Here is a 72,089-nt window from a genome sequence, read left to right as displayed (position 1 = left end):
CGTGAGGGCGGATGCGCAGGAGATGGGCCGGACACGGTTGAGGGCCCTGTCAATGACCGTGGGTGGAAAACCTCGGTTAAGGAAGAAGGAGGACATGTCAGAGGAACTGCTTTTGAATGTAGCATCATCAGAACAGGTGTGACGGAGGCAAAGGAACTGAGAGAATGGAATGGAGTCCTTACAGGAAGTGGGGTGTGAGGAGCAGTAGTCGAGGTAGTTGTGGGAGTCGGTAGGCTTGTAATGGATATTGGTGAACAGTCTATCATCAGAGATTGAGACAGAGAGGTCAAGGAAGGGAAGGGAAGTGTCAGAGATGGATCATGTGAAAATGATGGAGGGGTGGAGATTGGAAGCAAAATTAATAAATTTTTCCAAGTCCCGACAAGAGCATGAAGCAGCACCAAAGTAATCATCGATGTACCGGAGAAAGAGTTGTGGAAGGGGGCCGGAGTAGGACTGGAGCAAGGAATGTTCCACATACCCCATAAAGAGATAGGCATAGCTGGGGCCCATGCGGGTACCCATAGCCACACCTTTTATTTGGAGGAAGTGAGAGGAGTTGAAGGAGAAATTGTTCAGTGTGAGAACAAGTTCAGCCAGACGGAGGAGAGTAGTGGTGGATGGGGATTGTTCGGGCCTCTGTTCGAGGAAGAAGCTAAGGGCCCTCAGACCATCCTGGTGGGGGATGGAGGTGTAGAGGGATTGGACGTCCATGGTGAAGAGGAAGCGGTTGGGGCCAGGGAACTGGAAATTGTTGATGTGATATAAGGTGTCAGAGGAATCACTGATGTAGGTGGGAAGGGACTGGACAAGGGGAGAGAGAAGGGAGTCACGATAACGAGAAATGAGTTCCATGGGGCAGGAACAGGCTGACACGATCGGTCTACTGGGACAGTTCTGTTTGTGGATTTTGAGTAGGAGGTAGAAGCGGGCCGTCTGAGGTTGGGTGACTATCAGGTTGGAAGCTGTGGGAGGAAGATCTCCAGAGGAGATGAGGTCAGTGACAGTCCTGGAAACAATGGCTTGATGTTCAGTGGTGGGGTCATGGTCCAGGGAGAGGTAGGAGGAAGTGTCTGCGAGTTGACGCTCAGCCTCCGTGAGGTAGAGGTCAGTGCGCCAGACGACAACAGCACCACCCTTGTCAGCGGGTTTGATGACAATGTTGGGGTTGGACCTGAGAGAACGGAGTGCAGTAAGTTCAGAGAGAGAGAGATTAGAATGGGTGAGAGGAGCAGAGAAATTGAGACGACTAATGTCGCGCCGACAGTTTTCAATGAAAAGATCAAGAGAAGGTAAGAATCCAGAGGGAGGAGTCCAGGTGGAGGGAGAATATTGGAGGTAGGTAAAAGGATCCATTGAATGGGGAGAGGACTCCTGCCCAATGAAGTGAGCATGGAGACGAAGACGGCGGAAGAAGAGTTCAGCATCGTGCCGAGCCCAAAATTCATTGAGATGAGGGCGTAAGGGTATGAAACTAAGTCCTTTGCTGAGCACTGAACGTTCAGCGTCGGAGAGGGGAATGTCAGGAGGCATAGTGAATACACGGCCCGGGCTGGGATTGGAAGATGGGGTGGGGACGGAGGGATAGGCAGGGGTCCTAGATGAGTGGTTGGTGTCGATGAGTTGTTGGAGCGAATATTGAATATTAATGCCTAAGTTACTCAACCCTTGAATGAGTCATTTTTCCAAGATGGGACCTTTGATAAGATAAGGATGAACTCACCAACACCTCTCCTACTGCTTTTTGTTGGTCTTTCGTCTCCATCTCCACGGATGGAATGCAGCTACACAGTGATGCAAATTTACAGATTTTTTTTTAAACAGTCAGTGTCTTTGCTTGGCAGAAATGCTTTTAAAGAAGTTCAATATACCTGGCCAGCCAATAAAATTAAAGATTAATATTCCATATCACTCATGACACATCATCGTGAAATTGTGCATATGGCTTTCGTCATCCTTTGAGGATTTTAAACTGACGAGATAAGGATGTGAGGCGTCTTGGATGTGTTGGATAGCATCAGAGGCAGATGCACAGGAGGGAGGTGCACAAGAGAGACGTGCACAGGAGAGAGGTGCATAAGAGGGAGGCGACCAGCAGGGAGACAAAGGTCACAGGAAGCACTGCCTACATCACAGTGTTTACAGACTAAGGCTCAGCTTCCTTGGCCTCTTGGAAGAGCAGTGCTTCTACAGGTTGAGGTTATCTGTCAGATGGGGTGACAGATGTTGCACTGCCCTCAACTATTTTGCCTCCAGATACTGCCATTTGTTTGAAAACACTTCTGTGAAGTGTTTTGGGATGTTTTGCTATGTTAGAAGTGCTATATAAATACAAGCTGTTGTTGTTCTTATGACGATTAGCATTACTCCAATTTGTGCTATGACTCCAGTCTCTGTTCGAAATTCCTTTCCAAATATTCTTACTATTTCTCTATATATTTTTTCTTCATAGGCAGTCCTTCGGGATCGAGGATGACTTGTTTCCACTCCAGCTGGATGGGTTCTGAGATGGCTGATAAGTCCAATGTGCGATCTGCAGACTCTGCAGATCTGGGGCAGTTGGTGCTTGAAGGGTTAGGTAGATGAGTTGTTCGGAGGTTTGAGCACTCCTTCCAATGCCTCAACTTCACCTCTGCACATTCCTGACAAGTCTCTTGATATGTTCAGCACTTTCCCAAATGAGTCTTCTCCATTTTGGTTGATCATGAGCCAGGGTCTTCCATGAGTCAGCGGTTATGTTTGATCTCTTCAGGGCTGCTTTGAAGGCATCCCTAAAGTGTTTGCACTGTCCCCCTGGAGTCTGCTGTTGTGATTAAATTCCAAGTAGAGTTGTTGTTCTGGGAGCCTGGTGTCAGGTATAAGAGTAACATGTCGCAGCCAGCAGATCTGGTTTTGAGTGATTAACACCTCGATGCTCGGCATGTTGGTTTGGGAGAGGACACTGCTATTGGACTGCCTTTCTTGCCACCAGATTTGCAGGATCTTGAGAAGGCACTGCTGCTAATACTTCTCCAGTGCTTGAGGTGTCTGTTCGAGGTTGTACAAGCCTCCAAAGCATATAGGAGAGCAGGGGTCACTTCAGTCCAGGAAACCATGCCCTTAGTCTTGGGTTTGAGATCCTGGTCCTCAAATACTGTCTTCCTCAGTTGGCCAAAGACTGAGCTCGTACATTGGAAGGGATGATAACTTTTGTCACCTCTGCCTGCCTTCATAGGGAGGAGGCTCCTAAGATACAGAAAATGGTGCACATTTTCAAGGATCTCGCCGTTGATCCTAATCAACGGGAGAGAGAAATGTTTTGTTGTGGGAGCTGTTTGCTAGATGACCTTAGTTTTCCAGGTGTTTAATGAAAAGCCCATTTTCTCAAATGCTTCACTTAAACTAAGCAACAAGATTAATTATCTTCAACACAAAGCAAAAACTGCGGATGCTGGAAATCCAAAACAAAAACAAAAATAAAAATAAAAATATAATATTTCACCTCTCTTCTATTTTTACTTAGTTCTGTTGAAGAGTCATACGGACTCGAAACGCTACCTGTGTTCCTCTCCACAAATGCTGCCAGACCTGCTGAGTTTTTCCAGGTATTTTTATTTTTATTTTTGTTTTAATTATCTTCAACAATTCTTTTCAATCAGCCAACTCAAATAAACATACATGACATTGAGAACTTCCATTCAGAGATTGTTGACAACTACAATGTATCAGAATGTAATGAATTGACACTGATAAGCATTACATTCCATGGTATATCGCTTCAATCTGCAGCTTAAATATGAGAGATGTTGAATGAATTCTTTGCTTCTGTGAAGGAAATGTTCAAATGCCTGTGGATTAGAAATTGGAATTTATGTGAATTAATGAAGCTATCTTTATATAACATCTTTAACAAAGCAAAACATCTCAAGATGTTTAGCATAACTGGACAAAAATTGGAACTGAACTAAAAACGTAGACAATAGGACAGGTAACCAAAACCTTGTCCAAAGAAATGGCTTTTAAGCAATATCTTAAAGGAGAGAGAGGTAGAGAAGTTTAGACAGGAAATTACAGAGCTTCAAGCTTAGACGACTGAAACACACATCAGAGTAATGCTGGAAGTGAATATTAATTGCTTTCTGCATAAATGTTGCCAGTACAATGATAGGTGTTATAGACGTTTACTTCAGTACATCCTGTTTTCAAATCTTCTGCATAGGACTGACCCAGGGCAACATTCAGCTCTGAGCCATTGGGCCCAATAAATGCTTTGCAATCAAACAAAGTGCCAACAAGTTCATGGGCAGAAAGTTTTGTCCCGCAGATGTTCACGTGCCCGCCCCGATTGGGAGTGAAATAGCGCGCTATGACGTCAGGCAAGCGTCCAACATCATCATGCACTCTCGCTATCTTTCAGTTAGTGGGCATACACGAGAGGTGGCAACATGCCCACTGACAATCAAGAGGCCTATTAAGGCCCTTAAGTAATTAATAAAGTTGGATTTTTCGCTGCCTGCTCAACCATTCGGTTGGCAGGTGGACAAATAGGCCAGGCGGCCTTTGCATTTTTAACAAAACCTCATCCACAGGCGGAACTAAACGCTCATCCAACACTTACTAAAAAAACAACAAAATTTTTTCAGCATCCTTTATTGCATGTCACTCTTCATGTGACAGAGTCTCATATGTAAAATCTTTATTTTTCAGGTTAAAAATCTTCAGCTCCCTGAGGCAGCTCTGTGCCTTCAGGGAGCTTTCACTGAGCGCTCCCCATGCATGCGCAAACGTCAGTGCTTGCGCTCCTCCCACCCCCACCCCGGCAGCGTTGAGGTTATCAGCGTGCATTTCACGCTGCCTGGCCATTAATTGGTCAGCCTGTGTGAAATCCCAGTTGGGGCCTAATTGCGGACAGCAGACCGTTGCATGGCTGCTCCCGGGTCTGCCCACCGCGCCCGCCCATCAAGGAGAAAATCCTCACCCATAGTTTTAAATAAAATATCAATTACTTTGATAACTTGTAAAAGAGTAAGTAGTATAAAACTACATCATTCCCCAACTATGATAAAAAGCTAAAATCATGGTCAATGATTAGTGTTAATACATAATAGAAATTTATACAAAATTACCATTGCAGATTAAAAGAGAGATCACTGGCATTTGAAAAATTGCCAAAGATATTTTAGACTCCAAATGTTAAAGCTACATAACTTGAACAGGAAGTGGTATTAGCTCTGTGTTTGTGCTTATGGAACACCGCAATGAAAACCAGAGAGTATATGTGTTTGATTTATGTGTTTAGGTTCTGATGTGTAGAGACGCTGGCTGCATTGAGAACAGCTTCTTTTCAAATAGCTACTCCCACAACTTTGCTCTCACTCTCATGAATTCTGAAACCATCTGGTTAGAGTAACAGTTTAACTTTAGTTAAAATGGAAGAAATAGGCAAGAAAAAGGAATGTATACATAACACTTATTAGCGGGTAAGTGTTGTCTGGATAACCCAATTGAGTTCTTTGGCAAAGTAACAGAAGGTTGTTAAGATAATGCAGTAAGATGCTGTATGTATGGACTTTCAAAAGGCATTTGATAAAGGATTGACATAATACATAACTGACTTATTCGGAAAATAGCTACACATAAAGGGAAGATGGGTACGTAATTGGTTAAGGGTTAGGATTAGTGGTGAAAGGATGCTTGATATCTCACAGTGTGATTCCCCAGGGGTCGGTATTAGGACAATTGCTATTCTTGTGAAACATAAATGACTTGGACAGGTATAGGGAGCACATGGTTTATACAAAACTTGGTAACATAGGCCCAGATCTTCTGGTCTCCAGATGGTCATACCCCAGAGGTACCCTGGAAGATGCACTGGGGAATGCCTCAGAAGTCCCAATGCAAGAACTCCGTGAGAATTGCCCGGGAGGTTTCAACTTCCATTGGGCAATTCCCTTGCATCTGGAACCCTCTGAAATGCTGAGTTAAAGTTGGGGGCTTCGGATGGTTCTGACTCACTGAGCAGAATAGTTACCCAGGAAAAGTTAGGATTAAAACCAGTCTAACACCTGGGTAATGACACTACTGATCCCTCTGACTCCCCAGTGGGCCACCTAACTAACCCAGCCTCCCCAAGCTCCCAACAACCCCCACCCCCCAAATACCCACCCAATCCCCAAATACGCTCATACTCCCGGGCTACCTCTACAAAACTCCCATCCACCCGATCACCCCCGCGATTCATTCTACCCTCTTTCAACACACACTACCTCTTCACCCACTTACCTTAAGCAATTACCTTCTCTCCCTGCTTGTCAAAGTGGCGTTGGGACATTTAACCTTACCGATATATGACAGTTAGCATTGTAAAGGGAGGCCATGGCTTCACTTCCCCTGGCCCTCCTACGCTCTAAGGGAAAGACTCCAGGAGCAGATACACTGCACATTTCTCAGCAGGCTTGATTCGGAAGTCAGGGCGAGAAATGTGGAGCTCCAGTGCAGAGCAAGTAAGTAAGAGCAGAGTGACAATCTGATGGTGATTGCCAGTCCTCGGAAGATTTGACCCACAGTAAATAATGAACAGGATAGCAGCAGATTTCAGGAAGGCACAGACAGACTGATGAAATGTGAAAATACGTTAGGTGCAACTTAACACATATAAGTGCGAAGTGATGCACTTTGGAAGACAACATGGAGACACTCTGTAACCACAGGCCTCAAATTCAGCTCTGTAGTGGCTGGTTTAGACGCAAAATTATACTGTGCCACTTCTGGCTGTAGCCCATGCCAAGTGCCTCTTAGTAATGGTTTAAACGCAGGTGTTACTTGTATGTGCTGGAAGTATGCAGAAAAGGCAGACCATGATTTCAGTCAGCATCACACTGATTTTGGACCTTGCCACTCTAGTTAATGCCCTCTCTTAAACAAGCATACCAGAGCATGCATTCAACAACATGAAGGACCAAACCCTCAACACCTGCCCTCACCAGTACTATTTAAAGGCATCATAGACAACATATAGGTTAGTTGCTGGTTATTTTCTAATGGGTCTGTTTGGGTTTGTGGATGTACCGCGTGTTTGGAGCAGTTGTTAACAGTTGGTAAAGTTTTCAAGGAGTGGTGCTGCACTTGAAGAAGGTGCTTGTGAATGCAAGCTCTCTGAGCTGCCAGTCACAACCCAGCAGGATTTGAGAAACACATTAGGTGGGAACACATTGTCATCTTTGATGGTTTTAGCCACACCGCTGCATTTTGTCAGTTAGTTACAGTTGCTGCCCACTGTGGAACACATTTGGGGGAGGTGGGAGGGAAGTGTGTGTGGGGCAATGTATTTGGATAATATGCCTGCCACAGTTGAATAGCTAGCAATGTATCCAAGCTGTGAAATATGAGTGTGCAGCTTATAGCAGTGCTAAATGGACTGCAGCCATTCAAGAAGGCAGCACACCACCAGCTTCTCAAGGACAATTAAAGATGGACAACAAATGCTGGTCTAGCTAGCGATGCCCACATCCCATGGATGAATAAAACAAAAAGTGTGTAAAGGTGAGGTGAAGCTATGAATGTGAGATATGAGTTGTGATTGATAGAGATTGTTGATAGGTGAGTGATGGGGGTGTGGCACATTTACGCTGTGGGAAGCCAGTGGTGCTGTTGGTAAAAAATGACACATCAAGACGCATTCACTGACCTTGTTCACTTATATGCTATGTTACAGATAGGAAAGAGAGGTAAACTGAATTTCTTTATCCTATCACCGCCAGTCTGTAAGCAGAGGTGTTTTTAATTGTTTTAAAAATAGGCAGTGGCTGGTTTCCCAAAACCTTCAGTTTGTGTGGTCCAATTTTATAAGTAATTCATAGCAAACTCTCTTTATGTTTATTTCACATTCAAACCTGGGGGGGAGGAGGTGGTGGACATGTATGTAACTTCTCTCTCTCTCACACACACACACACGCACACACACACACACGGAAAAAAGGGGGAGTTTTACAACTATGGATAACAACAGTAAATGAACCACAGAAATGAATATTAGTTCACATGATTTCCAGAGTTCAAAAAGTGGGAAATGAAGCTGGACAGTTGGCTGAGGTGGTGGTGGGAGAGCATTTTAGTGATAGCGACCACAACATGGTACAATTTAAGCTTGTTTTGTACAAAGAAATAGACAAGTTCCATAAAAATGTTTTGGATTGGGCGAGAGCAGATTTTAGTAAAGTAAGGCAGGATCTGGCCAAGGTAGACTGGGAACAGTTACTTGTGGGGACATCTACAGAGGAGCAGCAGGGGGTGTTCAAAATTGAAATGGAGAGGGTACAGGTTCAACATGTTCCCTCTAGGATGATAGGAAGGAGTATAAGCCCAGAGAGGCATGGATGACCAGGGATATTCAGGATAAGATGAGAAAGAAAAGAGAGGCTTTTAGCAGGTACAAGGGGAGCAAATCAGCGGAGGCATTAGTGGAGTACAGAAAGTGCAGGGTGGAGCTTAAGAAAGCAATTAGGAGAGCAAAGAGGGGATATGAGAAAGCTCTGGCTGGTAAAAGTAGGGAAAACCCCAAGATATTCTATAAGTATATCAATGGGAAGAGGATAACCAAGGAAAGAGTAGGGCCCATTAGGGACCAAGGGGACAATCTATAGGTGGAGCCAGAGGACATTGGTAGAGTGTTGAACAAATACTTCTTATCCGCCTTCACCCAAGAGAATGAGGATGAAGGTGTGGAACTCGGGCAGGGAGACTGCGAGGTTCTTGAGCAAATTGATATAGGGAGTGACAAGGTATTGGAAGAGTTGGCAGGCTTAAAAGTGGACAAATCTCCAGGTCCAGATGATTTGTGTCACAGATTGCTGAGGGAGGCAAGGGATGAGATCGCAGGGGCTCTGACCCAAATTTTTAATTCCTCTATGGCCACGGGGGAGGTTCCAGAGGACTGGAGAACAACTAATGTGGTTCTGCTATTTAAGAAGGGTTGTAGAGATAAGCCAGGGAACTACAGACCAGTGAGTCTCACATCAGTGGTAGGGAAACTATTGGAGAAAATTCTGAAGGAGAGAATCTATCTCCACTTGGAGAGGCAAAGTTTGATCAGGGATAGTCAGCATGGCTTTGTCAGAGGGAGGTCATGCCTAACAAATTTAATTGAATTTTTTGAGGAGGTGACCAGGTGTATCAATGAGGATAGTGTAGTTGATGTAGTTTATATGAATTTCAGCAAAGCCTTTGACAAGGTCCCACATGGGAGACTTATAAAGAAGGCAAATGCACATGGGATACAGGGTAATTTGATCAGGTGGATTCAAAATTGGCTTAGTTGTGGGAGACAGAGGGTGATGACAGAAGGATGCTTTAGTGACTGGAAGCCAATGTCCAGTGGTGTACCACAGGAACCTGTGCTGGGTCCCCTATTATTTGTCATTTATATAAATGACATAGCTGACTATGTAGGGGATAAGATTAGTAAGTTACGGATGATACAAAGATTGGCCTGGTGGTTAACAGTGAGGCTGAGTGTCTTGGGTTACAGGAAGATATAGACAGGATGGTCAAATCGGCAGATAAGTGGCAGATTGAATTTAACCCTGAAAAGTGTGAGGTGATACACTTTGGAAGGAGTAATTTGACAAGGAAGTATTCAATGAACAGCATGACACTAGGAAGCTCTGAGGAACAAAGGGACCATGGCGTGTGTGTCCATTGATCTCTGAAGGCAGAGGGGCATGTTAGTGGGGTGGTGAAAAAGACTTATGGGACACTTGCCTTTATCAATCGAGGCATTGATTACAAAAGTAGGGAGGTCATGTTGGAGTTGAATAGAACCTTGGTGAGGCCACAGCTGGAGTACTGGGTGCAGTTCTGGTTGCCACATTATAGGAAGGATGTGATTGCACTGGATGGGGTGCAGAGGAGATTCACCAGAATGTTGCCTGGGATGAAACTTTTAAGTTATGAAGAGAGGTTGGATAGACTTGAGTTGTTTTCGTTGGAGCAGAGAAGACTGAGGGGCGACCTGATCAAGGTGTATTGGATTATGAGGAGCATGGACAGGGTAGATAGGGAGCAGCTGTTCCCCTTTAGTTGAAGGGTCAGTCATGAGCGGACATAAATTCAAAGTGAGGGGCAGGAGGTTTAGGGGGGATGTGAGGAAAACCTTTTTACCCAGAGGGTGATAAAGGTCTGGAGTGCACTGCCTGGGAGGGTGGTGGAGGCGGGTTGCCTCATATCCTTTAAAAAGTACCTGGATGAGCACTTGGCACGTCATAACATTCAAGGCTATGGGCCAAGTGCTGGTAAATGGAATTAGGTAGGTAGGTTAGGTATTTCTCACATGTTGGTGCAGACCTCGATGGGCTGAAGGGCCTCTTCTGCACTGTGTGATTCTGTGATTCTCTGATTCATAGTCCAAAGGGAGTTTCTTTCATGAAGGAGTTCAGTTCAGATGAGTCCCTGGTTGGAGACTGTAGCACATAAGTCCTTTAGAGAGAATGACAATGCGGCATGATGAGGTTTCTGTACATAGACTGTTTGGTAGGCGATGGTCAGATGCTATTAAAATAAAACAGGTTTCAAGCAATTGAGAGATGGTGGCTGGCTCCTTGGTCATCTGGGACACCTGCTGTTGTTCTTTTCAGGCTGGAGGTAATTCAGCACACTGCTTGATCCCCAGTCTTGAACTGAATATAGAGATTTCAAAAAATTTCATTCAAGTCATGTGACCTCCTCCCTCCACAATGATTTCAAAAGAAGTGCTTTTCTGGCGTCTGGGCCAGGCTTTTGTTTTATGGCTTATAATATTCCAGTCATTAACCTCTAAAAGCGTCACCATCCATGTTGAGGATCTTATTTCGTGGAGTCATTGTCTGGGCAGACCCTATGACTCCACCAGTGGATAAGTTTATAAAGATACAAATGATGTTCATTTTCCCCTCATTGTTCCCCTTTTGAAATGAACTTGGACAGTTCCCGGTGTGATATGGATCTGTTAACAACTCTGCAGGGATAATGAATTTCGATCTCTGCAAGTCCACTGGTTTTGTGATTACGATGTCTTTACAATAGGGTGTGAGATCCTACAAGGATCTTGTTACTCATGTTGGAAGTTTCCAGGTCAGATGGCCAATCCTGTGAGTCATGTGACCTATGGCAGCCACCTTTTGGCTCAGCAAAAGTCCATTTTAAAATAACAAAAAAAAAAGTTTGATGTACACCATTTTGATTTCTTTCATGTCTTATTGACATGTCAGTTGTCATTAAATTCTTGTGGCGTTGCATCTCAGGGCTATACAGCTAGCATTGATCACAATGGTTACCTACTCCCACTGCTTTCTCAGTATCTGCTTGAAGGCCTCCTGACTCTTGAGGAAAAGGACTTCATCCTCCAGTGCACTCCTGCACCAAGGCCTCTAGTGAGGCATCCTGTGAACACTGGGGTATGCTCACTGCTCTGTTGCACCATTTTTCTAGCTCCTTTCTGATCTTCTGCTCTTCTTTGACCAGTTTCAGCACCTACTCCAAGCAGAATGCATCCCACCTTTGAAAGGAACAGGCTAGCTTTAAGTAGTGCCAGTCTCACACGAACTTGGGCTCCCTGCTGAAGCATGCAGCCACTTAACAGCACATTCAGTGCTGAACTGCATGCCACAATTTTTATAATTAGGTTGGCAGCACAAAGTTTGCATGTCGCCTACATCACTTTGAATAGCTGCAACTTAATCCTGCAACATAATCTCAGCGCCTGATCTCAGGGACAACCCAATTTTATCCACATAGAATCTAACAGCATTGAGGGAGGCCATTCAGCCCATCATACTTGTGCTGGCTCTTTGAAAGAGTGGTCATGCTTAGTCCCACATTCCAATATTTTCCTCAGAACCCTGAAATTTAGAACACGTCAGGTATATGACAAATTACCTTTTAAATCTGATTCCACCACTGTTTCAGGAAGTTCATTCCAGATGTTAACAGCCTGTGTGAAAAAAATTTTCCTGCTTTCCCTGTAGTTCATTTGCCAATTATTTTTAAACCTATTATCTCTGATTATATAGACTAGAGACTCGAAATTGGTTGATTGCCTACTATACAATGTTGTGCATGTCTTCTTCATTTTTATTAAGCTCCGCTGGTGTGGTGCAATGGCAGAAGGGGTCATAAGCCCCTGCCTCTGAACAGTCAGCCTCTGGTTCCTCTAGAGGCCCGAAGATGATGGGAAGTGCAGAATGGTGCAGGATGAAGGCACTATGGTTGCCAGGATAGCAAGCATTAACCAAGGTGAATGTCTTGGTGTGGTCTCATGCCAACTGCATATTGAGTGAACAGCATCCCTTGTAGTTCCTCCATCTCTCCCTGTTTACATGGGTAAATGTCAACAAAGAGCTCTATGGAAACTGCATGACCAGATATGACATTGTTTTCTAACTGATGCCTGTCAACCAAAGCTGTCCAGCTGAGGATTTCTTTAAACTCTCACTGGCTGTTAAAGTTTAAAGAAGAGGGCATTTAAAAAGAACCTCAGATCATGACCTTATATAGACCTTATCCACCCTTCAAGGGTGTTCCTGTCTACTCCATCAGTTTGCAACTCCTACATAGCAGGTTAAGGCCCTTGCAACAGCCAAATTGTATTCTGTTTGAATGCAATACTAAGTTCAAATAGTCATGCCGAGTTCTGGTTTCCCTCCGGTGTGAATCATACCCTGTCCCCTTTTGCCTACCAACAAAAATTGGATCTGTTGGAAATAGGGGCAGGACTTTCACATCCAAGCCCCGCCCACCATTTTTAAAGTCCAAGGATTCTTCCTGCCTCCACAAAAATCCAACACCAAGTGTCCAGAATGCTAAAGAAATTCATTTTCCTATGATGGGTTGACAAGTTAATCAGATCTCTAGTTTTGAAGCAGCTATATAAAATTAAGGGAAAGCCCCCCACCATAGGATTAACTCATTGATCATGCCTTTGTTCCATTGGGGAAGGATGCAGTCTGCACCCAAATCCTAATGACTCTTATTTTTCAAGTGTGAACTCATGTTATGCCAGAATAAGAGTCAAAAACAGTTTCAAATACAAAAGGCAAATCATCAAAACACTCCACTGATGGTGATAATTATTACACTGGAGGGTCCTCCCAAAATAATCACAACTAGTCTTGCAAGTGAAGGGTCATGAGGACTCGAAACGTCAACTGTGCTCTCCTCCGCCGATGCTGCCAGACCTGCTGAGTTTTTCCAGATATTTGTTTCTGTTTTTGTTTTGGATTTCCAGCACCCATAGTTTTTTTCTTTTAGTCTTGAAAGTGTTTGTCTATTCAAACATATGATTTCATTTAAACCTGTGATACATGAATTAAGTTGCCAAAAGTGCAAATTTGTGCATTTCCCTTTAATTGGTCAAACAAATACCCTTAATGCACAATCTGTGTGTTAATGCGCATTACCAGCTCTTGCTCTCAAGACTCAATTATGGGCTGATAGTCAATGTAGAAAAGACTCCATTAAACAAATGTGCTGCCTTAATGCATGATTGATGAATGCACTATTGGTAACACCAAGGAAATTAAAAATGTGAGTGAGCTTCAGCAGGGATTTGACACAATGGGGCAGCAATCTCTCTGTGTACTACTTTTAACAATAGGTTAGCATGTTTGGACAAACTTGCTCTGTTCGCTATGAAACAAGGTTGTTCAATAAAGAGTTAATGACCTTATAAAATAGCGGAAAGGAATTTGAAACCCAATGAGAATGAGTGGGATGTAATCCAAAAATTTGGAACCTCATTCTGGAATCAGAATTGTGTCTAGGTCAAGTCTGAATTGATCTGGAGTAAAGGGAATAATTGCAGTCACAATTTATCCTTTGTCTTACATATTTCTTTTTATTTCATTTTTTACAAAGCATTACTAGTTTTTCAAAAAAATGGAACAATATTTTATAGATCTGTATTATTAAATAAAAGTAAAAATATCCTGATTCAAACTGAATTCTCAGCAGTTACCTGTTTACATTCATTTTGTCATATTTTAAAATCTACTAATATCACATCAAAAGCAGTTTTTATGTGCCCTCACTCAATGCTGACTATAAAATAATGACAGATAAATGAGTAAATAGATGTTGCTTTGATCTACCACTGCATGGGATATAGATAAGGCCTTTTTCTGAGGTGCCAGCACCACAGATGCCAATCTTCACCCATATTTAATATAGTTCAATTTCTGTAATTTCTATAGTTTCTATAATCCTAGTTCTGAAGAAGCCATATTCGGCTCCAAGCATTAACTGTTTCTCACTCCACAGATGCTGCCAGACCTGCTGAGTATTTCCTTCATTTTCTGCTTTAATTCCAATCTTCAGCCAATTCAGCCCTAACAACATAGAAACACAGAAACATAGAAACTAGGAGCAGGAGTAGGCCATTTGGCCCTTCAAGCCTGCTCCACCATTCATTATGATCATGGCTGATCATCCAACTCAATAGCCTGCTCCTGCTTTCTCCTCATATCCTTTGATCCCTTTCGCCCCAAGAGCTATATCTAACTCTTTCTTGAAAACATACAATGTTTTGGTCTCAGCTACTTTCTGTGGTAATGAATTCCACAGGCTCACCACTCTCTGGGTGAAGAAATTTTTCCTCATCTCAGTCCTAAATGGTCTACCCCATATCCTCAGACTGTGACCCCTGGTTCTGGTTACTAACTCAGCAATAGTAATGAAGACTTGAGCTCCAGAAACAGCCTCATCCCTAATCAAGCTGTTCCAATACAGCTACAACACTGGCATCTACCTGACAATATGGAAAATTGCCCAGTATACCCTATCCACAAAAGTAGGGCAAATAAATCCAGCCAATTTCTGCCCCAACCTCCTCTCAATTATCTGCAAAGGTGTTGCCGACAGTTCTAACAAGCAGTCTTTACACAGAAATAGCTGTCACTGATGCTCAGTTTTGGTTCTGTCAGGGTCACTTGGCTCTTGGCCTCATGACAGCCTTCGTACAAATATGGGCTAAAGAGCTAAACTCAAGAGGTGAGATGAGAGTGACTGCCCTCAAGGGGCCCTAGCAAAACTGAAGTCAATGGGAACCAGGGGGAAAACTCTCCACTGATTGGGGTTGTACCTAGCACAAAGGAGGATGATTGGTGCTGTTGGTAGCCAATTATCTCAGTCCCAGATATCGCTACATGAGTTCATCAGAGTAGTGTCTCAGCCCAACACCTGCAGCTGCTTCATCAATGACCTTCCCTCCATCATAAGATCAGATGTGGGGTGTTTGCTAATTGCACAATGTTCAGTACCATTTGCAGTTCCTCAAATACTGAAGCAGTCCCCGTCCATATGCAGAAAGACCTGGGCCAGAATATTCGGCTCGGCGAGCGGGGGCGGGATATGCATTCCGATGTCACTGCGCGTCATTCAGATTTTTATTTCGGCAGGCACGCGGCCTTAAGGCCATTTAAATATCAATTAAAACAATAAACTGAGCTGCCCTTCCGATCTTAAGGTTTGCGGGCAGATGAAGAGCCCAGGCGGCCTTTACATTTTTCATGAAACCTCATCCATGGGCGAGATGAGCTTTCATGAAGGAATTTAAAGTTTTATAAAAATTTTTAATAACATTCATAGATACGTCCCAACTCATGTGACACTTTCACATGAGGGGAGATGTCTTAAATTATTATTTTTTCTTTATTAAAATTTTCAGAACTTAAACTAATCTTCCTGAGGCAGCTCCCTCCCCAACTCAGGCAACCACCGCCCGACCCCCCCCCCCCCCCCAGCCAACTGCCTGCCCGCACAGGGAGCGCTCAGTGCTTCTGGGTGCACATCATGCTGGACGGGCCTTAATTGGCACCCAGCCAATCGCAGGCAGCAAACGGCTGTGCACCCACCTGTGCCCGGCCCCACCCAACCTCCCTCCCCCCCCTCCCCAACGGGGAGAAAATTCTCCCCCTGGATAACATTCTGGCTTGGGCTGATAAGTGGAACATAACATTCACGTCATACAAGTGCCAGACAATGATCAGCTCCAACAAGAGAGAATCTAACCAAATCTCCTGACATTCAACGGCATTACCATCACTGAATTCCCCACTACTGACATCTTAGGGGTTACAATTGAGCAGAAACTTAACTGGACCAGTGACTTAAATACCGTGGCTACAAAAACTGGGAATTCTGAAGTGAGCAGCTTACCACCTGACTCCCCTGCTCACCATCGGTAAGGCATAATTCCGAACTGAACACTTTCCATTAGCTTGGATGAGTGCAGCTGCAACAGGGTTGAAGAAGCTCAACACCATCCAGGATAAAGCAGCCCTCTCGATCGGCACGCCATCCATCAGTTTAAACATTCACCGCCTCCACTAGCCGTACACCGGAGCAGCAGAATATACCATATATAGGATGTACTTCAGCAACTCACCAAGGCTCCTTCCACTTCCAAACCCGTGATACCTACCACCTGGAAGGGCAAGGACAGCAGACAAATGGGAACACCATCACATGCTAGTTCCCCTCCAAGCACTCAGAATCCTGACTTAGAATTATATCGCCATTCCTTCACTGTTGTTGGGTCAAAATCCTGGAAATCCCTCCCTAACAGCACTGTGGGTACACCTGCACCACATGGACTGCAACAGGTTAAGGGAGCAGCTCACCATCACCTTCTCAAGGGCATTTAGGTATCAGCAATAATTGCCCACATCCCATGAATGAATAAATTTAAAAAAACACTATAATTTACTATTAATATGAAAAGAGACAATCATCTTAGTCTTCTGATAATCTTTTAAAATCTTTTAAATTCTTAGTCTTCTGATAGTAACTGGCCTTCCTCTGACATTAACCAGTGCATATCTGAGCCATCAAGATTGGATTCCATAATCTAGTCCCAGGCAAAGTTATTTTGAATTTAACTGATCTCAGTGAGGGTCAGTGTGGAAAGGACATTCTAGCTCCCCTCAATACCCCTTGGGTAAGAGAACGGAACATGGTTTCAACTTCGGCTATCTATCCGCTATTGATACTATGCTGACGTGGAACTTGGAGGTGCAGATCAGGCTTGCTGCGATACCCATGCTTGTCAAATAGCTGACACCTCCTGTCAAGACCCACACATGAATCAAGGTCACTCCGTTGAAAAAGCTTAAAAAAAAGTCACACTTTTGTACAAATTTTGGCACCAATAAGATTGGAAAACTGCATTTAAAAAAGTGACATATACCTTTTATACTGCTAATGATATGTCTAAACTATTTCTTCCAGAACACGTCCAGAATATCACTTTAGAAAAACAAAATTTTTTTTATCAGAAACTAGGAACAAAATTGAATATTTCCTCCAATTTCAACAGTCAAGACATTCTGGTTTGAAACCTTTCTGGTTTCAAAATGAGCCCAAGCTTTAGCTCATTGATACACCTTAAACCAATTTTCAGTCTATACTCAGAGAACTGCATACTTCCAGGCTCAGAGATATGAAAAAAGCTCTGAAGAGGAGTCATATGGACTTGAAATATTAACTCTGTTTCTCACTTCACAGATGCTGTCAGGCCTGCTGAGTTTTCCAGCGTTTTCTGTTTTTATTTCAGAGATATGAAAGATTGGCTTTTGAAGCATGTTCTGAAATTCATAATCATTTATAACTTGAGGTAGTTTTATCGATTGTGCTCGGTATTCCTGGTTGCTATTTAGAGACCGATCAGTAGCTGCTGTCAAGTGACAAGTAAATTGGGAACACAAGTCATCAATGCTTAACAAATCAGGCGTTTCATCCCCACATGTACTGACTTCAGGATTGCCACGTTCGGAGTTATCATTAAAGGAAAGTTTTACTGAACTCAGAGGAACATCTTCCCATTTCCAAAACTCTGCGCTTGTGGTCTCTACTTGAATTTTCTGCCAAGTATCAAGACCGTGTAGCAAATTCTTTAGCATTGGATTATTTTCATCAACGTTGCTGCTTCTTGTTTCTTCGGTATCTTTTAAACTTGAAAGCTGTTGGTGCTGTAAATTATAGGAGACTGGGATTGCAGGACTATTCTGCTGAGAGGGGCTTTCACTGTCTCTATTTTCAATAGATGATTGTCTGTAGGGCAGAGGACCCCCGATACCCCTATACATGCAGATGTCTGTTTCTTTCATGAGGCTGTTATGCTCATAGCCTTTGATACTCAAACCATTACTTTGGTAGAAAGTGCTTTCATCTGCGTCAGTTACACAGTTATGTGAGGTGTGCTGTACTTTGCTGGCAAGATATGAGCTCTGAAATTTCAACTGATAATCATTTGAGCGATCATCTTGTGTAAGGAATGAGATGTGATCACCTTCTAGATTCTCGCCCATCTCGTTGCAATGTAGGTTCACATGTAGATCCTCAGAAATAATGACCTGTTCAGATAAGAAAGATATTTCCTTAGTTTAAATGGTTATTTGTGTGAACATTCACTAGAAAAGGAATTTATCTGTTTAGTTATAGCTTAACCCTATAAACAACTGTTCATCTGGATTAATGATCTGATGTTCATCGATACAGGGGACGCTAGGGGGCTGTGGTCATGCTGCATTACTCCTTCTTATCTTCTACTAAGGGGGAGGAATGAGAATTATGACAGTTGCAGAAAATATAAAAACGAACAGTAAGAACTTCAACAAGTGTATAAAAAGGAAGAGAGTAGCTCAAGTAAGTGCTGATTCCTTAGCAGAGACTGGGGAATTAATAATGGGAAACAAGGAAATAGCAGAGACCTTGAACAAGTATTTTTTATTCATCTTCATGGTAGAAGACAAAAAACATACCAAGAATATTAGAAAATCAAGGAGAAAGAGAGGGAGGAACTAAAATTAATCTCTAACGCTGGAGAAAAAGTACTATGAAAACTAATTCAGCTAATGGCTGACAAGTCCCCTGGACCTGATGGGCTGCATCCCAGGCCCTTAAAAGAAGTGGCTACAGAGATAGTAGATGTCATGGCTGCAAACTTTCTAAATTCCCTAGATTCTGGAAAGGTAACAGTGGATTTGAAAACCACAAATGTAATCCCCCTATTCAAGAAAGGAAGAAGAAAGAAAGCAGGAACCTATAGCCCAGTTAGTCTATCATCTGCCAATGGGAAAATACTGGAATCCATTATTAAGGAAGTAGTAACAGGATATTTAGAAAATCATCATACAGTCTGGCACAGTCAACATGATTTTATGAAAGGGAAATAGTGTTTGACAAATGTATTAGAGTTCTTTCAGAGGAGAGTGCGAGAGGAGGACCCTGGGATAGGCAGTCAGCAGCACCTAGAGGAGAATGCGAGAGGAGGACCTTTTTCTATCTGTCAGAGCCAAAGTGTGACAACAAAGGAAAACAGGTAGATGATTGGCGGTATCTCTTCTGGGTGTCTTTTGATTGACTAAGTGGTTTAAATCAGGAGACATTATTACAGCTGAAGAGTACAGTTAAGAAATTCACTTCTAAAATATTTAACATCCAAATTACTTGATAAAGTAGAATAGAGAAAGCTGGGTAGGTTATTTGTTGCAGCTGTAGTATGTGGGGAACCAGTGCAATCCATGGTGACTATAAATATATATAATATGGCTATAAATTGAGGGGAATGTGCAATGAGACCTGGGTGTCCTCTACACCAGTTGCTGAAGTTAAGCATGCAGGTGCAACAGGCGGTAAAGAAGGCAAATGGTATGTTGGCCTTCATAGCGACAGGATTCGAGTACAGGAGCAGGGATGTCTTGCTGCAATTATACAGGGCCTTGGTGACACCACACCTGGAATATTGTGTGCAGTTTTGGTCTCCTTATCTGAGGAGGTACGTTCTTGCTATAGAGGGAGTGCAGCGAAGGTTTACCCGACTGATTCCCGGGATGACGAGACTGACATATGAGGAGAGATTGAGTCGGTTAGGATTATGTTTGCTAGAGTTCAGAAGAATGAGGGGGCATCTCATAGAAATCTATAAAATTCTAACAGGACTAGACAGGGTAGATGCAGGAAGGATGTTCCCAATGGTAGGGGAGTTCAGAACCAGGGGTCACAGTCTGAGGATATGGGGTAGACCATTTAGGACTGAGATGAGGAGAAATTTCTTCACCCGGAGAGTGGTGAGCTGTCACAGAAAGTAGCTGAGGCCAATACATTGTATGTTTTCAAGAAGTTAGATATAGATCTTGGGGAGAAAGGGATCAAAGGATATGGGGAGAAAGCAGGAGGAGGCTATTGAGTTAGATGATCAGCCATGATCATAATGAATGGTGGAGCAGGCTCGAAGGACGAAATGGCCTACTCCTGCTCTTATTTTCTATGACCACATCTGCAGCAAGTGCTGCTCGAGGAACTTCGGCTCAGAATTGATGAGCTGGAGTCCGAGCGGCGGAAACTTTGAGACATCAGGGAGAGGGAGAGGTGTCTGGACACTGTGCTTCAGGAGACAGTCCCACCCCTTAGATTGGTTACATCAAATTTGGACTGTGATCAGGAACAAGAGGGTGTGACTGTGAGTGAGGCAGGTATGGGCATCTAAAATTTAGTTTTAGAGGAGCCTCAGCCAGCGCCCTTGTCCAATAGGTACAAAATTCTTGCTCCCCAGGGCTCGGTCTGCAGGGCGGATGAGTGAACTGACCACAGCACCAGGCACAGAGTGCCATTCAAGTGGGGGGAAAAAAGAGAAACGTGGTAGTAATAAAGGATAGCATAGTTAGAGGAATAGATACTGTTCTCTGCAGCAAAGACAGAGAGTCCCGAACGCTGTGTTGCCTACCTAATGCCAAGGTTAAGAACACCTCTTCTGGGCTGGAGAGGAGCTTGGAGTGAGAGGGGGAGGATCCAGTTGTCCACGTAGATACCAATGACATAGGTAGGACTAGGAAAGAGGTTGTGCTGAGGGACTACGAGCAGCTTGGGGCTAAATTAAAAAGCAGAACTACAAAAGGTATCTCCGGATTACCTCCTGAGCCACATGCAAATTGGCGTAAAGTAAATAAGATTAGAGAAGTAAATGTGTGGCTGAAAGATTGGTGTGGGAGAAATGGGTTCTGGTTCATGGGGCACTTGGACCAGTGCTGGCAAAGGAGAGAGCTGTTCCATTTGGGTAGGTTTCATTTGAACCATGCTGGGACCAGTGTCCTGGCGAATCATATAACTAGGGTCGTAGATAGGACTTTAAATTAATTAGTGAGGGGGGAGGGTTCAAGTGAAGGGAAGTTTTTAAAAAATCAAAAAGAAACAAGAGAGTAAGGATGCAGGGTAATGAAGAGGTGAACTATAATCAAAGTGTGACAGGAAGGGGCAGAAAATATAAGCAGAAGAATGCAGCAGAAATCAGAACCAGAATGAACAATAATGGTTAAAAAGTCAAATCTTATGGCTCTTTATCTGAATGCACGCAGCATAGGTAACAAGATAGATGAGTTGACAGCATAAATAGAAATAATTGAATATGACTTGATAGCTTTTACAGAGACATGGTTGCAGAGACAGGGAACTCAATATTCAAGGGTATTTGATGTTCCAGAGAAATAGGCAAAAAGGAAACAGAGATGGGCTAGCTCTGTTAATAAAGGAAGGTATCAGTGCAGTGGTGAGTAGTGATACAGGTGCAATAGATCATGATGTGGAATCAGTTTGGGTGGAAATAAGGAATAGCAAGGGGAAGAAGTGATGGGTGGGAGTCATCTATAGGCCCCTGAAGAGTTGCCTCAACGTAGACATATGAGGAGAGATTGAGTCGTTTAGGATTGTATTCGCAAGAGTTCAGAAGAATGAGGGGGGGATCTCATAGATAAAATTCTAACAGGACTAGACAGGGTAGATGCAGGACGGATGTTCCCAATGGCGGGGGAGTCCAGAACCAGGGGTCACAGTCTGAGGATATGGGGTAGACCATTTAGGTCTGAGATGAGGAGAAATTTCTTCACCCAAGGGTGGTGAGCTTGTAGAATTCGCTACCACAGAAAGTAGTTGAGACCAAAACATTGTATGTTTTCAAGAAGGAGTTAGATATAGCTCTTGGGGCGATAAGGGATCAAAGGATATGGGGAGAAAGTGGAAGCAGGCTATTGAGTTGGATGATCAGCCATGATCATAATGAATGGTGAAGCAGGCTCGAAGGACCGAATAGCCTACTCCTGCTCTTATTTTCTATGTTACTATGTTGGACAAAGTATAAATCGGCAAATAATGGAGGCATGTAAGAAGGGTGCAACAATTGTCATGGGTGATTTTAATCTGTATATTGACTGGACAAATCAGATTGGCAGGGTTAATATGGAAGACAAATTATGTAGAGTACATCAGGGATTGTTTCTTAAAGCAATATATTGCAGAACCTACCTGGGAACAGGCTATTTTAGTTCTAGTAATGTATAATGAAGTGGGATTAATAAGAGATATCATAGTTAAGGATCCTCTAGGGAGTAGCGATCATCACAACATGGTAGAATTTCAAATTCAGTTTGGGGGCGAGCAACTCGGGTCTCAAACCAGTGTCCTCAACTTAAATAAGGGCAGTTACAGAGCTATGAGTTGTCTAAAGTGGGCTGGGAAGATAGACTAAGGGGAAAGTCAAGGGTTTAAGCAGATATTTCATAACACTCAGCAAGAATTTATCCCTGTCAAAAAGAAGGATTCAATGAGAAGGATGAACCACCCACGGTTAACAAAGGTAGTCAAGGAGAGTATCCAATCAAAAACTAAGGCATACAAAGTGGTGAAAGGCCAGAGGATTAGGAACTTTTATGGAACCAGCAGCGGATGACTAAAAAGCTAATAAAGAGGGAGGAAATTGATTATGAAAGTAAATTGGCTAGAAATATAAAAACAAACAGCAAGAGCTTTTACTGGTATATAAAAAAAAAGAAGGGCTAAAGTGAGCATTGGACTCTTGGAGGATGCGACTGGAGAATTGATAATGGGGAACATGGAAATGGCAGATAATTTAAACCAATATTTTGCATCAGTCTTCATGATGGAGGACTATAAACATCCCAAAAATATCAGATTAGCAAGGAGCAAATGAGAGGAAAGATCTTCTAACAGTCTCTATCACGTGGGACAAAGTATTTGACAAACTAATGGGACTAAAAGCAGACAGGTCACCAGGACCTGATGGCCTGCATCCAAGGGTTTTAAAGGAGGTTGCTGCAGAGCTAGTGGAGGCATTGCTAGAAATATCCCAGAACTCACCAGATTCCGGGAGGGTCCAAGCAGATTGGAGAATTGCTAATGTGACGCCTCTATTCAAGAAGAGAGGGAGACAAAAAGCAGGAAACCATAGGCCAAACAGCCTAACATCTGTAGTTGGTAAAATGCTAGAGTTCATTAATAAGGAAAAAAGAGCAGGACATTTAGAAAAGCCTAACGCAATCAAACGGAGTCCACATGGTTTTGTGAAAGAGAAATCATGTTTGACAAATTTGCTAGAGTTCTTTGAAGTTATAACAAGCAGAGTTGATAAAGGGGAACCAGTAGGTGTACTGTATTTGGATTTCCAGGAGGCATTCAATAAGGTGCCACATAAAAGGTTTTTGCACAAGATAGGAGCTCACAGTATTGGGGGTAATGTATTAGCATGGATTGAGGATTGGTTAACACACAGAAGACAGAGAGGTGGGATTAATGAGTCAGGATTAATGGGTCTTTTTCAGATTGGAAAGACATAACTAGGAGTGCCACAAGGATCAGTCCTAGGGCCTCAATTATTTACTATCCAAATTAATGACTTGGAGAAAGGAGCAGAGTGTAATGTATCCAAATTTGCTGATGATACAAAAATAGGTGGGAGGGCATGCTGTGATGAGGACATAAAGAATCTGCAAGGGGTTATTGATATATTGAGCGAGTGGGCAAAAAGTTGGCAGATGGAGGAAAGTGTGAGGTCATGCACTTTGGTAGAAAGAATCAAAAGGCAGACTATTATTTAAGTGGAGAAAGTCTCCAAAAAAGTGCAACACAGAGGGATCTGGGTGTTCTTGTGCATGAAACACAAAGGGCAGGATTTTGCTTTTGGTGGGGGTGCTCGGCAGGGGCGTGGCAGTCGTGCAGCTGACCGCCGCCCGCGATCGGCTCCGCACTGCAATTTTACGCGGTCAGGCCAATTAAGGCCTGCCCTGCGTGAATCGCAAGCGGCAGCACTGAGCGCTACCTATGCGGGCGGGGGGAGGAGGGAGAGTCGGGTCTAGCATGCAGTTCACGCATGCGTGTGAAAGAGCGCTTCAATCTCCCTGAGGCAGCTCCGTGCATCAGGGAGATTGAAGCACTGTTTAAAAAAATGAATAAAGACAATAAAAATTTAATAAAACATGTCCCCTCATGTGACTTTATCACATGAGATGGGAAATGAGATTAATTCCTAAATAAAGTTTTTATTTAATGTTTATTTGCTTTAGGAAACCTCATTCCGCTCGTGGATGAGGTTTCCTAAAAAATGTAAAGGCCGTTTGGCCTTTTTGTCTGCCCGTCAACCGTAAGATTGGACAGGCAGTGAAGATTTGAATTTAATTAGATTGTTAATGGCCTTAATAGACCTTTTAATTATTAGCGGGAGCACAGCTGACTTCGGTGCATGCTCGCCGAACGAAATATCACATGAGTGCACTATGACGTTGGGATGCACAGCCGACATCATCACACGTCATTTTACGCTCCGGCGTGTCGAGCACAGGCCTGCATGCTGAGCGTAATATTCTGCCTAATAAATTAGCATGCAGGTGCAGCAAGTAATTAAAAAGGCAAATGGAATTTTGGCCTGAATTGCTAGGGGGTTGGAGCTTAAAAATAGGGAAGTTTTGTTACAACTGTACAGTGTGTTGGTGAGGCCGCACCTGGGGTACTGTGTACAGTTTTGGTCCCCATACTTAAGGATATACTGGCATTGGAGGCAGTTCAAAAGAGATTCACTAGGCTGATCCCTGGGATGAAGGGGTTGACTTATCAAGAACGGCTAAACAGGTTAGGCCTTTATTCATTAGAAATGAATCAGGGGTGATCTTATTGAACCGTACAAGATTCTGAGGGGGCTTGACAGGGGAGATGTTGAGAAGATGTTTCCCCTACTGGGGAAACATGAACTAGGAAACATGGTTACAAAATAAGGGGGCACTCATTTAAAACTAAGCTGTGAAGGAATTTCTTCGCCCAAAGGGTAGTGAATGACTGGAATTCTCTACCCCAGAGAGTTGTGGAGGCTAGATCACTGAAAGTATTTAAAGAGGAAGTAAATTTTTGAAATATCAGGGAGTTGAAGGTTATGAGGAGCATTAGTTCCTGAGAAGCAGGAGTTAAGGCCTGGGGCAGATCAGCCATGATCTTATTGAAAGGCGGAGCAGGCTTGAGGGCTGAATGGCCTACGCCTGCTCCTATTTCTATGTTCTTTTGTAACAAGCAAGGTGGACAAAGGGAAACCAGTACATATTGTAGATATTTGGATTTCCAAAAAGCTGGAAATAAAAGTCTACTGATGACCATGAAACCATTGCCAATTGTCCTAAAAACCCATCTGGTTCACTAATGCCTTTTAGGGAAGGAAATTTGCCTTCCTCTCTGGTCTGGCCTACATGTGACTCCAGATCCACAGTAATGTGGTTGACTCTTAAATGCCCTCTGAAATGGTCTAGCAAGCCACTCAGTTGTATCAAAACTGCTACAAAGTCAATAAGAAGGAATAAAACCAGACGGACCACCCAGCATCGACCTAGGCACTGGAAATGACAACGGCAAATCCAGCCCTGTTGATCCTTCAATGTCCTCCTTACTATCATCTGGGGGATTGTGCCAAAATTGGGAGAGCTGTCTCACAGACTATTCAAGCAACAGCCTGACATATTCACACTCACAGAATCAGACATTACGGATTATGTCCTAGACACCATCATCACCATCCCTGGGTATGTCTTGTCCCACCAGCAGGACAGACCCAGCAGAGGTGACATGGCATGGGCTATTAGCAGCAGCACAATTGTACTCAAACACAATCTGTAACCTCATGGCCTAGCATATCCCTTACTCTACCATTACCACCAAACCAAGGGATTAATCCTCGTTCAAAGAAGCGTGCAGGAACCTATGCCAGGAGGATCACCTGGCATACCTAAAAATGTGGTGTGGACCTGGTGAAGCTACAACACAGAACTATTTGCATGCCAAACAACATAAACAGCAAGTGGTAGGCAGAGCTAAGCTCTACAGTCCTGCCACATCCAGTCGTAAATGGTGGTGGACAATTAAACAACTCACTGGAAGATAAGGCTCCACAAATATCCCCAAACTCAACAATGGGGAAGCCCAGCACATCAGTACAAAATACAAGGCTGAAGAACTGGCTACAATCTTTAGCCATAAGTGCCGACTGGATGATCCATCTCAGCCTCCTCCAGAGGTCCCCAGCATCATAGATGCCAGTCTTCAGCCAATTTGATTCACTCCAAGACTTGTACTCTAGAATTTGCCGGGCCCCTAGCTGAGCTGTTCCACACAGGCATCTACTTGGCAATATGGAAAATTACCCAGGTATGTCCTGTACACAAAAAGCAGGACAAACCCAACCCAGCCATTACTGCTCAATCAGTCCACTCTCCATCATCAGTAAAGTGATGGAAGTGGTCACCAACAGTGCTATCAAATGGCACCTGCTTAGCAATACCTGCTCACTGACACTCAGTTTGGGTTCCACCAGCATCACTCAGCTTCTGACCTCATTACAGCTTTGGTTCAAACATGGACAAATGAGCTGAACTTCCAAGATGAGGTGAGAGTGACTGCCCTTGACATCATGGCAGCATTTGACCAGGTGTGGCATCAAGGAACACCAGCAAAACTGGAGTCAGTGGGAATCGGGGGGAAATACCCTGCTGGTTGGAGTGACACCTAGCACAAAGGGAGATGGTTGTGGTTGGTGGAAGTCAATCATCTCAGTTCCAGGATATCACTGCATGAGTTCCTCAGGGTAGTGCCCTAGGCTCAACCATCTTCAGCTGCTTCATCAATGACCTTCCTTCCATCATAAGGTCAGAAGTGGGGATGTTCACTGATCATTGCACAATGTTCAGCACCATTTGCAACTCCTCAGATACTGAAGCAGTCCATGTCCAAATACAGCAAGACCTGGACAATATCCAGGCTTGGGCTGGCAAGTGGCAAGTAACATTCACGCCACACAACTGACCGGGAATGACCATCTCCACAAGAGAGAATCTAACCATCGCCCCTTGACACTCAATGGCATTAGCATCGCTGAATCCCCCACTATCAACATCCTGGGGGTTACCATGGATCAGAAACCGAACTGGACTAGCCATACAAATACTGTGGCTACAAGACAGGGTCAGAGATTAGGAATCCTGAGGCAAGTAACTCACCACCAGATTCCCCAAAGCCTGTCCACCATCTACAAGGCACAGATCAGGAGTGTGATGGAATACTTCCCACTTGCCTGGATGAGTGGAACTCCCAAAACACTTAAGAAGTTTGACACCATCCAGGGCAAAGCAGCCCGTCTGATTGGCTTTGCATCCACAAACATCCACTCCCTGCCCCACCGATGAGCAGTGGCAGCAATGTGTAGCATCTACGAGATGCACAGCAAGAACTAACCAAGGCTCCTTAGGCAGCACCGTCCAAACCCAAGAGCACCACCATGTAGAAGGACAAGGGCAGCAGATACATGGGAACACCACCACCTGGAAGCTCTCCTCCAAGCCACTCACTATCTCACATTTTGCCATTCCCTCACTGTTGCTGGGTCAAAATCCTGGAACACCTTCCCTAACAGCACTGTGGGTGTAACTACATTGCAGGCACTGCTCCAATTCAAGAAGGCAGCACAGCACGACCTTCTCAAGGGCAGTTGGGGATGGGCAATAAATGCTGGTCTAGCCAGCGACACCCACATAACATAAATGAATTTTTTAAAAATTTTAAGTAGTTACCACATAAAAGGTTACTGCACAGGATAAGAGCTCATGATGTTAGGAGTAATGTATTAGTATGGATAGAGGATTGGCTAGCTAACAGGAAACAGACAGTCATATGAATGGGTCATTTTCATGTTGGCAAACTGGAAATAGTGGGGTGCCACAGGTATCAGCGCTGGGGCCACAACGATTTACAATCTGTATCAATGGCTTGGATAAAGAGGCCAACTGTATTGTAGCCAAATTTGCAAATGATGCATAAATAGGTGAGAAAGCAAGTGGTGCGGAGGGCACAAAGGGGAGAACTTAATGCCCTTCCACAGGACAATATTGGCGGCTGGAATGTGGGGCGAGGCATTTAATCAGGCAGGAAGATGGCAGGTGGGGACCCTGCCATTTTCAAGCTTCTGCCCCTATTAAGCCTGTGACTGAAAAGGCCTTCCCACCCCGTGCGCTGTCCTGCTGTCACAGGTACTCACCCAGCATTGGGCAGAAGAAACCACCATGTGGAAAGCCCAAGACGTAAACCTTGTCAGGGCTGCTTACAAGCTTCCTGGGCGGTGGGGGTGGGTGGGGGGGATGGAGGGTCCTGTTCAAAGGCATTTATTGCCTGATTGAGGGACTCAGCATTGGGAAGGTAGGAACCCGTTGAGAGCCACCCCCCACGCACTTCCTGCCAACAGCCCCCACATACATCGCGACTCCAACCTGCAATCCCCTCTCGCCATCAGTTGCTTGTTGCCAAGGTCCCTGGACGATCCAGGGCTTTGGGTGGGTGCAGTGCTGACAACAGCCACTACCTCCTGGTGAGACTACCAAGCAATGAAGGGAGGCCAGGCAGCAGAGTGTGATCACTCATCTCACCTTACTATATCACTGACCCACACCATGATCGGCACTGCTGGAAATACCACCCCGCGCCAGCGATCATCCAGCCTCCCCGCCATAGTCGCTCCCTTCCGCAATCACTAACCCTCCTCGTAATCACTGATCCTCCTCCCAATCACACATCCTCCAAAAATCATCAACGACCGCCCTTTATCAGTGACATCTCTAAGGTCATCAGCCGCTATGCATTCGCCTACCCACCCCTGCTATCATTGACCTCCCCCCCACCCCCCCACCCCACTCTGTCTCAATCACCGGCACTTCCAAACCCCCAATCACTCGCCATGATCACTCCTCCAACCGTTCAAACTATGCTGTGCCATCACTCCCTCATCCCAACCTCACAATCCCTACCCTTAGTAGCAGGAAAGGGAGCTGCTCCTAGAGCTGCAGCCTTTTTGTGATGTTCCCCATCCCATGGAGTCAGGCCTACCTATCAGCTTGGCTTCCTGACAGGGAACTTGTTAAAAAACACACATACCACAGACCAAAACTCTGCCCCCACCAACCTAGACGTGGAAATCCTACCACTGTAAGTATTGGGCCCAATATATCGAATACTCTCAAACAAAAACAGAAAATACTGGAAAAACTCAGCAGGTCTGACAGCATCTGTGGAGAGAGAAACAGAGTTAATGTTTCTTCAGAAGGGTTTTCCAGCATTTTCTGTTTTTATTTCAGATTTCCAACATCCACAGTATTTTGCTTTTATCTCCAATACTCTCTTGGCCAGCTTCATATCCTTCATAAACTCCAGCTCATCCAAAATGTTGATGACTAGCTGACACCTCAGATTTAAAATGATCTTCCTGATCTTTAAATCCCTTTCTAGCTTCTTTATCTCTGGAACCATCTCCATCATAACACGCGTGCATCTCTCCCGTTATTTCCATTCCTCTGGCTCCAACCTCTTATGCATCCCCTCTCCTTGCACACACCATCAGCTGCCTAATCCTCATGATCTGAAATTCTCTCATTAAACATATGCTTGCCCCTTCATCATCACTGTGTTAACTTTCTGGAATGCCCCACCCATCAGTGTTGTTTGGCTGGATTTTCATTTCCTCATGCTCCTGTGCAATGCCTTGTGACAAGCTGTTTGTTGTTTGTATCCATATCCATAATAAATCCACATGGAACCGGTTTTTCTTGTTGTGCAAGCTGGACACATGCTATATTACTTTTCAATGACAGCAGAATAACAAAACTGTTAATCAAAACATGCATTTTGAATACATCTACTTCATTCTGCATCCAGCAACACATTAACTCTTCCTCCTCCTTATACCATGCCCTAAGGGCATTGGCACCCATGAACGTCCATAGGATTGGTCCATGATTATGCTTGGCAGTGGTTTGCCATTGCCTTCTGCAATATGGCTGACCAGGAAACTCTCCTGCTCTTACCACCTGCCATCAGATGTATTGGAAAGATTTACAGGCTGATAAACAAAGTATTTGGCCACATTTCAAACACACCTTCTGTAGCCCTCAAGCCCTGAAATGGCACTTTAATCCAGAGCTGCTGGCTGAGAGGTGGGGATACAACCACTGCGCCAAAAGACCTCCCACATGTTAACTAACCATCTCATTGTTGTTTATGGGATCTAGCAGGCAGGCAAAATGGTTGCCATGGTTGTCTGCCAAGCATTCATATCAATCAGAAGTGAACTCAGTGCAGGTGAAACGTTTTGGGGAGTCTTTTCTTTCTTAGGGCGGAATCGTCCAAGGTTTGCACCAAGTGCAGTAGCGGGTGGCAGGTTTTCATGACGTATCATCCCAAACCTGCCACATTACTTACGCATTCCAGGGAAACACGCCATTTCCATGACATGCGGGCTCTCATCTGCCCGTCACGCCATCACCTCGCTGCATCAGAACACTGGGCACCATATTTAAAGTTCAGCCGTGCACACGCATCTCAGTGCTCCCAGCCCACAACTGTTGCTGGGAGGATGTCCACGAAAGGCAAAAGACTGCAACCCCCAGGTTTAGTGTTGCGTCACTGGAACACCTTTTGGATGACGTGGAGGCCCGTCACGATGTCCTCTACCCTTGCTCTGGCTAGGATAGGCAGCGGCATGACCAACTAGGTTTGGGAGGTGGTGGCAGTGGTGGTCAGCGCCAAAGCCATTCAAAACAGGACAGCCACCCTGTGCCGCAAGAGGATGAATGATCTATTCCCTTCCACCAGGGGAAGTCACTCTTCTCACACTTTCAACTGACATGCTCAAAAACCCATCACACATCTACAGGACCTTCACTCACTGCCAGTTCAAGGGACATCACCATTCACTCTCTCACACACACCTTCATTGTCGTCATCCAATCCATGGGACCATGCACCACCCACACAGGCCAGGCATTCTTATCATCTGGCCTGGCAGGCATCCTGCTTACACTCTCCCCATCTCTATTCATGCAGGTTGAGCTGGTACACAACAATGGGGAGAGGTCGCAGACCAGTGGAGGAACATCTGAAATCAAGGCCCTCACGGACTTTGAAAACAGAACCATCCAGCTGGCCGGCAAGGATCTGGACTGTTCCTGTTCTGACGGTGAGGTCAGCACTGCTTTACCAAGTGAGGGTCCAGCAGTGCAACATCCATCAGATAACCATGCTGTGAGTGATGTGTCCTCTTTCACAGGCCACTGCCATGCACTAATTATCTCCCCTTGCTTCTGCAGGCACATCTGGGAAACAGCTGACAGAATCCACGCCCCACAGCCTCCAATCAAGCCCTGAAGAGGAATCTGGAGGCACCCTCCACAGAGGTCACCTGTGGAGCCCATAAAGAGCCACTGGCATAGAGGTTGAGTGCCGCAGTCACTTTCACAGCCACTGGCAGTGGATGCCCTCCATATCCACATGGTGCCAAATCCTGCAGCAGGTGGTGGATGTGACCAACCAGTTCCCTAACCATGCACAATCTTTGGCGACACTGGTTCTCAGTCATCTTTTCACCACTGAAAGGCAGTGTCTATAGGCCCTGGGTATCACTAAGTGCCAACCAGTGACCGCTCGCTGTGGCTCTTCGGTGGCGTGTGTGGGAGCCCCAGTCACCCCTTCTTCCTGAGGGTGCTGCTCTTCCCTCTGCACAGCCAGGCACCTCAGTCACTCTCTTCTCCATCGCCTTCGCTCTCTGTAAGCTACAAGGCATACAGCTAGTTCACCAGGCTCCATGATCCTGATGTATTCCTCCTGCAGGGTGAAAGAGAAAGACAAAAGGGTTAGCGTGGGTGTACTAAGAACCGGTCCTGGTTAAATGTGAAGGCCCCTTAACACTTTGCTGAGAGTGCTGGCCACCGCTTGGATAACCAGAGATTAATGCGCTGCATGGCTGCCCAAAACCCCACCCACCTCCGCCCCAATCCACCTGACCGACTGGAGGCAGCTTTGCCCATTGGACTACATGCTGTGCTACCAGCTCAGATGCAGGCATTCTCCTAACCCACACTGCATAGCTGCCCTGTTAGCTTTACCTATTGAGGAGACTGGTCCAAACGGGAAGGCTGACTTTTCAAGAGGCTGTGAGTGCCTCCAGCAGTGACCGCTCCATGGCCAGCTTTAACAAGGAGATTGTACAACATGCATAGTCAGCCAACTGTTCTGCAGTCCACAAAAATGCTCAATACTTTGCAATCTGTGCTTGAGGATTGAAAAGCTCTGGGGCACTTGGTGGCACTTAGATGCCTCTGTGTTGCTTGAGTGGGCAGATAAGATAGAAGACCGACTCCAGTCATATCAATGTGGCTGCGCCTGAACTGTCTCAGTTGCAAAGGAATGGGCACTTTATAACAGATGTCCCTACTGCGTTGCTGCTTCCCTTACCCCACCTCCGCCCCACTCCCCTGAACACTTGTGTGCTACATTCAACTGCAGGGCAGCCCTAGCCCCCTCCCCCAAGTCACCTCAATTGTAGAGCTGCCCTGGCCATCCCAATGAGCCTCAAAACTTGAAGCCCAACAGGCAACCCTGGTGAGCGCTACATAACATTACTATGTACTCACCTCGGAGTTCCCCCCAAAGTGCAGTCCGCCAAGTGCACGCCTTTTATGTGCTGTTGTGAAACACACTGGCGCACTTTCCTGCCGACGTGGGCGGACAATCTAGCGAAGCGGGACAATTCCGGTGGGCAGGCCTAATAATGATATGCAGATGTATTACAATGAGGTTCCCGATGTCCAATGGCGGGAAACAATGCCTGCCACCAGCGGGCTGAGCGGACAGTCGCAAACTGGTTTCACGCCGTTGTGAAACCAATCGCGCCATATTGTCCACTCACACCACCGAGCACGGCCTGACTCTAGCAGGCATGGAAAACCCCTGCCTTAGTATTTGATCACCGATTTCTCTGCTGAGCCTTCTGATGAAGAATCCCATTCAAAACACTCCTGCTTGTCTTTTTCAGATGATGACCATAATCCCTTTCCAGTTTATTTCTTATCACCTTAATTCCTGTTCATTACTAGATATGTATTGCCTTTTTAGAACAGAAAGCAACATCGTTTTAATGGAAAAGTCTGACCCACCCATTTTTGATTCTCATTGTTATTTATTAGAGCAATTTGAGGCTAATATTCTGTGTCTGTGGTGCTGGTTTCGAACACAGCCTGTCAACAGCAGGTAGCTTTTCCCAATTATTACAAAAACACAACAGTCCAGGCTCATGGAATTATCCCTATCCCTAATAAATTACAGTATTTTCTTCTCTGTTCCTTATATCATGAGGATTTTTTTTATTTTTATTTTAAATCAACAGCAGCTATTATACTCAATAATATTGCAATGACTTGGATTGTATTTGTAAAAAGTTTGTAACTTTTATCTTTCACAGAGAAAATCTGTAATTCAAATATGTTTTTCATATTCTAATAGTTCATCAAAATTAACTTCTTTCCACTAATTCTCCCCTCCTCAAGGTGTTCACTTTTTGCATGGATGTTGTTCCATATTCGACTGTGGGAGCCCTTTTCCAACACCCAATACACATGGGGCTGGAACTTTATGCTCCCGCACCAGTGTTTTTGAAGTTGGGGTGGAGGCTAATAAAATGCAGCGCGTGGTCTGTCTATCACCTTCCAACCTGACGCTGATCTGTCTCCCATTTTATGAGGGTCGGTTGAGGCGTCGGGTGACCTGTCCACCCTCGAGCCTACTGAGGGTTTTAAGTTACCAATTAATGGCTACTTAAGTGCCTCATCTGGCAGCTCTTTTACACACAGCAGGGGAAGGCCCACAACAGCCGGTTAAGCTGGCAGCTTTTACTGTGAAGGCTGGTGTTGGGCGAGGGGGATAGTACTTCAACTGGGGAGTCTCTGTAGCTATCAGAGACATTCCCCCCTTCAAGGTCATATCCCCCCTTTAACCCTCCCCCTGCCTCTCAAACCCAGCTCCACCACCTCCCACTCACTGGGGCCTACCTCCATAACTTCCTCTTTGCCAGGGACTGCTTATGGTCCCAGTAGTTTCTACTCCCTTGAACCTGACACTGCTGAGACTACAGAGCTGCCAGCCCATCAGGCTGGCCGGCAGCTGTCTAAGGCAGGACTACCTCCCCAGATGTGGGCAGAAGTCTTACCTTGAGCCAATTAATTCCTTGCCATGAGCAAAGTGGCTGCCGTCTTTATTATGGGTGGGCTCCCAATCGACTTTTTAGCCGGGAGGGCTGTGAACAAGGTGTCCGAGAGATCCAACCCACATTTGCAGCAGAGACTGCTGAATAGCAATTGAGGTTATTGTACCACTGCCTCAGCTGTATCAGCTAATTCAACACACACCAGTGATCGAACTTGGGACCCTCCTCATTTTCAAGGCTGAATTACCTCACTGGAAAAACTTAACTGACTGATCAGAAGAGATGAGTTCCCCAAAATTCATCCAATTTTACGAGATAGTACAACAGCTCCAAATGACCAAATATAGACAGCTAGAGCACAAAGTGATTTACATACCAAGGATTTGGGAAGTTGTGACTGTGTCAAAAGCAGGTGAGCAAATTCTTTCAGGATCCAAATCACAACAATACAGATAATTGTCCCTGCAATGAAAACTAGCACTGCCGTCAAAGGTGCTATCCACATCATGTCTGTGAAGGAAGAGAAAACACAGGCAACAAATTTATGACCTCTATTCTGGAAGATATCCAGAAAATACCATAACAAAACAAAATCATTACTTCTGAGTCAAGTTCCACTGCTATCTTCAGTTTATATGATAATCTGAGTAGCTTTGCATTGTTCACAGTCTGGGGCATAGATCATGGTTGAGAATACAAATCCAGAGCAGTTTAGGTAGATAGATAGGTAGGTAACCTCCAATGTTACAGCCATTTTATATACACATTATCCAATTGTCCTGTTGTATTGTTACATTTAATTGTTTGTGACTTTGAATCTCTTTATTATGTAAAAAGTGTTGGGTGTACTTTTAACTCCAGAAAATTAGCAGATTTGGGTTCAGTGGCAGGTTAAAGGACTAAATATCTGAATCCTGACCCCACTCCCAACCGACATGACCGGTTTTAATAGAGTTGAGCAGCCAATCCAGGAGAGAGGTTGGCAATTTGAATATTATAATGAGGCCGTGTGCAACATACTTATCCACAAATGGAAATTTAACTGCGGACAGCCGGGTTTCCCAAGCCTCAGAAAAGGCCTCCCATTTCCACCACCAGCCTCCACCAAACTAAGCCCTCCAATTCATCCCCCAATTCCAAGCTCCAACCACCCCCCCCCCCACTCCCAGCTGAGGTCTCTGATCACCATGACCTCTGATCTCTGACCCCCCCTCCACTCAAGATTGGACCCCCACCTAACCCCAGAGTCAGGGATCGGACACTTCCCCTAGGAAGTTAAATCTCCACAGTGTGCAGAGAAACTCTGATTTCCAGGTTTCCTGCACAATATCTGGATCCCTCACCCCTACTCCCACTCACAGTGGGTCAGAAAGTTTAAACCTAGCACCCTCCTCCAGCCCAACCTATCCCATCTCCGGTGCTACATTTCACAGTTGATGATAATCTCAGATGGCCAGCAAAAAGTTTTTTTTTCAAAAAATGTTTTGGGTAATTAGATTTATCAGGGAGAAACGGAGTTAAGTTTACTGACAGCCATAATGGAAACTCCCAAAGGGAAAATACATTTAAATGAAATGAATCCCAACTCCAGAGACTTCAGCAAACACTGATACTTCAGTGCTGTTTTGATGGAGTGCTGCACTGCTGGAGGTGACACTGTCCCTCTTAGGTGGGTATAAAAGATCATGTGGCACTACTTAATGAAGAACAGAAGAATTCACCCAGTGTCCTAACCAACATTTATCCCTCAAACAACACCACTAAAAACAGGTTACTTGGTGAATTGCCTTGTTAATATTTGTGGGGTTGCACTGTGTGTAAATTGGCTGCCTTACTTCCCTACATTATAACAGTGATTACACTTCATTGGCTGTGAAGAGTTTTCAAACATCCAGAGGCCATGAAGGGAATCATATAAATTCATGTTCTTTCCAAGTTTGAAAAATCAGATTCCAATTGTTGTCATTCTGCCTTCTTGAAATAAAGGGCTGCATTTTATGCACCTCCCCGCCCCTCCCCCACAGCCCCCTCTGGGGGAGTGTTGGCATGGGGTGGCGCAGCTGTAAAATTGGGCACATGCCAGTGGCATCATTCCCAACACCCACACACCTGCTCCCATCCCCACTGCATCTTTACCAGCAGTGTGGGAGAATGTCAGGAGGTTTGGTCACCCAAGGGCCACCTGCAGCAGCTAAGATTTGATTTGCAGCAGGGGAGGGGTGAAGCTGGCGCCAAGAGTCAGCCAAGCAGCACCCCCTTCTCATGCAGTATAAACCATTGTTCCCTTTGAGATTTGGTATTCTTGCGAATCTATCCTGATGAGTACAAGATGAAAAGCTTCGGCAATATGTCTTTTTCTCAGCAATATACTGCAAGCGAAAAATACATTATTCATCATAATTCAATAGGGAAACAGAAAAGATTATTTGCCTGCATTTTTGGGCAACATAGTTGCGCAGATTTTTCTTGAATCCTTAGTGTGATGATTTGCTGTCGACCCAAACTTTGCTACAACACAGTATGTAAACTTGGGTTTTAGATTTTCAAACTGATAATATCCTTTCCCCGACTCATCAGGTGCTACTTTGTCAAACTGGTGGGAAAAGCACAATCATTAATCTAATGTATATTATACAGCAAATCCTGAAAAAGAAACATCAAGCAATAGTCCTTAAAATGTAACAAGATATTGTGGATGTTGGAAATCTGAAATAAAAGCAGAAAACCTTGTAAGTACTCAGGAGGTATGGCAGCATCTGTCAAGAGAGAAGCAGAGCATCTGACAAAAGGCATTGGCCTGAAACATTTGTTCTGTTTCTCTCTCTATAATTGCTGCCAGGCCTGTTGAGTGTTTCTAACATTTTCTGTTTCTATTTAGGTCCTTAAACTGATAAACACAGTTCAAAATTGTTACGTACATGCACAACGAATCTACAAATGATTTATGTCACAGAAATCCTTAACAATAAAGTTATCACCTCAAAATGTTGTCTTTATATTAACAGTGAAATTAAAATCTTTGGTCATAGTGTCCAGGTTTTCTAAATAGAGTGGATGGTCTGATGTAATGAGACCAGCAGGCAGTTCATCAGCATTTTTGATCTGACTTTGCAGCCCTAGAGCCCAGTTGAACGGCACATATTTCCCATCCCTTATATCGATCTCTTGTGATAGAAAGTGTAATGTACACCAGAAGGGTTTAGCAGCGCATAGCCCTGAAGTACCACATATGCTAACAGAGAGGTGAACAATGCCCAACAATGTCTTGTAAGTGGCATGGCTATTTGCTCAATAGAACTAGGGAACATGCGAACGGGAGTATGCTATTCAGACCCCCAAGCCTGTCACAACATTTAATTAGATTATGGAGGATCTTTATCTTAACTCAATTTTTTTATGGCCAATACATTAGTAAAAGGTGACTTCATACACATCTCAGGTGCAGGGATATCATTTGTCCAAGGGGTTAGCTTAATTTCCACCACAGTAAAGGAAACAAAATTTTAAAGTGGACTTTGGTTCCAATTTGATCCTGAATAGGGGAGTAGATTGGATGCTTTAATGATGGCCTAGCTCCTATTCTTCTTAGTCACACAACAGTTGTTACGAGTATATGTACATTTAACATGCTGATTATACATTTTACGTATGTATAATTACATTTATAGATCCTGAAAACATCATTATGTTTCACACTATGCATATGTCTTGAGTTTCAATTGAAATTTTATATAAACATCTTGCCAGTAGAGCATGAATAATTGTTCATAATTACCGCATATTCTTTGTTGTCTTTGTCGAGTAAGGTAACAATGTAAATCAATGACTGATCAATATTGTTCACTTTCTTTGGCTTATTATTATCCTTGTGTGGAGTCAGAGGCATGTCAAGAGTAACTTCAATGGTCTGATTATTGCTTGTCACATTGATAATCGGGGGACCCAAGATGGCTGTAAGGAATTTTTTTTAAAAAGCATTAATAAATGACTAGGGACACAAAGGTATCTGGAAAAAATGTAGGACTTATTAATGCAGCATCATTGTCTATGTTAGATATTTTTTCGAGTTCAATGTCATTTCAACAAGTGGAGCTTGCATTCCTATGCCATTGTAACTATGTTATTAAATCTACATTGCCTCTCCCTATTCCTTCTGCCAAAATGCATCATCTCACACTACTCAGTATTAAATTCCAACTGCCGCTTGTCTTTCCATTCTAATAGCCTAAGTATGTCCTGTTGCAGTTGATTTTTATTATCCTCACTGACTGCCACACTTCCAAGCTTAGTTTCATTGGCAAATTTTGAAATTTTCCTCAGTATTCCAATATCAAAGTCATTTATATATAACAAAAAAGCAGTGGTACTAACAATAACCCTTGTGGAACACCAATATTTACTATTCTCTCATCTGAAAAATATCAATTTACCACGACTCGCTGTTTTCTGCCCTTAATCTAATATTTTATCCAAGATGACACTGACCCTCCTATTACAAGAACCTCAATTTGTTAACTAGCCTTTTATGTGGTAGTTTGTCAAATGTTTATTTAAAATCCATCAACCCTTTCTGTTACCTCATCAAAAAAATTCAATTAGGTTCATCAAATGCCTTCCAACTTTTACAAATCTGCGCATGCTCTCCTTAATTGACTCAAAACTCAAACCAAGTGCCTGTTATTTTTTCTCTGATTCTAAATTCTAAATAACTCCAGTGTCAATGTTATTATATATATTATAACAATGCAGTGTTTATTAACTATATATCCCATTTGACAAATCTACTATATTAAACAGCTAGAGTCGTTAAACATTTCCACTCAGTTTATTCAGTAAAATGCAGTGTTCCACCCCAATGTATATATTTCTCCTTGTTCCTTAAAGTCATTGTAAATGTCAAGAAGGGCGGCTGCACCCATAGAATGGTTTCATCCTGCAGTATCTGTGGCATAACTTTACAATGACTAACCCACCTAGATATATTTCTATAAACAAAACAATTCAATGCAGCCTGAATAAGAGGGACAGTGATGAGTTCGGCATGTTTTCACCCATGAACAGGAAGCATACCATACTGCACTGAGAATATATTGATGAGATGAGCCTTTCAATTCTGACAGAGAAACAAAACATATTAAACAAACATATGCACAAAGCAACCAGATGAGTGATGGCATTGCTGGGTATTAGTGATCACTCCAAAATTACAAATAAATCATCTTCTCCAATGCAAAAGGAACACCTTCTATCTGCAGTTTATGGGACTGATATTCCTTGTTTACCAATTCCAAAAACTGTTCAAAGTACAAGAATTTCCTCATCCTCTCCTCACCCTCCCAAATGCTAACTCAGGAAATTAGGCCATGTATTGCATCAGCACAGGTGCACCTGGTGTGCATAGCTGAATCTGGTGTAATGGAGCCCCAAGTGGGAGAAAAGGGTTGGAGGATGCTGAAAATTTTAAAGCTGTTCTCTTTGTAAGGGGTCCCACAGGGGCAAGCAGATTACCCCTTCAGTAACTGTCTTCAGCACTGAGCACTGGAGGAATGGGTGGCTAGGCCAGTCTCCATTCATCCCATTTTCCAAACTGGAGAAGTTTTTGGAACAAAACAAGGTAGACATGGACTGCTTCACCTTACTCAACCTACTTTGTGTATACAACTAAAGAGAATACCATATAGCTGTATGGGCAAGCATCTAGCGACCATGCTGTTTAAGTTAATCACTGGGGTCCAGATGCCTGGCTGGTGGGATCAAGAATAATAGAGAAATTGGCACAAACCTGGTCGTGCTCTGGTATCAAACATAAACACTGCATCCATGCTTGCGCTCAAATGCTTGGAAATAAACAGCATCATTCAAGTCTATTTCATTGAAACTATTGGCTTTTTGCATTTCTTCAACCAAATTAAAAGTCTGCTCTCTCAGATGGACATACAAGATTCCATGGCACTATTCAAAGAGGAGCAGGGAATTTTCCCCAGTGTCCTGGCCAATATTTATTTAGTCATCATAAAACAATGAGCCAAATCATTGCCAGTCCTAAAAGTTGGATTACCTGGTTTATTTTGTTGACTTCTTTCTGTTTTCCCTTGTTAAATGCCCATGGAGAATGACCATCATCACATTAACTTTTGAACTAAGTAAACTTGTGTTAAGTAAATCTATTCTCTAATTTATTTCCAGTTTACAGTATAAACTGGATAAGTGTGACAGTAAAAGCTACACTGTCAACTGACAACAATAATGTGAAAAATAATAGGGCACAATGTGCCATAACACAGAAAAGCAAAAAGATAAATTTTACAAGTTCTGAAAATTTATTCATAATTCAAAGAAACATTAATCAGGTGTATTAAAATTGTTGAGAAACAATTATAGAGTCAAAACAGTTAAAAAATAGCCAAACCAGAATTCCAGGATGGCTGCTTTCTTGTTAAGATAAAAATTTTAACAAGTTTTCTACCATAATAATCTTTCACCTTGATGAGTGGGCTCAGATCCATTAACATATTCATGTTTATCAAAGTTCAAAGCTAGAGAATAAAAATAACTATAAAACCAATTCTAGATCTAATAACCGTTCACATTAAGTCAGCACCTGAGGGATTTTTTTTTCTTTCTGGAGGGCTAATGTTGCGTCAGGAACTTTGCAGCCTTGTATTTTGCTTTTCAGTGCTTCTCTATTTCTAATGCCTCCCTTGGCAATAGTCCAAAAGGATCTTCCATCTTAAACCTGTCTCCTCCTGCAATGAGCCACCAAGCCTCTACACACACATCCTCGCACAGTTTGGACAACGGATGCAGCACACTGGGGAATTGAACATATGTCCCTTCTACTCTATGGTTCCTACCACTAATGCTCCGATACAAGGTGTCACCCCACCACCTAAATTTGATCTTTAACATACTATTTTTAAAATGAGAAAGCTTAGCAACAGGTGTGATATGTGATACAACAATGTATTCTGTGTCACAAGTTCATCACTCCATTAGCTATCCTGGTGATTTCTAATGAATCTGAGACAGAAGAGAAGTATCGCACCAACATGTTGATCTTTTATTCTTTTTCAGGGCTTGAGGGACCTGCTGCATATTTCTAATGTTTTCTGTTTTCATCTTATTTACAACATTAGAAAGTTTTCTTTTTAAACCTCCCTTAAAAATGCTCTATGTTTTGGTATTTCCTCCTCAACCCTCTCCAACTCTCTACCACCCTTTCCTCTTTTCAGACTTGGCTTAAACACTTTCTTTTTGAACAAATGTTTGGTCACCTGTTCTAATATTTCTTTCTATAGCTCAATGTCAATTTTTTTCTCTGCTTACATTCCTGTAAAGGCACCTTAGGATATTTTATGATGGTAATGGCAGTATATAAGCAATGTGACAATATTTGGCACAGAAGCAGTACAGTAAGGAAAATATGTAATTTCTTTAAAATGTCTGTGGAATCTGTATTTTTAAGAAGGTTTGAAAAGGACTTTTAAAAGTTTGCATCAATTATAAATGGATCAATTGTAATTTTTTTAGATGATAAGAAATACTGGCCCATGTGACTTGCCAACCCTTGACATGGAAGCAACACCAGCAGGAAGGAAGTTAAGACCAAAGGCCATGTGACCAGACACAAAGAAGAGCTGGAGGGTGTAGACAATCAGAGCACAGATGCAAACACAAAGAGAAAGACAGAGGCAGAAAAATAAACACAGGGAATCCTTATGAGGGGAAGAAGCCAGTCAGTTTCTCTGTTTGGCAAAAAAAGGAGGCAGGTGCTCTTAGAGGCACTGTGTAAGCTGGCTTGTCTGGAAGATATGATAATTTTCATAATGTTATTGGAATTTATTGTAAAGTACAGTAATAGTGGGGTCTGTGTCTATGGCTCTGTGTGTGTGTAGGAATTTAATTAAAGGCAGCTGGAAAGAAGGCTTTGATGTATCAGAAGATAAGCTAGGTTTGAAATGTTAAATGTTTAAACGTGGGCAAAGTTTTAGAATGTGAGGTGTAAAGGGAACATATGCATTTTTAAATAAACAAGAGTAATTTGAATTTCAAAAAAGAGGTGGTGAAATGTTACACTTAGCCAGAAGAAACCAAACACTGTTTATTTTTCCCAAAGCTTACCGATAAAATTGGTACTATGAAAGATTTTTATTAGCAGAAAAGTAGAGTTGAAAAGACACATTGAGACAATGGGATTTACATTAAAAAGGGAGAGACCTGTAAAAAAGAGATGAGGTGATGTGTAAGAGAAGGCATTGTAAGATCTAACATGTGTGAAAAGCTTCCAGTCTCTAAGCCTCAAGTTGCTGTCTACATGAACTGAAGTGAAGAAAACTCACTTTGAATTTGACTGTTCAGGGTATTGTGTTACTTTGCTTGGGTCTTTTAAAATCTATTTGTTTTACTGTTGCCTTAACGGAGGTGTATCTGGAATTAGATTAATCAGGGGAACAAGGAGTTATCATAGTAGTATTTTGTAGACCTATGTATGTGCTTAACATTATTTCTTTTATTAATAAATGTTTAATTTAGTTTTGTAGAATGCTCTAAGACTCAATGGACTTATTAATACTGAATTCAAGGCACACATCTCGAAATAAATGTACAAATTGCAAAACAGTTGTGGCAGCTGTTTCAAGTTTCCCTGTGGGATTTCAGCAGCTCAACATTTACCATCTGCTATGCCATAACAGGCTAAAAGGGTCTAAAACCTGGAAAGCTGTGTAAATAGCCCAGAAAACCTAAGGAGCTAGGTGTTTTCCCAGAAGTAGCCAAACCATGAACTGGGGTGTCATTGGTTGTTCAGTTGAAAAGGAACTCTGCAAAGCTACACTATTAGGACTGTCATAATCTGAGAAAGAGAGTGTTCAGATAAGTGTGCATTTCTGATGATAATCATATCCATGAAACATGAAGGTGAAAGCTGTTATCAGATAGTACTCCTCACATACCCTGTGTGAATAAAGAACAGCACATTATGGAACTGGGTAGCTATGTAGTGCCACATTTGTGCAGGGGGTGATGAAAATGCTTGTGGCTGTGCATTTTTGTTGTATCGGCTATTTAATGTGAAATTTACCTTTTTACTTCAAGTATCATTTGCCTGTTTGCCTGTAATTTATTTTTGTTCTGATTCATGTTAAAACAAAAGTTACAGAAGGTGAAATCTTTTTGGTAATTCCTTCATCTGGGAGTTATTCAGTAAATTTGGTTATTTTGGTTTAAGGTTTCCCCACAGGGATTGTAACAAAGCAAGTTGTTGCAATTAGTACTTCTTGCTTCAACAAGCTAGTATCAACCCAAAAGTAATAAAATTAAGTGCCTATGCAGTCCATCGAAAATGGCAAAACCTCCTATGGGCTGGTGTGCACCATCATGAAGAAGTGGCTTGGCAACAGGTGCCAATGCTGACAATAATGACAACTGATAGCTTCATGTCCAGAACATTGTGACAGAACCTGCCTCTCAAAGATTGACCTCTTCAACCATCAGCGAAGGTATGCCATATGAAGATACCCCATCTGACATTGATTATTTGTTGCGTGTCCATCATCTTTCATAGGTGGAAGGATGAAGACAACAATCCATCAAAAGTTCTAACAATAAGCAGCTATCTGATTATAAACACCTGCCACTGCACAGAAACAGTTGGGCATGCCTACTCAGCACCACTCCATCCACCAGCGCATGTCTATAAATCCCTGCACAGATTCATGTATAAATCTAGCTAGAAAATTCCAATTAATTAAGGTTAGGCCACATAAAAAGACAGATGCTGCACTATGTTGAACATTTCCCATATCTCGGCAGTCACCTCCCTCTGATGCCCTCCCATCGATGTGGCCCTCCAACACCGGATCAGCTGTGCCAGTAATAACAAAGACCCCTAAAGTCAACAAAAATGTACAGAGCAGTTGCCATCACCACACTCCTAAACTGCAGCAAGACCCAGACTGTGTGACACATAAGAGCTCTAGAGAAATTCCATCCTCCAGGTTTAATAGGATGACTGTTGAACAAACACTAGTGTCCTTCTTGAAGCCAGGTCCACATGCATTCAGGAAACATTCCTGCAAAATCGACTCCGATGTTCTGCCCACAGCCTTCCACACCAGGTCCTGTTCTCTCAACTTTCAAATGTTTCAGGGCAGGGCAAAGAAAACACTTCAAAGACACTCTGAAGCTCTAACTAAAAGCACGGTGGCATTGACTTTAATGGCTGAAAGAGAGCAATGACTTGTTCATCAGGCTGCATCACGCTTCAAGTCCCAGTGCCTTAATGAGGCAGAGGGATGACAGAAAATTTTTTAAAAAGGAAGAAAATCATGCATTCTAGATCCCACTACCTCATGGAATGTCCTGCCCCACGTGCCCAAAAATCGGCCTACTCAATCAGGGCAGAAACTTACAACCCCAAGTAGACCTCAACCTCAAATCGAGGGACATCCGACACACTGTTAAGTTACCAGACTTGCCTGGTATGGTTTGATGAGTGCAGAACAAATGTAGCCAAGTATTTGCAAACAAGAGGTGATTAGTCTTTGTTAATGATAAATTACCACAGAGTTCTAAAAAAATTAAGGCACTCACTGTCACGCAATGGCAGAAGTTCGTTCGATTCCACCCACTTAGATTTGGAAGTGCTGGTGATACTCATAACCTGGACCCAGTAAAGATCACTAAAAGTCTTAAAAGTCTGTGATAGGTCACATGACAGAGTCGAAATATTGATGCATTTTTTCACTGGGATGAATATCCCAGTACCGCTGCTTTAAACAAAATAAAACAAGACAAGTCAACCACTGACACATTATATCATATCAAATCCATTTGAGACTTTTGTGGGCTACATCACCCAATGCTAGTGGCATTGGGAGAATGAAACAATTTTCATTTAAAATAAAATCAGTGTTGAGGCTAAGCTGCTGTAAGGCTGTCAAGATGGATTGTACGTAACAGCCTACATTCCACAAGCCATTAGAAAGTCAGAACTCAACAGACTTTGAAATTGCTGTTTGTGACATTTGACAAAAGCCTGTCTGCCAGTCCCCTTTGATTTCACTCATGGGGCAGAATTTTCTGCCTACCGGGCAGGCGGGCCTGACACAATCTCCGGCGGGCGGGGAGCCAATCCCCGCCGGAGAAGTGGGCCCCGCCGCCATTTTAAATGGGCGGGCCAATTAAGGCCCACCCAGCGTGATACCCGGCAGGAAGCGCAATGCACTTCCTGTGTGTGCAGGTGGGAGGGGGATTCCCCAAAAGCGAGAGCACGCTCTTTCGCACATGTGCATGAAAGAACACACATCTCCCTAAGGCTAAGTGCTGCCTCAATTGGCCATTGACAGGTCGGCGGGTGCACAGCTGATTTCGCTGTGCCCCCACCTTCCTGAAGATTTAAATGGGGCGGGGAACCCCTGACATCATCCCCCATCATTTTGCACGTCAGCGAGCGGGCCCCGTGCCCTGTTCACCGATGGCAAAATTCAGCCCTTGGGGAGTCAAGACCACAAGTAATCTGCAGATCAAGTGAGATTAGATAACAGGTCACATTGAAGCAGGGATGTGCAGACATTAGTCAGTCCCCATTTTAAAGTCATACATTTGTCCTTGTACGCTAAATTGGTTCTACATAAATGTTAATGGGCAGAACTTATGGGCATTTGAGAAACAGAGAAGTAGAGTTAATTGGAGAAAGATGGATTATCTGCTGCAGGAAACTTTGCCTCCAATGGTGCAATAAAGGGGGGGATGGGAAACAAAATGATGAAAGGGTTTGGGGAGGATATATTTACACACCACAATTTTCTAAGGATTCCACCAAACTATTGTGAAAGCTAAGGCAGGAAATTGGGAAAAACTATATATAGCTGGAGATCCAGGTGAAGAAGTTTACAACTAATATGTTGAGGGACAGGAAGCTAATGTAAGTTAGCAACGACCAGGTCTGTAGAGTGAGCAAGATAATGGTAAATGGAGAGTGGGAGGTCAGAAAAGAGAACATTGGGATAATGGGAAAAGCTCCAATATGAAATCTTTAAAGAAATTCATGGTGGTTGGAAAACCTAGTTTGTGTTGGAAGGAAGGGAAGAAGAGATATGAGTTATTGTCATTGAGATATCAGCTAAAGGCTCATGATGATGCACTTTGGCACAATTTATTCAATGGGTGTCTGAGAATAAGTGGACCAAATTATTTGCCAAATATTTTTTCATGAGGACTGTTCATGCCACCCGTGATAAGCTGTTAAAACCAACAATACCATCTGCTTTTTTATATAAAAAAAGAGGTATAGGGCACAAAAACAAGGAGGTCATGTAAAATCTTTATAAATCAGTGGTTGGGCTGGAGTACAATATCCAATTATGGACACCACACTTCAGGGAGGATATTATGGATTTGGAGAGGGCATGCAGAAGGGTTTTAGTAGAATGGCACCAGGGATGAGGGACTTCAGTTATGTGAAGAGACTGAGAACTTGGCTTGTTCTCCTGAGAGCAAAGATGGTTATGGGAACATTCAATAGACATGTTCAAAATTATGAGAACACAGGTTTACAATAATTGCCAATGGAACCAGTGGTTCAATCCGGCTCAGTGAACGGGAGCGAGGCCTGCTCATCGAAGCGTAAAATGACATGGGGTGATGTTGGGCGTGCGTCCTGACATCACCGCACGTTAAGAGAAAGCTGCCCATCTAAACTTATTTGGCTGAGCTTGGCCTAAATAGCCAAGTGGTTATGGTACTGGGCTTGCAACCCCAAGATCAAGAGTTCAAATCTCACAATGGCAAACTATGAAACAATGTAACTTCATCTGAATAGGAACAGATAGAAACGTGTTTGTACTCGAAAGAGTTAACCTTAGTTGGCGGGCAGGCAAAGAGCCCAGGTGGCTTTCACATTTTTCATGGAACCTCATCCATGGACGGGATGTAGCTTCATGAATGGTTTATAAATTAAATGCATTTTTTCATTGAAGTTCATTGACAAGGGCTCGGTGTTGGGACCCTTGCTGTTTGTGTTATATATTAACGATTTGGACGTGAACGTGGGGGGCACGATTGGGAAATTTGCAGATGACACAAAGATTGGCCGAGTAGTGGAAGTGTAGAGGATAGCCATAATCTCCAAAATGATATAGAAGGGTTGGTGGAGTGGAAGGTAAAGTGGCAGATAGATTTTAACATAGAGAAGTGTAAGGTCATACATTTAGGGAGGTCAAACAGTTACAAGGATTACTCAATAAATGGGAATATACTAAGAGGGGTAGATAAAGTGAGAGATCTTGGCATACAAGTACATAGGTCCCTGAAGGCAGCAGTTCAAGTAGACAAGGTTGTAAAGAAAGCATATGGAATGCTCTCCTTCATTGGCAGAGGCTTAGAATATAAAAGTAAGGATATAATGTTGGAATTGTATAAAACATTGGTGAGACCACAACTTGAGTATTGTGTACAGTTCTGGTCACCACATTACAGGAAGGATGTAATCGCTCTGGAGAGAGTGCAGAGGAGGTTTACAAGAATGTTGCCAAGGTTAGAAAAGTGTAGTTACGAGGAGAAATTGGATAGGTTGGGGTTATTTTCCTTTGAACAAAGAAGGCTGAGAGGTGACTTGATTGAGATGTACAAAATTATGAGGGGAATAGATAGAGTGGACAGGATAAAATTGTTTCCCTTGGTGGAGAATTCTAGAACCAGGGGACATAGATTCAACATAAGTGGCAGAAGGTGTAGGGGGGACACGAGGAAGAACTTTTTTACTCAGAGGATAGTAAGTGTCTAGAATTCACTGCCCAAGTTGGTGGTAGAGGCAGAAACTCTAAACTCTTTTAAAAAGTACCTGGATCTGCACCTTAAGTGCTGTAAGCTGCAGGGCTATGGGCCAGGTACAGGAAGGTGGGATTAGAAAGGGCACCTGGGTGTCCTCATGCTGGCATGGAAAAATGGGCCGAATGGCCTCCTTCTGTGCTATAACCTTTCTATGGTTCCATGTCCCAGCTCATGTGGCATTGTCACAAAGGGATATGTCTTAATTTTTTTTTTCTTTATTAAAATTTTTGGAACTTAAACAGTTCTGTGCCTCAGGGAGGTTCCTGTCCTCTTTCAGCGTGCTTGCGCGAAAGAGCTCAGGCTCCGACTCAGGGAACACCCCCTACCCACCACCACCACCACCACCCACCCCCCACCCCCCCACCCGGCCCGCACAGGGAACACCAACACTCAGTGCTTCCAGGCACACGTCACGCTGGGCAGGCCTTAACTGGCCTGCCCATGTAAAATGGCAGCGCGGACCCGATCAGGGACACCAATTGCACCCCCGCACAACCCTCCTGACGGGGGGAAAATTCCACCCCAGGAGAATTTTTAGGACATAATGAATTTCTGTTATCCCAAAGGGCCTACCTAAAAGAGTGGAAGAAGCAGAATTGATTGTAACTTTCAAAAGAAAACTGGATAAGTAGTTGAAAACTAAAACTTTGTTGGGCTATAGGGAAAGACCAGAGCCAGTACAGGCAATATGGGACAAATGGCCTCCGAATATGTTGTTCCTTTGTCCTCAAAATATCAAGTGTCTCTATTCTTCTTTTACTCAGCAACGAATGAAAATATTTTCCAACAATGCTGGGGAAGAAATTAAAAATGTAGGGCATTGAATGGAAGGTCTTCCCACTCATGGGAAAGGACAAGTATAGCCATTTGATACGCCACGCAGAGAGTGAGCTTAAGCCAGCTCCAACTAAATACAGAAATGGAATGAAAAATTGAGTCTTTGTAAAATGTTCCATTGTGATAATGGTGACAGAAACTCGCTAACAATTGTTTGGAAAACCTTCCTTGTGTTGGAGGGAAGCGAAAATGAGACTTATGTCATTGTCATTAAGATGCTAATAGCAAGTTGTTATCTGATGATGCATTTTGGTACTATTTATTCAATGGCTGTAAATAATCAAAAAGGTTTGCCAAACACTTTTTCACGAGGACTGTTACTATTATACATATTAACTTTTAAACATGTTTAATATGGTAAATCAATGGGCAATTTGCAAAAGTTACTAATACACTAAATAGGAGCTCATTGGCCGAGATTTTCTGGCCCTGTCCACAGCGGGAATCTTCCAGTCCTGTTGAAAGTCAATGGACTTGGCTGGCCTGCCACATCCTCCACGGCGGGGAAGGAAAATCACTGCCATTGTGTTTGAGGAGTTCAAAGTATCATTGTTTGTGGTCCTGAGTCATTTTGCTTCCACCCCTTCTTTGGATATGCAAATGCCAGGCAATGACCATCTCCAACAAGAGAGAATCTCACCATCACCCCTAGACATTTAATGGCACTATCATCGCTGAATCTCCCACTATCAACAACCAGGAGGGTCCAATTAACAAGAAACTGAACTGGACTAGCCATATAAATACTGTGGCTACAAGAGCAGGTCAGAGGCTAGGAATCCTGCAGCTAATAACTCACCTCCTGACTCCCCAAAGCCTGCCAACCATTTTCAAGGCACGTCAGAAGTGTGATGGAATACTGTCCCCTTGCCTGGATGAGTGCTGCTCCAACAACATTCCAGAAGCTTGACACCATCCAGGACAAAGCAGCCCATTTGATCGGCACCCCATGCACAAACATTCACTCCCTCCACCACTAATGCACAGTAGCAGCAGTGTGTACTATCTACAAGATGCACTGCAGATACTCACGAAGGATCCTTAGGCAGCACCTTCCAAACCCACGACCACTACTATCTAGAAGGACAAGGGCAGCAGATACATGGGAACACCATCACCTGGAAGTTCCCCTCTAAGCCACTCACCATCCTGACTTGGAAATATATAGCCGTTCCTTTACTGTCGCTGTGTCAAAACAGCACTGTGGGTGTACCTACACCACACAGACTGCAGCAGTTCAAGGCGGCAGCTCATCACCACCTTCTCAAGGGCAATTAGGGATGGCTAAATGCTGGTCTAGCCAGCGATGTCACAATCCCATGAATGAATAAAAAAAGAACTTGGAAAAATATGTTGTTTCTTTGTCCCCTCTGGGTCAGAGTCCTGGAAATCATTCCCTTACAGCAGTATGGGTGTACATTCTTCATGCAAACTCAAGAAGGAGCCTCCCCACCATCTGTTCCAGGGCAACTAAGATGGGTTTAAATGCCTACCTTGCCAATGATGCCCACATCCTGAGACTGAATTAAAAATATAGAATGCATTCACTGGGGAAACATTTCAGAAATCCAACAACAGACATAGCTACCTACCTTAAATTGCAGGTTGCAACTGTGTACCTTGCGCCTGGGGGTGACCCAGTTCCCGGTTCCCATGTCACAAAATACCTAAAGTTTACAGAAGTTAAGTTCACATTCCGTGGTGGTGTGGGCAGCTGACCTAAAACTAAAGAACAAATGCACATTTAGGCTTCTGGTATGGAAAGAGCAATGCAGGCCTGCACTAACTACAAACTCAATAGCAGAGGATGCTGGGGGCAGAGACAGGCTGGGCGGAAGATCTACCTTGGTGCTCCAGCACTGTGTAGAAATTTAATAAAAATCACAAAAATGTTTTGTTCTCACATCCCTTCACCCCCCCTCCCCCTCCACAAACTCCCCATGCCACCTTATGTCCTCTGCCCACCCCCATGTTCCTCTTTAGCCCCTATGCCAAATTGGTCCTAGCTCATGCCAACCCATGCTCCCACTCCTCACCCTTTGCCATCACAGCTACCATGCCAAATCATCCAGTATCCACCAAGGGGAGACCTCAGGACCCGTACTGAGATTAAATAACATGACGTTCTAGGTGCCCACTGTAGACTTTATTTAAAAAAGACGTTCATTCATAAAAACCTATTTACTACACATACATTCCTTCACCTACATAATCATTTTATTCAATTCCATATCCTTTATAAAAACAAGCATTGGAATTCATAGTCTCACTTCAGAGTCCATAAACATTTGGATCTGTCAATAAAACTGTGAAATGGTAGGACCCTACTATGATAATGGATGGTTGTAAAATCAGTCATACAGCACTAATCCAGTAATGGAAACCCTAAGGCTTATGTCAACAGACAGAGTGAAATAGCAAGCAATTATTTTCTTAACACTCTGAAGGGTTTCTTCAAAGAGTTAAAGTGCAAGAATTAGAAACTTTGATCCCTCCATCCTTGCAAACTACTGCCCAAACTCCAACCTCGCGAGCAAAGAGATTGTCCTGTGAAGAGAGATTGAGGAGGCTGGACCTATATTTTCTAGGGTTTAGAAAAATGAGGAGTGATCTCATTGAAGCATACAAAATTCTTACAGGGCTCAACAGGGTAGATGCTGAAAGGATGTTTACCCTGGCAGGGGAGTCTAGAATAAGGGGACACAGCCTCAGAATAAGGGGTAGGCCATTTAGGGCTTGAGAGGAAGAGGAATATCTTCACTCAGAGGGTGGTGAATCTTTGGCATTCTCTACCCCAGATTGATGTGGAGGATCAGTCAATGAGTATATTCAAGACAGAGGTCAATAGATTTCTAAATATTAAAGATATCAAGGGATATGGGGATAGTGCAGGAAAATGGCTTTGAGGTAGCAGATCAGCGTGATCTAGTTGAATGGTGGTGCAGGCTTGAGGGGCCGAATGATCTAATCCTCCTATTTCCCATGTTTCTAGTATCTCCGTATGTGGATCAATGTCATATTTGTTTTATAATACTACTGTGAAACACCTTAGGATATTTTTACTGTGTTAAATGTCTTATATAAATATAAGTGGCCATTGTTATTGTAACTATTTATGTAATGCCAGAGCGTTTATCAGCAACAGTGCCTAAATTAAAAGATTGGTCAGGCCACGGAGTAAAGAATTCCCCAGAGCCACCAACTGTGGAAAGGTTAATGTGTGGCTTATGGTCTAACTGGCTAATGGACAGTGGCTGGTTGAGTTTAAATTCTGTTTGTTGACTGATCAATGTGAAGAGTTTGGTATCTCGTTCTAAATCCTGTGAAAGCTGATACAGTTTATTTCTAGTCTAATGAAGGATTAACAGATTTTTCTCTCATCTTCAAACAAATTTACATTCTCCAAAAACAGATAATCCAGATTTTGTAGCAGAAACAACGAGGTTAGCAATGCTACTGTTACTGAAGAGTTAACAGACAGAATCCTCTGATGGTTATATATTCGCAGCTAAATGTGGAAATCAGGAAGCTGCTTCGAGTTGCATTGCTTCTCCAGGAACTTCACCATAACAATATCTCACTGAGAGACTCACCATTAAAACTGAAGAAACGCACAAAATTGTCATACGTACCTTCTAGATACCCACTAAACACACCAGAAAAAGAGAACATTTGTTCAATCAAGTGTAAGTGAGCTTTCTACAGTGTGATAAGTATTAATTTTTCCAAACAAGCTGAAAATTAACTTTAACAAGTATGACATCTAAATCAATCAGATTTCAATTATTGTTGGAGATTTTAAAAAAGTTAAAAATGTAAATAATTTTTTTTTTTGCTTTTCTCTTTCTGCCTCTTTTATCTCTCTCTCTGTTAACCAATCTTTCTCTCCCTCTTTTTATTTTTCTTTCCGAATGTGACTTTTCCATTGAATTAAATATTCTAACTCGCACTCCCTGGTCTAGACTCTGCATGACTCTGTGAAGGATCTTCAACCTCTTTGGTTAAAGAGACACACCATTGTTAGCTCTGTTCACACATGTCCCAGATCCCCTGCAGAAGGCACTGCACCGTTTTGGCTCTTGAATAACTACAGATTCTAGAGTAAAAGCCCACAGAAAGCTTGTGGCCAACTGTAAGTGCAATGAAAGGCTAGCACCATTAGTTCACTGCAGATGGCAAAATCCAGGCCAGCATTTAGTATCATAATGTCTCTCAAAATAGTTACTTTACTTCTAAATTAATTGTGAAAGGTCGCACAACAGGATAGGTCTGATTTTAACCCATTCAAAACCCATCACTTGCACAGAGTTAAAAATCGAGCCTGATGTCTCTTTTCTTTAATAATGATTGTATTACTGAAATAATTTAAATAACTTATTCTTACCATATAAAAGATGATGTAAGAACATTATTATCGACATTGGTGATTTAGCCATACTCCCATTGGCCCACACAGCCGAAAGGTTCTCATTGACATTTTAAAGCATTTTTCCCAGGCAGCATTATATATCCTGCAGAAGAGACAAGAGAAATTGTTGCAGGAGTTTCCCCTCATAGTCTTGCAACAGCTTACAATTATATGTATAATGTAATAAAGCATTTCACAGGACTGTTATCAAACAAAATCTCACATCAAAGTACATAAGGAAATCTTATAGCAAGATCTTTGTCAACCAGCAGCAGCCACCACTTCAAGTGGCACTGCCTACTGGAGAGATGCCAGCCTCTGACTCATCAGCAGCTCTTGCCAGGCGGGAATTCTGCCATGGGGTCCTAAATCCCAAGGAAGGCCCAACAACGACCACTTAAGTTCCTGGCAGGTACTTAAATCAGTCAGGCCTCCCCCACCAAAAGCAACATAGGTACCCGGCCAGTTCTCCAACCGAAGGGTGGGACCCGGGCCAGGAACAGTAAGGATTGGGAAATGTCTACATCACTCAATCACATCAATTAACAGGTGAGACAGGAGCTGGTCTGGATGAATCAAATGGTTGGAGAGGATTGGGACCAAAAGCTGTTAGAACCAGAAACCAGCAATACTTTCTTCCGCCGTTGGTTGTGCACAAACTTGAAGCAATAAGATCAGCTGATCATTTTGGAGAATTCCAGTTGCAAATGGTTTTAATTGTTACTTTCTGCAGCCAAATTGTGCATTCTTTTTAAACTTTTCATCTTCCTCAAAGAAACATCCTGAGACATGTCCAAGATTAATCTTACATCAAAATCTTTTTTCTTCCCAGAATAGCTCAACTGCTTTTTTGAGATTCGGAAGATACTCCCTGGAGTGAATGCATTAACTGGCATTATGTAAGGATTCCCATCACCGCACTGCTGGAATTACAGAGTTTGAAAATAAAATAAGGAATGGGCAGGAGTGATGATGAACTTCATTTAGTTTTAAAAATTACATTGAGATTGTCATAATCAATAACCTAACCTTGTGATGTGCGAAATGTGAAATAAATTGGAATATCTGGTTGTATTTCACTTTGAAAGATGTTTTGTTTGTCCAAATGTTCATGGCAAAAGTGCTTTTGTCACTAGGAGAAACTGCAGTGATGACCCAGAAAATTTGCAGTTGAGTGGTCAATGCTCATGAGGAAATAGGAAGACTAACATACTCGGACTAAAATAGATAAACCAGTGGTCAGAGTCTGTCAGTTCCAGCTGAGGGCAGAACATTCAGCTGCTGGTGACTGTTGGTGCAAAGCAAAATTTGGTGCACCTAATCTGGATAATTGTTGTCTCCAATCATTTTTGTTTCCAGCACCCAAAAATAAACTTCTTTGGCAGTGCCAAATAAACTGGAGCATAATGTTGCTGATAGTGGCGGATGAATGCTTATCATATTTAGTTGCTGTTTCTCCATCTGCTGTTTTAATGGAGATGTTAACCAGTTCATTATGATTTTGCAACGTCTGTGCTTTATTTTCACATTTACAATATTTATGTTGCAGAATAAATTACTTTTGGTTTGAAGTGCAGAACTACAGAAGGCTCTAAAATTTCACAAAGAACACCAAATGTGTTAAAAACAAAACTTTTATAGGGTTTATGCCCTCCAATTCCCCTCCCTAAGACAAGTACTTTCAGCATTCATATCTCCTTTCACTAATTTCCAAATCAACCACTGCTGCACACTGCCCTTGTTTTAGTTTTCTCCCTGCAATAAAAGTGATAAAATGTTGGGTAAATTGGCAGGTAGGTTATAAATAATCACTTTTGTTTTGAATCTCAAAAACTCATGTCCTACTGCACTTGCGGTCTAACTCCTTGTCTTCACATGCCATTAGAGTTATATTTAGCCGGTTTTGATGTCAGCTTTTTGTGGCTGTCATGTTTTCTTAAACTGTTGGTTAACTATTTATAGTTCTTTTAGACCGGTGTTTTATTCATGGAGTAAATCTTTCTCTACTTATTTAGTGACTCTGTCTGTATTATTCCCTCTTACTCTGTATCACTGATTTTTTTTCTCCCTGGAGAACAGAAATTCCTGTTTTTACTAAGTCAAAAATGATGCAAGCATAAAGCAATATTCTCTCCAGAAAATATAGGACATTTCAGGGCCAACTATTCTGCAGTCCCTCATAGGTCTTTGTTAATCTCTCCCTTCCAACATATCTTCCTTTTTCTTTATGTTTCTTCACCCTCTTTATCTGTTACACTCTCCCTATTTCTCTCTCTGTGTTCTTTCTTCCATTAAACAATGCAGTTGCTTTAGAGCTGCCCAGTTTGGGATGGCAGTTTGTCTCTAAACACTAGACAATTTAGCTACAAGTTGAGCCAAAACTCCAAAAGGACATCTATTTTTAATGGATTTATTAAGTCAAATAATTTGTGAAAATGGTCAGTAAAACCTATTCCATGAAAAGGGAACCTCACTAGCATGTTTAACCATTTCTAGTTTTAAAACAAGAAATAGCAATCAAGAATGATTTTTCCACATTTTAAATGTCCACATTTTCAATACTATGAGTGAAATATCTGCAGATTTGAACACAGGTATTTTTTTCTTTCTGATGTAATGTAGCCAACTAAAAAGGTTTGATAGATTTTAAAATTTGATACTTCTACATTTCCTAAAATAAACTGCACAGAAGAAGGCCATTTGACCCATCATGCCTGTGTTGCTTCTTTGAAACGGCTATCCAATCCACCAGTTCTTTCCCCATAGCCATGTTTCCTTTTCCAGTATATGTCAAATTTCCTTTTGAAAGTTACTATTAAACCTGCTTCCTCCACCATTTCAATCAGCGGACTACAAATCATAACAATTCACTCTGTAAAAAAGATTCTTCCTCATTAATCCTCTGTTGCCGATTACCTTAAAACTGTCCTCTGGTTACTGACCCTCCTGCCACTGGAAGCAATTTATTCACTCCATCAAATCCTTTCACAATTGTGAATGCCTCTATTAAATATCCCCTCCACTTCTTCTATTAATATTGATGTATATATCATAAAACTCAAATGAACGAAGACCTAGAATACACCCTATTTAGCAAAACATAAAAGATGCTGTTGTACACATCATTCATCACAGTGCTTCAAGACATTCAGAAAATCTCCTTAAGTATATTACTCAAGTTCCCAGGTAGCTGCTATTATTTTAATCTTTTTCATTAACAATGTTAATAGCACACCAGGCTGACACTGTGCAGTTACCCACAAAGATATCTGACGTTGGTTTAAAGTCAATGGATTAGTCAACTGAGATTGTTTATTCGTTAGATAAATAGTCTGAAATGATAACCAGGAAATTTCAAATGCTGACATACAACATTCAGGAGCTCGGAGATACAGAAGAAGAAATGCCACATTGCCTATGATGGCATACCTTGATAAGATTATTATTCTCCCCTCAAATGCTACAGACTGGGGCTTTAGTACAAATCTCTTAAGCACTTGTGGAAAGACACAAACAATGCTGCACATTACTGAGGAGTGTCCCCCTCGACAGACAAGTGGTGGACTGATCACCTTAAACTCAGCAAATGAGGAAGCTATCGCTTGACACCGGGGATTTACATTCGCTAAATAAATAAAATCCCACAGTAGCTTTTTTCTTAGATGGAAAATTTGCAACTAATCTTACTCCAGTTATCCTATTTTGCATGGCCAGCTTATATAAAGTAATAGAAACTTGACACTAGCTAAGTGACATAATGTATAGTAAAATGTAAAAATTACACTGACCATAAAACATGATACAATTTATCAAAAGAAATTACACTTATTTTTAGCATTTCTCAGGACATCACAACATGCAAATGAGATTAATACCAGCGAATCTGTTTTAGTGATGTTGTCCGAGGGATACTTATTGGCCAGGACACCAGGAGAACTTCCGTGCTTTTATTTAGACAAAGAAAAGTCTTTGTCTTTTATGTCGACCTGAGAGGGTTGATGCTGCTTTGTTTAATGTTTCAACTGAAAGGTGGCACCTCCAACAATGAAATGCGCCCTTGGTACTGTGTTAAAAGTCAGCCAAGATTATGTGCCTTGAACTTTCGAACTCAGAGATGTGAATGCCATCACTTAATCAAGGCTGACACAATGGAATTTACATTCAAATTTATTTTTACTCCTCTAAATCAATTGTTACTCTACTATCCTTCTTCAGAACAATGCCGAAATTTTCAATTAGTAGGGTATGTTGGGCAATTATAGAGACCTCCAAACAAATTGTTGGCACCCAGAGAAGACCTGTTTATGATTTATTTCTTCCTTTTCTCAGATGATCCTGTCACAACTGGCCAAATTACTTCCAGTTAATCCAAGTATAAAATCAGTCCATTCAAGCAGTGATTATTCATTCTGTGCTATCAATTGGCTGTAGCTCATTCTATTGATGGAAACAAAACTAGAGAAAGTACAATAAATGTATGTCACATCTGCTTTGAGTGTGAGCAGAAAAGAACTTTATAACTGCTAGAGATACTGCCATTAGTGTGTTACCAGGGATGTCCTCGATATTCTCAGGGTTTCTTTCAACAAAAGGCATCCTAATACAACCAAACAATCTAATATGTGTGAAATTAACAGAGTGAGAAATATTCAAATGATAAAAGCATATTTCATTGTAAAATGATTTGGGACATCCTAAGGTTGTGAAAGCACCACCTTTTTCTCTATGTAAGAGCTTAGGGGAGGGGGGAAACAAGGGACAATCACCCAGCTCCTCAAGCCCATTCTTTCCAACAAAGCATATACAACTTTTTTTCTCTCTCTCAAAGGCTGTTGGGCATAATGTGTGTAAGACAGGATGTTGTTAGTACTGTAGTCTTCCTTCTCCTCCTTCACTTCTAACTTGCTCTGATTACTAATCCTGATACTGAATGCCACACGGAAACTCAGTTACAAAGACTCATGGACTGTCTGTCTCATGCTTGTAACTCACTCCCCCCGGCTATAAGCATCAAAAAAGCCGTGGTGATGGATCGAGGCCCTTTATCACACGAAATAAGACTCCACTGGAAATGGTCAGCATGGATTTGTTAAAGGAAGGTCTTGCCTCAAAAGTTTGATTGACTTCTTTGAGGAAGTGACAAGAAAGGTTGATGGAGGTAGTGTAGTGGATGTCGTGTACATGGATTTTAGCAAGGCATTTGACGAGGTCCCACATGGCAGATTGGTCAGGAAAGTAAATGCCCATGGGATTCAGGGTAATGTGGCAAACTGGATAAAAGGTTGGCTCTGTAACAGGAGACAAAGGGTAATGGTTGATGGATGCCCTTGTGATTGGAAAGTTGTCTCAAGCGGTGTTTCACAAGCCTTGGTGTTGGGACCCATGCTGTTTGTGTTATATATTAACGATTTGGACATGAATGTGGGGGGCACGATTGGGAAATTTGCAGATGACACAAAGATTGGCCGAGTAGTGGATAGTGTAGAGGATAGCCGTAATCTCCAAAATGATATAGATGGGTTGGTGGAGTGGGCGTTAAAGTGGCAGATGGATTTTAACATACAGAATTGTGAGGTCATACATTTAGTGAGGTCAAACAGTTACAGGGATTACACAATAAATGGGAATATACTAAGAGGGGTAGATGAAGTGAGAGATCTTGGCGTACAAGTACATAGGTCCCTGAAGGCAACAGTTCAAGTAGACAAGGTTGTAAAGAAGGCATATGGAATGATCTCTTTCATTGGCAGAGGTTTAGAATATAAAAGTAAGGATATAATGTTGGAATTGTATAAAACACTGATGAGACCACAACTTAAGTATTGTGTACAGTTCTGGTCACCACATTACAAGAAGGATGTAATCGCTCTGGAGAGAGTGCAGAGGAGGTTTACAAGAATGTTGCCAAGGTTAGAAAAGTGTAGCTACGAGGAGAGATTGGATAGGTTGGGGTTATTTTCCTTTGAACAAAGAAGGCTGAGAGGTGACTTGATTGAGATGTACAAAATTATGAGGGGAATAGATAGAGTGATCAGGATAAAATTGTTTCCCTTGGTGGAGAATTCTAGAACCAGGGGACATAGATTCAACATAAGTGGCAGAAGGTGTAGGGGGGACACGAGGAAGAACTTTTTTACTCCGAGGGTAATGAGTGTCTGGAATTCACTGCCCAAGTTGGTGGTAGAGGCAGAAACTCTAAACTCTTTTAAAAAGTACCTGGATCTGCACCTTAAATGCTGTAAGCTGAGGGCTATGGGCCAGGTGCAGGAAGGTGGGATTAGAAAGGGCACCTGGATGTCCTCGGGCTGGCATGGACAAGGTGGGTCAAATGGTCTCCTTCTGTGCTGTAACTTTACTATGGTTACATGGTTAGCAAATTCTGCTCCATTGGGTTCAGGGTGAAAGTTTGTCCCTGGGTGCAGAGCATAGGGAAAGCAGCTACAGCTTTTAGCCAACTCAAGAATGCTGGCACTTAGTTCAAGTTGATGGTTTATAAAACCTGTGTTCTCAGCACCTTGCTGTATGGCTGTGAAACATTGGAGACTTACAGCTTCCAGGAAAGGAATTATAATTTCCAGTAATTTCAATCTTTGCTGTCTGTGGCTCATTGAGGGTATATCCTGGCTGTACAAAATCACGAACGTGGCAAAGACAGAGCTGCCAAGTGTTTTGGCACTAATCAAACAGAGGCGGCTTCGGTGGATCAGGCACATCCGCAGGGCGGAAGATGGTCGCATACCCAATGACTTTCTGTATGGTGAGGTAGGCAGAGTCAGACGGCCAGTAGGAAACCCAAACCTCCAAGATGCTTGCTAGTGCAACATGACAGTTGTAAACATCAGCTATCGCACCTGGGATTCACTAGCTGGCAAAAGAGGGAAATGGTGATACCTCCTGTGGGCTGGCGTGCACTGCAACAATGACCAGTGTCTACTGCAGTTTGGCAACTGGTGCCAACACCAAAATCAACAACTCACAACATCACTTAGCAGCTTCACATGTGGCACTTATGGCACAATCTGCCTCTCGAGGATTGACCCTCACAGACATCAGCAAAGCTGTACCAAATGAAAACACGTAACTAAATGGATTGTTCGCTGTGTGCCCATCATCTCTGGTGGATGGAAGGATACCAAGGTCACTGAATAGCCCTTTGTATTAAAAAACAATGCATTAATTTTGTTGTTGTTTCTGGAGGTTGGTGCTCAGCTGCGCTTTGTTGCAAATAACTTTTCACTTTAAATTGTAACCCTAAAAGCCCAGCCCATTTACAGTATCATGCTGGGTGATCAACACTTCATTGTGAAGAATAAAGGTTTGTCACATACCATAGGAAGCTTCACAGCACATTCCAAGCGTCTGATAAAAAGTGTGGTAAGAGTTGAATCTGCCATCTAGGTCTCCAAGAAAACAGGTGCTGAGGAAGTCAGGTTATTGAGAAAATGATTAATTCACACAGGTTTGTGCCAGATCATGCAGTGTTTCTAAACATGTTCGTTCTTCGTGCTGGACTTCGAATAAGTCCGGAACACCTCTTTTCTATTTTTGCTTAGTTCTGTTGAAGAGTCATACGGATTCGAAACGTTAACTATGTTCCTCTCCGCAAATGCTGTCAGACCTGCTGAGTTTTTCCAGGTATTTTTATTTTTTTCCAGAACACAATCTAGGTTGCTGCATCGTTGCACGTACGGCAAGTATGGCATGAGTACAGAAAGATTTAAAATGAACTGTAACAACAGCTTGTCTCGAATAATTTAAAGTCCTTTTTAAACTAACAGTTTGTAAGTTATCCAATAATTTGAACTAAACAAAATTTATAGAGTAAAACAGAAATTTGGTGCTAAGCAGGAAGCGAATTATTACACTTTGAATTAAGGGAAGATAGCGCACGATGCCATTTAGCTTAAATAAGGGAGTCACTAAACTGAGCAAGAATAGTTTTCACAAATGTATTACATTTTGCATAATTTCAACCCGTTTGGATTCCTAAGTGAATTCTGGACACAACGACATGAGAAGACAGCTGTTGAGAAATGATGGGTGAATTTGAAAGAATGAAAGGAAGGACATATATTTTTATTTTAGTTTTCTTTTTATTTCGCCCTCACATTATTTCAAAATATTCGTTTACGGCTGGTTCCCATTAAGAAGCTCTCTCACAAATAACTGGTGTCAGATTTCCCAATGGACAGACTGGAATGCTTCCATTAACACCGGTGTCTCGCTCCTCAGCTGCTTACCTTTAAAATCAGGATGTCCGCTCAAACAGGGACCCGATCGCTGTCTTTGGGTGGCCCGATGTCGACTTCGGCAGAGTCTCGTCCTTAAAGTTTCGGTGTCTTTGTCTCATCGTTGTACATTTCCGTGAGGCGGGCTCCACCTTTGTACGTGTTGCTCATGTCACTAAACCAGCCCTTGGATACCAATCAGAAGCTTGAAACTCAACTCCAAAATACCCGGAGGTATTGTAACTCTTTCGACTACAAACACGTTTCCATCTGTTCCTATTCAGATGAAGTTACATTATTTCATAGTTTGCCATTGTGAGATTTGAACTCTTGATAATCTTTTAAATGAAAACCAAATCAACAAAATTGGGATAAATTGAACTCTTGATCTTGGGGTTATAAGCCCAGTACCATAACCACTTAGTTATTTAGGCCAAGCTCCCGGAGGTATTACAGTGCAACTTGTTTTGTAGTGCAGCTGCAGGTAACAATTACTCTTCATTATCCAGTGGATATAAATATCACGTCGCTTGTGGTGTTTCAAGGAAGTTTCCCGAAGCTAAAATCCACGTCATTCTTATCGCAGGCGTTTTTGTATTTCTCACAATTATCTTTTAGCTATCGATTGCAAGTTCCAGCCACTTAAGTAGAGGGGGTGCATGTACAGTATTTGAGTTTTTTATGTTAGAGTTGTACTCAATTCACACAGCTAGGAATGGTGATTTAGTTAAAGGCAAAATATTGAGGATGCTGGAAATCCGAAACAAAAAATATTGGAAAAACTCTGACAGTATCTGTGGAGAGAAAAACAGAGTTAACGTTTCGAATCCGTATGGCTCTCTGTAGAGCTAAGAGAAGTAAAAATTTGGTGAAATTTATATTGTGTAAGAGGGGTGTGGGGTGTGGGGTGGGGGAAGCAGGTGAAGTTGGATAGAAGGCCATGGTGTTTTAGTTAAAAACAAAAAAACTGCGGATGCTGGAAATCCAAAACAAAAACAAAAACAGAATTACCTGGAAAAACTCAGCAGGTCTGGCAGCATCGGCAGAGAAGAAAAGAGTTGACGTTTTGAGTCCTCATGACCCTTCGAACTTGAGTTCGAGTCCAAGAAAGAGTTGAAATATAAGCTGGTTTAAGGTGTGTGTGGGGGGGGTGGGGGGGGGGGGTGCGGAGAGAGAGAGAGAGTGGGAGGTGGAGTGGGGGTGTAGTTGTAGGGACAAACAAGCAGTGATAGAAGCAGATCATCAAAAGATGTCAACAACAATAATACAAAAGAACACATAGGTGTTAAAGTTAAAGTTGGTGATATTATCTAAACGAATGTGCTAATTAAGAATGGATGGTAGGGCACTCAAATATATAGATCTAGTGGGGGTGGGGAGAGCATAAAAGATGTAAAAAATAAATAAATAAATATTTTTTTTTTCTCTATTTATAATGGAAATAGGTGGGAAAAGGAAAATCTGTATAATTTATTGGAAAAAAAAGAGAAAAGGAAGGGGGAAACAGAAAGGGGGTGGGGATGGGGGAGGGAGCTCACGACCTAAAGTTGTTGAATTCAATATTCAGTCCAGATGGCTGTAAAGTGCCTAGTCGGAAGATGAGGTGTTGTTCCTCCAGTTTGCGTTGGGCTTCACTGGAACAATGCAGCAAGCCAAGGACAGACATGTGGGCAAGAGAGCAGGGTGGAGTGTTAAAATGGCAAGCGACAGGGAGGTTTGGGTCATTCTTGCGGACAGACCGCAGGTGTTCTGCAAAGCGGTCGCCCAGTTTACGTTTGGTCTCTCCAATGTAGAGGAGACCACATTGGGAGCAACGAATGCAGTAGACTAAGTTGGGGGAAATGCAAGTGAAATGCTGCTTCAATTGAAAGGAGTGTTTGGGTCCTTGGACGGTGAGGAGAGAGGAAGTGAAGGGGCAGGTGTTGCATCTTTTGCGTGGGCATGGGGTGGTGCCATAGGAGGGGGTTGAGGAGTAGGGGGTGATGGAGGAGGGGACCAGGGTGTCCTGGAGGGAGCGATCCCTACGGAATGCCGATAGAGGGGTGAAGGAAAGATGTGTTTGGTGGTGGCATCATGCTGGAGTTGGCGGAAATGGCGGAGGATGATCCTTTGAATGCGGAGGCTGGTGGGGTGATAAGTGAGGACAAGGGGGACCCTATCATGTTTCTGGGAGGGAGGCGAAGGCGTGAGGGCGGATGCGCGGGAGATGGGCAGGACACGGTTGAGGGCCCTGTCAACGACCATGGGTGAAAAACCTCGGTTAAGGAAGAAGGAGGACATGTCAGAGGAACTGTTTTTGAAGGTAGCATCATCGGAACAGATGCAACGGAGGCGAAGGAACTGAGAGAATGGGATGGAGTCCTTACAGGAAGTGGGGTGTGAGGAGCTGTAGTCGAGATAGCTGTGGGAGTCGATGGGTTTGTAATGGATATTGGTGGACAGTCTATCACCAGAGATTGAGACAGAGAGGTCAAGGAAGGGAAGGGAAGTGTCAGAGATGGACCACGTGAAAATGACGGAGGGGTGGAGATTGGAAGCAAAATTAATAAATTTTTCCAAGTCCCGACGAGAGCATGAAGCAGCACCGAAGTAATCATCGATATACCGGAGAAAGAGTTGTGGAAGGGGGCCGGAGTAGGACTGGAACAAGAAATGTTCCACATACCCCATAAAGAGACAGGCATAGCTGGGGCCCATGCGGGTACCCATAGCCACACCTTTTATTTGGAGGAAGTGAGAGGAGTTGAAGGAGAAATTGTTCAGCGTGAGAACAAGTTCAGCCAGACGGAGGAGAGTAGTGGTGGATGGGGATTGTTCGGGCCTCTGTTCGAGGAAGAAGCTAAGGGCCCTCAGACCATCCTGGTGGGGGATGGAGGTGTAGAGGGATTGGACGTCCATGGTGAAGAGGAAGCGGTTGGGGCCAGGGAACTGGAAATTGTTGATGTGATGTAAGGTGTCAGAGGAATCACGGATGTAGGTGGGAAGGGACTGGACAAGGGGAGAGAGAAGGGAGTCAAGATAACGAGAAATGAGTTCTGTGGGGCAGGAGCAAGCTGAGACGATCGGTCTACCGGGGCAGTTCTGTTTGTGGATTTTGGGTAGGAGATAGAAGCGGGCCGTCCGAGGTTGGGCGACTATCAGGTTGGAAGCTGTGGGAGGGAGATCCCCAGAGGAAATTAGGTCAGTGTCAGTCCTGGAAACAATGGCTTGATGTTCAGTGGTGGGGTCATGGTCCAGGGAGAGGTAGGAGGAAGTGTCAGCAAGTTGACCCTCAGCCTCCGCGAGGTAGAGGTCAGTGCGTGTTTTAGTGGTGGCCTTTGTTCGTGATGTAACCGGTGGGTTGTACAGATCCAATGAGAGGAATTGTATCATATAGAACTGTATCTCACTATCAGGGTTTGGCAAATCACTTTTTAAAGCAAAATGTCTACATTATTTTTTTGGTTCATAGTACTCTTGTCTTTGAAAGTTCAATCCTTACTCTGCACATATAACTGGGCTAAATTCAGTGCAGCATTGAGGGAGGATGTAGTGTCAAAGAATGACACCTTAAACTGAAGCCCGTTCAGGACATGGATCTCAAGAGATTCTATCATATGGCATTTTCTGAAGAAGATCTCATGGGACCTATAATTCTTTCTGTCATATCATGATCCTGCACCCTACTACTCAAAACCCTTGATGCAATAAGTTGTCAAAGGTGTGAGCTGATAATGGCACAGTACCAAAAATCAGAGGATCTGAGAGTAGAGAGCAAGAGGAGGACCCTGGGACAGGCAGTCAGCAGCACTTAGAGGATTTAGTCTATCTAGAGGATCCAGCACCTAGTCTATATTCAGGTAGGAATAAGGGTAAAATAAAAACAAGGGTCCATATTCTATTTAGTTAAGCTATGTCTGGGGAGCTCAGTCCTGTGATTTGCACATAGTGCACTAAGTGGGAAATCCTAGACCCTCCTGGTGGTCTGGATGACCATGTGTGCAGGAGGTGCCTCTGACTGGAGCAACTCGAGCTCCGGGTTTTGGAGCTTGAGCAACAGCTGGGGGCGCTATGGTGCATTCACGAGGCTGAGAGGTTTGTGGATAACGCGTTTCAGGGTGTGGTCACCCCGCAACTTAAGGAAGTGCAAGCAGAGAGGGAATGGGTGACCATCATACAGAGAAGGGGACCAGGCAGGTAGCAAGGGAATCCCCTGAGTGCATCTCACTCATAAACCATTTTTCAGCTTTGGAAAATGGCGATAGTGACGGTTCCTCTGTGGAAGCCAACCAGAGCCAAGGCCATGGCACTGTGTGTGGTCCAGCTGCTTGGGGCAGGAGGGAGGAAGAAGTTTGAATGGGCAATAGTGGTAGGTGATTCGTTAGTGAGGGGAGTAAAACAGGCGCTTCTGCAGCCGTAGACGTGACTCCAGGATGGTATGTTGCCTCCTGGGTGCTAGGATCAAGGATGTCATGGAACACCTGCAGGGCATTTTGAAGGGGGAGCGTGAACAGCCAGCGGTCATTGTCCATGTTGGGACCAATGACATAGGAAGAAAGCAAGCAGATTTTAAGAGAGTTAGGGAGGAAATTGAAAAGCAGGACTTCAAAGGTAGTAATCTCTGGATCACTCCCAGAGTCACACAGTAGTGAGTATAGGAAAAGGAGGATAGAGTAGATGAATGTGTGGCTGGAGACATGGTGCAGGAGGGGAGCCTTTAGAATCCTGCGGCATTGGGACCATTTCTGGGGAGGTGGGACCTGTGGAAGTTGGACGGGTTACATCTGAACAGGAATGGGACCAACAACCTCGCAGGGAGGTTTGCTAATGGTTGGTGCAGATTTAAACTAAATTGGCAGGGGGATGGGATCCTGAAAAGTAGTTCAGAGGGGAGAGAAGCTGAGATGGAATTAGCAGTCTGGAAGGCAGAGGAAACATAGGCTAGATAAAAAAGAAGTGAGTTTAGCAAGGCTAAATGGAATATATTTCAATGCAAGGAGATTAGGGAATAAGACAGACGAGCTGAGTACACATAAGCACACGGGAGTATATCATACTTATGACCGAGACTTGGCTAAAAGGGCAGAATTGGCAGCTCAACATTCCTGGTTAGAGCGTACGAGGGAATAGAAGGAGGGGGTTCACAATATTGATCAAAGAATCAATTATAGCAGTGAGGAGGGATGATTTTTTTTGGAAGGATCATCAAATGAGGCCATATGGATGGAAGTAAAAAACACAAAAGGGGCAAACATACTGTATTATAGGCCCCCAAATAGTCTCGGAGAGGTAGAGAATCAAATATGTAATCAAATTTTCAGAGAAGTGTAAGAATAATAAGGCAGTAGTAGCGGGGGATTTTAACTACCCAAATATTAATTGGGATAGTTTTAGTGTGCAAGGTAGGGAGGGAGCAAAATTCTTAAGTTGCATCCAGGAGAACTTTTCTAGCCGGTATGTAGAAAGCCCAACAAGGGCTAATATTCGGAAATGAGCCCAGACAGGAGGAAGGCATATCAACAGGAGAGCTTTTGGAGATAATGACCATAACTCAGTTAGATTTCGGATAGTTATGGAAAAGGATAAGGTTGGGCTGGGAATAAAAGTTCTAAACTGGGGAAAGGCTAATTTTACTAAGGTGAGATACAATTTGGCCCAAGTGGACTGGGAGCAGCTGTTTGCAGATAAAACTCTGTCCGAGCATTGGGAGGCATTCAAGGAAGAAATATTGAGAGTACAGGGCAAATATGTTCTCGTAAAGATGGAGCGGGGGGCAGCGGGGATGGGGGGGTTGGTGGAGGTGGTAATGGGGAAACACCAAGTCCAGAGAACCCTGGAGGTCAAGGGACACAAAAGGTTAGGATTTTAAAAAAAAGGAGCTTATGGCAAATACTGGGGTCTCAATATGGCAGAGTCCCTAGAGGAGTGTAAAAAGTGCAGCAGAAAGTGGAATTAAAAAGGAAATTAGGGAAGCTAAGTGGGTAGAGTAGAAGAAAACCGAATGGGTTTTAAAAATATATATAAGAGCAAGAGAATAACTAGGGAAAGAGTAGGGCCAATTAGGGACCATAGAGGTTATGTATGTGTGGACCTGGAAGACATGGGTCAGTCCTCAATGAATACTTTGCATCGGCCTTTACACTGGAAAAGGGCGATGCAGATATGCACATCAGGGTGGAGGACTGTGAAATATTAGAAGAAATTAACAGAAAGAGACCAGGTACTAGGAGGTTAAGCAGCCATAAAAGTGGATATATCCACAGGCCCAGATGAGATATACCCCAAGCTGTTGAGGAAGTGATATCAGGGGCACTAGCAGTAATTTTCAAATCCTCTCTGGCCACAGGTGAGATGCCAGAGGACTGGAGGACTGCTAACATTGTCCCATTATTAGAAAAGGGAGGAAGGGATAAACTGGGAAATTACAGGCCAGTCAGTCTAATGTTGGTGTTGGAGAAGTTACTAGAAAGAATTGAGACACAGAATATATCTGTACTTGGAGAGACATGGATTAATCAGGGATACTCAGCATGGATTTGTTAAGGGAAGGTCATGTTCGACAAGTTTGATCGAATGTTTTAAGGAAGTAACCAGGAGTGTTGATGAGGGTAATGCATTTGATGTGGTCTACATGGACTTTAGCAAGGCTTTTGATAAGGTCCCTCATGGCAGACTGGTCAAGAAAGTCAGAGCCCATGGGATCCAAGGCAAAGTGGCACTTTGGATCCAAAATTGGCTGAGAGGCAGGAAGCAGAGGCAATGGCGGAGGGATGTTTCTGTGACTGGAAGTCTGTTCCCAGTGGGGTTCCGCAGGGCTTGGTGCTGGGGTCCTTGCATTTTGTGGTGTATATAAATTATTTGGACTTGAACGTAGGGGGTATGATCGAGAAGTTCATGGATGACACAAAAATTGATAGGGTGGTAAATAGTGAGGAGGATAGCCATAAACTGCAGGAGTACATCAATGGACTGGTCAGGTGGGCAGAGCAGTGGCAAATGGAATTCAATCTGAAAAAGTATGAGGTAAGGCACTTGGGGAAGGCTAACAAGGCAAGGGATTACACTATGAATGATAGGACTCTGGAAAGTACTGAAGATCAGAGGGACCTTTGTATGCATATCCACAGATCCCTGAAGGCAGCAGCACAGGTAGATAAGATGGTTAAGAAGGCATATGGGATACTTGCCTTTATTAGCCGAGGCACAGAATACAAGAGCAGGGAGGTTATGCTGGAACTGTATAAAACGCTGGTTAGGTCACAACTGGAGTACTGCGTGTAGTTCTGATCACCACATTATAGGAAGGATGTGATTGCATTGGAGAGGGTGCAGCGGAGATTTACCAGTATGTAACCTGGGCTGCAGGGTCTGAGCTAAGCGGAAAGGTGGGATAGGCTGGGGTTGTTTTCCTTGGAGCAGTGGAGATTGAGAGGGGACCTGATAGAGGTATATAAGATTGACGGGCATAGATCAGGCGGATAGGAAGGCAGTTTTTCTATTCATAGCGTGGTCAATAACCAGAGGGCATAGATATAAGGTAAGAGGGGAGTGGAGGAGAAATGTTTTCACCCAGATGGTGGAGGGAGTCTGGAACTCACTGCCTGAAAAGGGTGGTTGGATCAGAAACCCTTGTAACATTTAAAAAGTATTTAGATATTCACTTGCGTTGCCAAAGCCTCCAGGGCTATGGGCCAGGCACTGGAAAATGCGATTAATATAGTCAGATCTTTGTTGACCAGGGTGGACAGGATGGGCCGACTGGCCTCCTCCTGTACTGTAAACGTCTATGAGTCCAATGAATAGGGCAACCGACTACATCATCTTAACCAATGAGATTTAAGATTGTCAACTAAACAGAAGGGCTGAGACAACATATCAGGTACAAAAAACAATAAATAGAGGGGGAAAAAACAATGGATTTAGAGACAGAAAAAAGTGACAAGAAAAGTAAATCACAAACTGAATGAATGGTACTCCACATAGTTACTCCACAGTAGATTTTGAGTGTCAGAGGTTGATTGGCAGTAGCTAACATTGTTAAAAGGGTGCTAACACTTGTAATTAAGAGCCCTAGATATCTGTGGCAGGTATAGTTTGTATCTACAGTGCAAATACAACAATTTCACAACATGCGCTGCATGTCCATTGGAAGTCCACAAAATCAAATTTCTGTGAAGCTAACAGTCCATCAACACAACTCAGACAATAACCTTTTGATGATTACATTTACCCACACTTCTGTCCCTTGCCTGAATTTGCTGTAACATTTTCATATAAATATCAGAAAACACCATTAACAAGTAGTTGTAGATGTAATGCTTTTGATAATAAACTGCCACTTGTGGAGGTGATTTCCTCTTCCTCAACAACTGGACAGCTTTCAGTCATTTTGTAGGAAATCTCCAAGCAAAGCACCAGCCAAAAGTATATTTATGCTATTCCAAATTTAATGTTCAATTATGTAATCAAAACTCCCTTGAAATTTATTACAAAATATAGCTAAAAACAATTTAGATCATGTTAATGGGCAATTATCTAGCAACAGAGCTTTACTGTGAAAGTAAGGGTGGAATTTTATGCCAGCAGTGTTTTATGGTCCCGCTGAAGTCAATGGACTTTTGAATGGCTCGCTGCATTTTATGACTGCGCCCCCAGAGAGACAGGGCCATAAAATTCCACCTATATGTTTTCGATATGGCGTAATATTTAAGCATGCGGGTAATAGTTTCATCAGGCGAGGGCATTGTAAAATCTATAAGGAAATTACGGGTGCATCCTCATGATGCTGGGACAAATGCAAATCACTATGTTCGACATATCTGAAATACAAACAAAAAATATTTGATCATAACTTCTTTAATGAGTAAACTACAAAAAGAGGTTTTGCAGGACACTGTTAGGTTTGAAAAGAAAGCGAAGTAAATGAATAGTGACACCAAATTGCAAGGATCCAATTTTGACTTCTGTACAAATGAACGGGCTTTGATCGAGCTGAAATCTCGTCCCGAGTTTGGGTTTTAAAAGCCTGAAAATTGTAGGAGGAAGTGAATCCCTAAGTTGCAGTATACTTCAAATTATGAGTCAGTGTTGTGTTGATGAATAATTGGAAGAAAATCATACATTCCAGTTGTGGTAATGAATCACATTTAACTGTATGTAAGGTATGTATCGACATACTGAAGCATCTTAAATCATATTGGATGTGTGGCAACTTGTTTTACAAGCCTAAAAATTACTGTTCGAATTCTTGTACTCAACTGTTCTAAGCATTCATGAAATTATTTTCTCTATTATCTTAAGGAATGCTAAATAAGTTTAAAATAAATGAGTTAATGCCACCACTGAAGTGGGGAGAGAAGTATTAAATAAACACATCAAGCATTTGCTATCTAATGTTGGCTTGAAAGTAAACTACAATGGTGAAAAATGGGAAAACATTTATTTTTAAAAAACTTTCAGCCATGGAGTCAGAGTATTACTGTGCTGTAGAATCCAATAGCTTACTGGAATGTTAGTTCTACTTTTGCTGCAATCTGACATTTGTCCCTCGCAAAGAGAATACTGGCATGAAAATAAATTTTACCACCTACCATATGATAAAACAGAGAGAAATATTCAGCCAATTGAACTTGTCCTTTCCAATGGAGCATGTATGATTTACATCACTAAAAGCTCAGACCCAAATATACTAATGGAGGTAAATTGGAAGAAAAACTGAGTATAGACATTTCAATGGCACCTAAGCCAATTGAATTACAACAAAATGCTTAGTTTGTTCCTGGTGTAACATCTTTGTTTCCTGTACACATATTTTTCTGGCAATAAGATTCAATCGGAGGTAATAGCAGCACAGAACACAGTTCTGCATGCAGCCAAAAAACTTGAAAGATATTGTACACAGTATCAGTGAGAACAAATCAGATTTCCCATCACCTCTGATTGGTACTCCAGAGATCTTTGTTTGATGAGTGATAGCTAATTTTAATTTTAACTTAAAAGAGGCAAAACTATATATGACAATTATCTCTAGATGGCTAGTTTATTAGTATAAGAGATATGCGAAGCTTAAATGCAATTACAATATAGATGAGGTTAAATGGATAGATGCAGAATGCTGTGTATGCATTCCACACATTGGTCGGGATTTTCTGGCCCCGTTGCGGATGGGACCCGCCGCAGATGAGGCGGCGCCCCAGCCATAAGTCCATTGACATGTGGTGGGACTGGAGGATTGCAGCGGCAGGCGAGTGCAGAAAATCCCGCCAATTATGTTTTCAACAGACATTCTCTTCCATTGAGTAATATCCTTAATATTATGAAAGAAAATAGCACGGAGTGCAGAATACTGTGCACTGATAACCAACTGACCTCTGTAATTGAGGAACGTGAAGACAGACATATAAAGCAGGAAGAGAAGTTTAATATAATGTTGTTTGTTGAATTTCCTGCAGTATGGCTTAAA

At 42.9% G+C, this 72,089-nt stretch overlaps 1 protein-coding gene across 2 annotated transcripts; it reads right to left on the bottom strand.

The window, feature by feature from the left end:
* Nucleotides 1–16,595: 16,595 nt before the first annotated feature.
* LOC121282330 lies at nt 16,596–61,908 on the bottom strand. 2 transcript variants are annotated; one of them, XM_041196022.1, is made up of 9 exons: nt 61,661–61,908; nt 60,749–60,837; nt 53,397–53,523; nt 50,605–50,737; nt 44,936–45,114; nt 38,121–38,296; nt 36,776–36,938; nt 34,722–34,855; nt 16,596–18,359 (listed from the first exon to the last, which is right to left on the bottom strand). In XM_041196022.1, the coding sequence occupies exons 3-9, from the start codon at nt 53,446–53,448 to the stop codon at nt 17,439–17,441; spliced, it is 1,758 nt and encodes a 585-aa protein (XP_041051956.1). In that variant the 5' UTR covers nt 53,449–53,523; nt 60,749–60,837; nt 61,661–61,908; the 3' UTR covers nt 16,596–17,438. The 2 variants fall into 2 exon arrangements, with proteins under 2 accessions (XP_041051956.1, XP_041051957.1); XM_041196023.1 differs by having other exon boundaries at nt 44,936–45,111.
* Between the last annotated feature and the right edge of the window lie 10,181 nt (nt 61,909–72,089).

The sequence above is a fragment of the Carcharodon carcharias genome, chromosome 9, assembly GCF_017639515.1.
Source record: "Carcharodon carcharias isolate sCarCar2 chromosome 9, sCarCar2.pri, whole genome shotgun sequence".
In the NCBI taxonomy this organism is placed as follows: Eukaryota; Metazoa; Chordata; class Chondrichthyes; order Lamniformes; family Lamnidae; genus Carcharodon; species Carcharodon carcharias.
The sequence above is the reverse complement of the archived record's forward strand: the minus strand, read 5'-3'. Positions and strand labels throughout refer to the sequence as shown.

What these genes read in the sequence shown, in the direction of transcription:
- LOC121282330 (XM_041196022.1), bottom strand. Translation starts at nt 53,448, where the DNA reads ATGGCTAAATCACCAATGTCGATAATAATGTTCTTACATCATCTTTTA. An exon ending in CTTACATCATCTTTTATATG is followed by an intron (nt 50,738 to 53,396) that starts GTAAGAATAAGT and finishes TTTGTTCTTTAG; the next exon opens with TTTTAGGTCAGCTGCCCACA. An exon ending in AAGACAACAAAGAATATGCG is followed by an intron (nt 36,939 to 38,120) that starts GTAATTATGAAC and finishes TTTTCCCACCAG; the next exon opens with TTTGACAAAGTAGCACCTGA.